At 38.1% G+C, this 72,089-nt stretch overlaps 3 protein-coding genes and 2 non-coding genes across 5 annotated transcripts; 3 read left to right on the top strand and 2 right to left on the bottom strand.

The window, feature by feature from the left end:
* The first annotated feature begins 9,577 nt into the window (after window positions 1-9,577).
* LOC130972550 (small nucleolar RNA R71) lies at window positions 9,578-9,685 on the top strand. The gene has a single exon (XR_009083712.1). It is a non-coding gene; the product is annotated as a small nucleolar RNA R71 (small nucleolar RNA).
* Window positions 9,686-15,438: 5,753 nt separating this feature from the next.
* On the top strand, window positions 15,439-19,179 carry LOC130968811 (serine/threonine-protein phosphatase PP1). The gene is made up of 4 exons (XM_057894277.1): window positions 15,439-15,984; window positions 17,341-17,900; window positions 18,294-18,506; window positions 18,810-19,179. The coding sequence occupies exons 1-4, from the start codon at window positions 15,807-15,809 to the stop codon at window positions 18,828-18,830; spliced, it is 972 nt and encodes a 323-aa protein (XP_057750260.1). The 5' UTR covers window positions 15,439-15,806; the 3' UTR covers window positions 18,831-19,179.
* Window positions 19,180-20,293: 1,114 nt separating this feature from the next.
* LOC130967919 (uncharacterized) lies at window positions 20,294-28,327 on the top strand. Its single transcript, XM_057892971.1, has 9 exons — window positions 20,294-20,608; window positions 20,728-23,325; window positions 23,593-23,696; window positions 24,493-24,562; window positions 24,696-25,448; window positions 26,105-26,307; window positions 26,862-26,985; window positions 27,267-27,473; window positions 27,697-28,327. The coding sequence occupies exons 1-9, from the start codon at window positions 20,468-20,470 to the stop codon at window positions 27,838-27,840; spliced, it is 4,344 nt and encodes a 1,447-aa protein (XP_057748954.1). The 5' UTR covers window positions 20,294-20,467; the 3' UTR covers window positions 27,841-28,327.
* Window positions 28,328-31,060: 2,733 nt separating this feature from the next.
* On the bottom strand, window positions 31,061-32,423 carry LOC130969490 (probable WRKY transcription factor 29). The gene is made up of 2 exons (XM_057895232.1): window positions 31,894-32,423; window positions 31,061-31,799 (listed from the first exon to the last, which is right to left on the bottom strand). The coding sequence occupies exons 1-2, from the start codon at window positions 32,268-32,270 to the stop codon at window positions 31,280-31,282; spliced, it is 897 nt and encodes a 298-aa protein (XP_057751215.1). The 5' UTR covers window positions 32,271-32,423; the 3' UTR covers window positions 31,061-31,279.
* Window positions 32,424-61,948: 29,525 nt separating this feature from the next.
* On the bottom strand, window positions 61,949-62,056 carry LOC130971870 (small nucleolar RNA R71). Its single transcript, XR_009083075.1, has one exon. It is a non-coding gene; the product is annotated as a small nucleolar RNA R71 (small nucleolar RNA).
* Window positions 62,057-72,089: the final 10,033 nt, after the last annotated feature.

Consider the following 72,089-nt stretch of genomic DNA (forward strand, 5'->3'; position numbering starts at 1 on the left):
TCAATAACATCTCTCTTTGTTCATCATTCTTTCAAGAACCAACAATTTTAACACTCATAAACAACAAGATCCAAAGACATATGCACTGTTCATTCATTCATTCAGAAAACAAAAGCATTGTCACCACATCAAAATAATTAAACTAAATTCAATAATAATTTCGAAAATTATGTACTTCTTGTTCTTTTGAATTAAAACATTTTCTTTTAAGAGAGGTGAAGGACTAATGGATTTTATTCATAGCTTTAAGGCATGGTTACATACTAATGATCATGAAATAAAGACACAAAACATAGATAAACATAATAATTAAAAACCGAAAACAGAAAGAAATAAAGAACAAGGAATGAATCCACCTCTAGTGGCGTCTTCTTCTTGAAGGACCAATGATGTTCTTCAACTCTTCTATGTCCCTTCCTTGCCTTTGTTGCTCCTCCCTCATTGCTCTTTGATCTTCTCTTATTTCTTGAAGAGTGAGGGCGTGTTCATGGTGTTCCACCCTTAGTTGTTCCACATTATGGCTCAAATCTTCCAAGGAGGTGCTAAGTTGCTCCCAATAGTTGTTGGGAGGAAAGTGCATTCCATGAGGCATTTGTTGATGATGCACTTCCTCATGTTCTTCTTGAGGGCCGTGAGGAACTTCCCTTGTTTGCTCCATCCTTTTCTTGGTGATGGGCTTGTCTTCTTCAATGGAGGCGTCTCCATCTATGATAACTCCAGCTGAATAACATAGATGGCATATGAGGTGAGGGAATGCTAGCCGTGCCATGTATGAAGGCTTGTCAGCTATTTTGTAGAGTTCATTGGCTATGACTTCATGAACCTCTACTTCTTCACCAATCATGATGCTATGAACCATGATGGCCCGATCCACAGTAACTTCAGATCGGTTGCTTGTAGGGATGATGGATCTTTGAATGAACTCCAACCATCCTCTAGCTACAGGCTTGAGGTCCAGTCTTCTTAGTTGGACTGGCTTGCCTTTGGAGTCTACTCTCCATTGGGCGCCTTCCACACATATGTCCATAAGGACTTGGTCCAACCTTTGGTTAAAGTTGACCCTTCTTGTGTAGGGGTGTTCATCACCTTGCATCATAGGCAAATGAAACGCCAACCTCACATTTTCCGGACTGAAATCCAAGTATTTCCCCCTAACCATTGTGAGATAATTCTTTGGGCTTGGGTTCATACTTTGGTCATGGTTTCTAGTGATCCATGCATTGGCATAGAACTCTTGAACCATTAAAATTCCAACTTGTTGTATGGGGTTGGCTATGACTTCCCAACCTCTTCTTTGAATTTCAAGTCGGATTTCCGGATACTCATTCTTCTTGAGTTTGAAAGGGACCTCATGGATCACTTTCTTCTTTGCCACAACATCATAGAAGTGGTCTTGGTGGCTCTTGGAGATGAATCTCTCCTTCTCCCATGACTCGGAAGTGGAAGCTTTTGCCTTCCCTTTTCCTTTTCTTGAGGAAACTCCGGCCTTGGGTGCCATTGATGGTGAATGAAAAATAAAAAGCTTAGGCTTTTTACCACACCAAACTTAAAATTTGCTTGTCCCCAAGCAAAAAGAAAAGAAGAGTAGAAGAGGAAGAAGAAAATATGGTAGAGAGGGAGAAGAGAGGGTTCGGCTATGTGGGAGAATGTGGGTTTGTGTTGTGTGAAAATGTAAAAGAAAAGAAGGGTATTTATAGGGAGGGGGGAGGGTATAGGTTCGGCCAGTTGGGTGGGAAAGGGTGGGAAATTGAATTTGAAAGTAGTGGGGGTAGGTGGGGTGTATGGGGAAGAGGGGTTGATGTGAATGGTGAATGGGGTAATTGGGAAGAGGAATTGAGGTGATAGGTGAAGGTTTTTGGGAAGTGTGACATTGAGAATGAGATTTGGATTAGAAGAGTGTGATTAGGATTAAAAGGAATGTGGTAGGTGGGGATCCTGTGGGGTCCACAGATCCTGAGGTGAGGATCCTGTGGGGTCCACAGATCCTGAGGTGAAAACAAATACCATTCTTTCACCATATAGGCATGTAACATGCCTTGATGCATCATTCTGGCGTTCAAACGCCCATTGATGCTAGTTCTGGGCGTTAAACGCCCATGTTATGCACGTTTCTGGCGTTGAACGCCAGTTTCATGCTTGTTTCTGGCGTTCAGCGCCAGATTGTCCTCTGTGTGCGCATCCTGGCGTTAAACGCCAGGTTGTTGCTTGTTTTGGGCGTTCAACGCCAGAAAGATGCTCTGTTCTGGCGTTGAACGCCAGAAAGATGCTCCTTCTGGGCGTTGAACGCCAGCCCGTGCGCCTCCAGGGTGAAAAATTTTTTTCTTCTGTTTTTGACTCTGTTTTTAATAATTTTTTTTTTGATTTTTTTCGTGACTCCTCATGATCATGTACCTAATGAAACACAAAAATAACAAAGAAACAAAATAAAATAGAATTAGATAAATAAAATTGGGTTGCCTCCCAACAAGCGCTTCTTTAATGTCAATAGCTTGACAGTGGCTCTCATGGAGCCACATGGTGATCAGGTCAATTTAGTGTGTAGTATTCCCAACACCAAACTTAGAGTTTGGATATGGGGTTTGAACACCAAACTTAGAGTTTGGTTGTGGCCTCACAACACCAAACTTAGAGTTTAACTGTGGAGGCTCTTCTTGACTCTGAACTGAGAGAAGCTCTTCATGCTTACTCTCTTCTGTCACAGAGGGATGGCCATGTGCTTGAAACACAAGGTAGTCCCCATTCAATTGAAGGACTAACTCACCTCTTGACATCTATCACAGCTCCTGCTGTGGCTAGGAAAGGTCTTCCTAGGATGATGCATTCATCATCTTCCTTCCTAGTATCTAGGATTATGAAATCAGTAGGGATGTAAAGGCCTTCAACCTTTACTAACACGTCCTCTACTAATCCATAAGCTTGTCTTATGGACTTATCTGCCAATTGTAATGAGAACAAGGCAGGTTGTACCTCAATGATCCCCATCTTCTCCATTACAGAGAGTGGCATAAGATTTATCCCTGACCCCAGGTCACATAGAGCTTTTTCAAAGCTCATGGTGCCAATGGTGCAAGGTATTAAGAACTTGCCAGGATCTTGTTTCTTTTGAGGTAGAGTTTTCTGAATCCAAGTATCTAGTTCACTAATGAGCAAGGGAGGTTTACTTTCCCAAGTCTCATTACCAAACAGTTTGGCATTCAGCTTCATGATAGCTCCTAAATATAGAGCAGCTTGCTCTCCAATCACATCTTCATCCTCTTCAGAGGATGAATATTCTTCAGAGCTCATGAATGGCAGAAGGAGATTTAATGGGATCTCTATGGTCTCTAGATGAGCCTCAGATTCCTCTGGATCCTTAATAGGAAACTCCTTCATGCTTGAAGGACGTCCCAGGAGGTCTTTCTCCTTAGGATTTTCGTCCTCCTCCTCCCTAGTGCATTCGGTCACTTTGATTAAATCAATGGCCTTGCACTCTCCTTTTGGATTCTCTTCTGTATTGCTTGGGAGAATACTGGGAGGAGTTTCAATAACTTTCTTACTCAGCTGGCCCACTTGTGCTTCCAGATTTCTAATGGAAGATCTGGTTTCATTCATGAAACTGAAAGTGGCCTTTGACAGATCAGAGACTATGTTGGCTAAATTAGAATTGTTTTGTTCAGAGTTCTCTGTCTGTTGCTGAGAAGATGATGGATATGGCTTACTATTATTCAGCCTTGCACGTCCACCATTGTTAAAACCTTGATGGGGTTTTTGTTGATCCTTCCAGGAGAAATTCGGATGATTTCTCCATGATGAGTTATAGGTGTTTCCATAAGGTTCACCTAAGTAATTAACTTCTGCCATGGCAGGGTTTTCAGGATCATAAGCTTCTTCAGAAGCTACCTCTCTAGTACTATTGGATGCATGTTGCAATCCATTCAGATTCTGAGAGATCATGTTGACCTGTTGAGTCAACATTTTGTTCTGAGCCAATATGGCATTCAGAGCATCAATTTCAAGAACTCCTTTCTTCTGAGGTACCTCATTGTTCACGGAATTCCTTTCAGAGGTGTACATGAACTGGTTGTTTGCAACCATGTCAATGAGTTCTTGAGCCTCTTCAGGCGTTTTCTTCAGGTGAATAGATCCACCTGCAGAGTGGTCCAATGACATTTTCGAAAATTCAGAGAGACCATAATAGAATATATCTAATATGGTCCATTCAGAAAACATGTCAGATGGACATCTCTTGGTCAGCTGCTTGTATCTTTCCCAAGCTTCATAGAGGGATTCACCATCTTTTGTTTGAAGGTTTGAACATCCACTCTCAGCTTGCTCAGCTTTTGAGGAGGAAAGAACTTGTCTAAGAATGCAGTGACAAGCTTATCCCATGAGTTCAGGCTATCCTTGGGTTGTGAATCCAACCATACTCTAGCTCTGTCTCTTACAGCAAAAGGGAAAAGCAAGAGTCTGTAGACTTCAGGATTAACTCCATTTGTCTTTACAGTGTCACAGATCTGCAAGAACTCAGTTAAAAACTGATAGGGATCTTCAGATGGAAGCCCATAAAACTTGCAGTTTTGTTGCATTAAAGCAACTAGTTGAGGCTTAAGCTCAAAATCATTGGCTCCAATGGCAGGAATGGAGATGCTTCTTCCATCAAACTTGGATGTTGGCTTTGTGAAGTCACCAAGCATTCTCCTTGCATTATTATCATTATTTTCGGCCATCTCTTCCTCTTGTTCGAAATTTTCTAAAAGGTTGCTTCTGGATTGTTGTAATTTAGCTTCTTTTAATTTTCTCTTCAGAGTCCTTTCAGGTTCTGGATCAACTTCAACAAGAGTGCCTTTGTCCCTGTTCCTGCTCATATGAAAGAAAAGGGAACACAAAAAAAAAAAAGAAAGAAGGAATCCTCTATGTCACAGTATAGAGATTCCTTTATGTTAGTAGAAAAAGAAAGGGGTAGAAGAAGAGGAATGGATTCGGATTTTTGATGAAGAGGGGTGAAGAGAAGTGTTAGTAATTAAATAATTAAATAGAAGAGGAAGAGAGAAGAGAAATTTCGAAAATAATTTTGAAAAGGAGTTAGTGATTTTCGAAAATTAGAGATAAAATAAAATTAAAATTAAAATTTAAAACAATTAATTAATTAAAAAGAATTTTTGAAAAAGGGAAGAAATATTTTCGAAAATAGAGGAGGGAAAAGTAGTTAGGTAGTTTTGAAAAAGATAAGAAACAAACAACAAGTTAGTTAGTTGATTGAAAAAGATTTGAAATCAAAATTGAAAAAGATAAGAAGATAGTAAGTTAGATAAGATATTTTAAAATCAAATTTTGAAAAAGATAAAATTTTAAAAAGAATAAGATAAAGAGATAAGATAAAAGTTTTAAGAAAAAGATATTTTTGAAAAAGATTTAATTTTTAAAATTACTTAACTAACAAGAAACTACAAGATAAGATTCTAGAACTTAAAGATTGAACCTTTCTTAACAAGAAAGTAACAAACTTCAAATTTTTGAACCAATCACATTAATTGTTAGCTAATTTTCGAAAATTACATATAAAGATAAGAAAAAGATTTTGAAAATATTTTGAAAAATAATTTTTGAAATTTTCGAAATTTAAAAAAAATGAAAAAGATATGATTTTTGAAAAAGATTTTGAAAAGATAAGATTTTTAAAATTGAAATTTTGACTTGACTTGTAAGAAACAACTAATTTTGAAAATTTTTGACCAAGTCAACCCAAAATTTCGAAATCTTGGAGGGAAATAAGGAAAAGATATTTTTGATTTTTTTGAATTTTTAATTATGAAAGAGAAAAACAACAAAAATACTTTTATGCATGAAATTTTTAGATCAAAATAATGAATGCATGCAAGAATGCTATGAATGTCAAGATGAACACCAAGAACACTTTGAAGATCATGATGAACATCAAGAACATAATTTTGAAAAATTTTTGATGCAAAGAAAATATGCAAGACACCAAACTTAGAAATCTTTAATGCATGGAAAATATGAATGCAAAAATGCACATGAAAAACAAGAAAAGACACAAAACAAGAAATCATCAAGATCAAACAAGAAGACTTGTCAAGAACAACTTGAAGATCATGAAGAACACTATGAATGCATGAAATTTTCGAAAAAAATGCAAGAAAAATTTTTAAAGCATGCAATTGACACCAAACTTAAAAATCAACATAGGATTCAAACAAGAAACATAAAATATTTTTGATTTTTATGATTTTATGAATTTTTTGTATTTTTATTAATATTTTTCGAAAATAATGTTTTGAAAAACGAAAAATAAAAGAAAAATTTTTGAAAAAGATTTTTGAAAAGAAAATTACCTAATCTGAGCAACAAGATGAACCGTCAGTTGTCCATACTCGAACAATCCCCGGCAACGGCGCCAAAAACTTGGTGGACGAAATTGTGATCAATGTATTCTTTGAGTAGTACTTATATAGAAATTGAAATTGGCACGAGTGAAATCACAACTCCGTTCAACTAACCAGCAAGTGTACTGGGTCGTCCAAGTAATACCTTACGTGAGTAAGGGTCGAATCCACAGAGATTGTTGGTATGAAGCAAGCTATGGTCACCTTGCTAATCTCAGTTAGGGAGATTAAAGAGTAATTGTGATTATCATTAAATAAAAAGGAATAATAAAAGGGATAGAAGTACTTATGTAGATTCATTGGTAGGAATTTCAGATAAGCGGAATGGAGGTGCCGTAGAGCTCTCGGACGCCTGCTCTCCTATTCCTTCTACTCAATCCTTCTTACTCCTTTCCATGGCAAGCTTTGTATAGGGGTTCACTATCAGCTGTGGCTACTTTCATTCCTCTCGGGGAAATAACCTGTACGGCTGTCACTCGCACAGCTAACCAGTCTGGAGGCATCACCCATGGTTGATAGCTACATCCCATCCTCGCAGTGAAAGCTAATGCACGCACTCTGTCACAGTGCGGCCAATCACCGGTTGGTTCCCGCTCCTACTGGAATAGAATCCCTCTTTTGCGTTTGTCACTAACGCCCAGCAGGTTAAAGTTTGAAGCACGTCACAGTCATTCATGAACGGAATCCTACTCGGAATACCACAGACAAGGTTGGACTTTCCGGATCTAGATGAATGCCGCCATCTATCTAGCTTATACCACGAAGATTCTGTTGGGGAACCTAAGAGATATACATTCAAGCCTTGTTACACGCAGAACGGAAGTGGTTGTCAATCACGCGCGTTCATAAGTGAGAATGATGATGAGAGTTATTAGCTCATCACATTCATCATGTTCTTGAGTACGAATGAATATCTTGGAATAAGAATAAGATAGAGAATTGAATAAAAGAAAATAGAACTTCATTAATCTTTGAGGTACAGCAGAGCTCCACACCCTTAATCTATGGTGTGCAGAAACTCCACCGTTGAAAATACATAAGTAAAAGAAGGTTCAGGCATGGCCGAATGGCCAGCCCCCTAAACGTGATCAATGATCTCCTAAAATGAAGAATAAAATAAAACTGAGATCAAAAGATCACTGATACATTAGTAGATCATCCTATTTATAATAAACTAGCTCCTAGGGTTTACATGAGTAAGTAATTGATGCATAAATCCACTTCCGGGGCCCACTTGGTGTGTGCTTGGGCTGAGCTTGATTTATCCACGAGCAGAGGCTCCTCTTGGAGTTGAATTTCGAGTTATGATGTGCTTTGGGCGTTCAACTCCGGATTATGACGTTTTTCTGGCGTTTAACTCCAGAAAGGAGTGTGTACTTGGCGTTCAACGCCAGTTTGCGTCGTCATTCTTCGAATAAAGTATGGACTATTATATATTGCTGGAAAGCCCTGGATGTCTACTTTCCAACGCCGTTGAGAGCGCGCCATTTAGAGTTCTGTAGCTCCAGAAAATCCATTTCGAGTGCAGGGAGGTCAGAATCCAACAGCATCAGCAGTCCTTTTGTCAGCCTTTTTCAGAGTTTTGCTCAAATCCCTCAATTTCAGTCAGAATTTACCTGAAATCACAGAAAAACACACAAACTCATAGTAAAGTCCAGAAATGTGAATTTAACATAAAAACTAATGAAAACATCCCTAAAAGTAGCTCAAACTTACTAAAAACTATATAAAAACAATGTCAAAAAGCGTATAAATTATCCGCTCATCACTGTGGCTAGGAAGGGTCTGCCAAGGATGATGGATTCATCCATGCACTTCCCAGTCTCTAGGACTATGAAATCAGTAGGGATGTAATGGTCTTCAACCTTTACCAGAACATCCTCTACAAGTCCATAAGCTTGTTTTCTTGAATTGTCTGCCATCTCTAGTGAGATTCTTGCAGCTTGTACCTCAAAGATCCCTAGCTTCTCCATTACAGAGAGAAGCATGAGGTTTATACTTGACCCTAAGTCACACAGAGCCTTCTTAAAGGTCATGATGCCTATGGTACAAGGTATTGAAAACCTTCCAGGGTCCTGTCTCTTTTGAGGTAATTTCTGCCTAGACAAGTCATCTAGTTCTTTGGTGAGCAAAGGGGGTTCATCCTCCCAAGTCTCATTACCAAATAACTTGTCATTTAGCTTCATGATTGCTCCAAGGTATTTAGCAACTTGCTCTTCAATGACATCTTCATCCTCTTTAGAGGAAGAATACTCATCAGAGCTCATGAATGGCAGAAGTAAATCCAATGGAATCTCTATGGTCTCAGTGTGAGTTTCAGATTCCCATGGTTCCTCATTAGGGAACTCATTGGAGGCCAGTGGACGTCCATTGAGGTCTTCCTCAGTGGCGATCACTGCCTCTTCCTCCTCTCCAAGTTCGGTCATGTGGGTCATGTTAATGGCCTTGCATTCTCCTTTTGGATTCTCTTCTGTATTGCTTGGAAGAGTACTAAGAGGGAGTTCAGTAATTCTCTTGCTCAGCTGTCCCACTTGTGCCTCCAAGTTCCTAATGGAGGACCTTGTTTCAGTCGTGAAACTTTGAGTGGTTTTGATTAGATCAGAGACCATGGTTGCTAAGTCAGAGTGGCTCTGCTTAGAATTCTCTGTCTGTTGCTGAGAAGATGATGGAAAAGGCTTGCCATTGCTAAACCTATTTCTTCCACCATTATTGTTATTGAAACCTTGTTGAGGTCTCTGTTGATCCTTCCATGAGAGATTTGGATGATTTTTCCATGAAGAATTATAAGTGTTTCCATAGGGTTCTCCCATGTAGTTCACCTCTTCCATTGAAGGATTCTCAGGATCATAAGCTTCTTCTTCAGATGAAGCATCCTTAGTACTGCCTGGTGCAGTTTGCATTCCAGACAGACTTTGAGAAATCAAATTGACTTGCTGAGTCAATATTTTGTTCAGAGCCAGTATGGCATTCAGAGTATCAATCTCAAGAACTCCTTTCTTCTGATTCGTCCCATTGTTCACAGGATTCCTTTCAGAAGTGTACATGAATTGGTTATTTGCAACCATTTTAATGAGTTCTTGAGCTTCTACAGGTGTCTTCTTCAGATGAAGAGATCCTCCAGCAGAGCTATCCAATGACATCTTGGACAGTTCAGACAGACCATCATAGAAGATACCTATGATGCTCCATTCAGAAAGCATATCAGAAGGACACTTTCTGATTAATAGTTTGTATCTTTCCCAAGCTTCATAGAGGGATTCACCTTCCTTCTGTCTGAAAGTTTGGACTTTCACTCTAAGCTTACTCAATTTTTGAGGTGGAAAGAACTTTGCCAAGAAGGCATTGACTAGCTTTTCCCAAGAGTTCAGGCTTTCTTTAGGTTGTGAGTCCAACCATATCCTAGCTCTGTCTCTTACAGCAAAAGGGAATAGCATAAGTCTGTAGACCTCAGGGTCAACCCCATTAGTCTTGACATTGTCACAGATTTGCAAGAATTCAGCTAAAAACTGATGAGGATCTTCCAATGGAAGTCCATGGAACTTGCAATTCTGTTGCATTAGAGAAATTAATTGAGGCTTAAGCTCAAAGTTGTTTGCTCCAATGGCAGGGATAGAGATGCTTCTCCCATAGAAGTCGGGAGTAGGTGCAGTAAAGTCACCCCAGTACCTTCCTTGCATTGTTGGCATTATTGTTGTGTTCGGCTGCCATGTCTTCTTCTTGTTTGAAGATTTCTGTTAGGTCCTCTACAGAGAGTTGTGCTTTAGCTTCTCTTAGCTTTCGCTTCAAGGTCCTTTCAGGTTCAGTGTCAGCCTCAACAAGAATGCTTTTGTCTTTGCTCCTGCTCATATGAAAGAGAAGAGAACAAGAAAATATGAAATCCTCTATGTCACAGTATAGAGATTCCTTGATGTGTCAGAGGAAAAGAAGAATAGAAGGAAGAGGTAGAAAATTCGAACTTATCAAGGAAAGATGGAGTTCGAATTGTGCATTGAGGAGTAGTGTTAGTCTATAAATAGAAGGATGTGAGAAGAGGGGAAGAAATTTTCAAAAATAAATTAAAAAGATTTTAAAAATATTTTGAAAAATACTAATTAATTTTCGAAAACTAAGAGTGGAAAAGAAATCAAGTGATTTTTGAAAAAGATTTTGAAATTAGAAATCAAAAAGATATGATTGAAAACTATTTTGAAAAAGATGTGATTAAAAGATATCATTGAAAAGATATAGTTTTAAAAAGATGTGATTGAGAAGATATGATTTGAAAAATAATTTAAAAAGATTTGATTTTAAAAATTAATGACCTGCCTAACAAGAAAGATGTGATTCAGACATTAAACCTTTCTCAACAGAAAAGGCAACATACTTGAAATGTTGAATCAAATCATTAATTGTTAGCAAGTATGTTTGAAAAGGAAAGAAATTGATTTTGAAAATATATGATTGAAAATATATGATTTGAAAAAGATTTGATTTTGAAAAATTTTGAAAACTTGAAAAAAATTTGAATTAAAAATAAAATCTTCCCTCTTGTGCCATCCTGGCGTTAAACGCCCAGAATGGTGCACATTCTGGCGTTTAACGCCCAAAACTCACCCCTTTTGGGCGTTAAACGCCCAGCCAGGTGCCCTGGCTGGTGTTTAAACGCCAGTTTTCCTTCCTCACTGGGCGTTTTGAACGCCCATCCTTTTTCTGTGTAATTTCTCTGCTATATGTTCTGAATCTTCAATTCTCTGTATTATTGACTTGAAAATACACAATTAAAAATTTTTTAGATTTTAATAATGAGGAATAATCAAAATGCAACTAAAATCAAATAAACAATGCATGCAAGACACCAAACTTAGAAGTTTGTATACTACTGACACTAACAAATTGAGAATGCATATGAGACACAACAAAACACTCAAGACAAGAGAATTTAAAGATCAGAGCAAGGAAATAATCAAGAACAACTTGAAGATCAATAAAGACACATGAATTCAAAGAAAATGCAAGAAGAAAAGAAACATGCAATTGACACCAAACTTAAAATGGGACACTAGACTTTACAAGAAACAAAAATATTTTTGGTTTTTATGATTTTGTAATTTTTTTGGTTTTTTTTTTCGAAGACTAAGAAAATAAAGATATCAAAATTCTTAATGAGAATTCCATGAATCATGCAATGTTAGTCTAAAGCTTCAGTATAAAGAAATTAGACATGGCTAGCCAAGCTTCAGCAGGACATTGCATTCAAGAGCTAAATTGATGAGAATCAATCAGCTTTGGTGATGATAAGAACATCACCTTGAAACACTAGAATTCATTCTTAAGAACTCTGAAAAAAAATACCTAAGCTAAGCAACAAGATGAACCGTCAGTTGTCCAAACTCTACAATCCCCGGCAACGGCGCCAAAAACTTGGTGCACGAAATTGTGATCATCAATGGCACCATCAACATGGTACGCTCAATTGCAATCTCAACTCTTTATCACAACTTCGCACAACTAACCAGCAAGTGCACTAGGTCGTCCAAGTAATAAACCTTACGCGAGTAAGAGTCGATCCCACGGAGATTGTTGGTATGAAGCAAGCTATGGTCATCTTGTAAATCTTAGCCAGGCAGATTCAAATGGTTATAGATGATTTATGAATAACGCATAGAATAAAGATAGAGATACTTATGTAATTCATTGGTGAGAATTTCAGATAAGCGTATGGAGATGCTTTGTCCCTTCCGTCTCTCTGCTTTCCTACTGTCTTCATCCAATCCTTCTTACTCCTTTCCATGGCAAGCTGTATGTTGGGCATCACCGTTGTCAGTGGCTACAGTCCCGTCCTCTCAGTAAAAATATTCAACGCGCTCTGTCACAGCACGGCTAATCATCTGTCGGTTCTCAATCAGGTTGGAATAGAATCCATTGATTCTTTTGCGTCTGTCACTAACGCCCAGCCTTCAGGAGTTTGAAGCTCGTCACAGTCATTCAATCATTGAATCCTACTCAGAATACCACAGATAAGGTTTAGACCTTCCGGATTCTCTTGAATGCCGTCATCAATTCTAGCTTATACCACAAATATTCCGATTAAGGGATCCAAGAGATATCCACTCAATCTAAGGTAGAACGGAGGTGGTTGTCAGGCACACGTTCATAGGTGAGAATGATGATGAGTGTCACGGATCATCACATTCATCAAGTTGAGGAACAAGTGATATCTTAGAACAAGAACAAGCTGAATTGAATAGAAAAACAATAGTAATTGCATTAATACTCGAGGTACAACAGAGCTCCACACCTCAATCTATGGTGTGTAGAAACTCCACCGTTGAAAATACATAAGAACAAGGTTTAGGCATGGCCGTGAGGCCAGCCCCCATAACGTGATCAAAAGATTCAAAGATCTAAAGATGATCAAAGATCCAAAGATGAAAATACAATAGCAAAAGGTCCTACTTGTAGAGAACTAGTAGCCTAGGGTTTACAGAAATGAGTAAATGACATAAAAATCCACTTCCGGGCCCACTTGGTGTGTGCTTGGGATGAGCATTGAAGCTTTCATGTGTAGAGACTTTTCTTGAAGTTAAATGCCAGCTTTTGTGCCAGTTTGGGCGTTTAACTCCCATTCTTGTGCCAGTTCCGGCGTTTAACGCCGGGCAGTTTTGAGCTGATTTGGAACGCCAGTTTGGGCCATCAAATATCGGGCAAAGTATGAACTATTATACATTGCTGGAAAGCCCAGGATGTCTACTTTCCAACGCAGTTGAGAGCGTGCCAATTGGGCTTCTGTAGCTCCAGAAAATCCACTTCGAGTGCAGGGAGGTCAGAATCCAACAGCATCTGCAATCTTTTTCAGCCTCTAAATCAGATTTTTGCTCAGATCCCTCAATTTCAGCCAGAAAATACCTGAAATCACAGAAAAACACACAAACTCATAGTAAAGTCCAGAAAAGTGAATTTTAACTAAAAACTAATAAAAATATAATAAAAACAAACTAAAACATACTAAAAATAATGCCAAAAAGCGTATAAATTATCCACTCATCACAACACCAAACTTAAATTGTTGCTTGTCCCCAAGCAACTGAAAATCAAATAAGATAAAAAGAAGAGAATATGCAATGAATTCCAAAAACATCTATGAAGATCAGTATTAATTAGATGAGCGAGGCTTTTAGCTTTTTGCCTCTGAACAGTTTTGGCATTTCACTTTATCCTTTGAAATTCAGAATGATTGGCTTCTATAGGAACTCAGAATCCAAATAGTGTTATTGATTCTCCTAGTTAAATATGATAATTCTTGAACACAGCTACTTTATGAGTATTGGCCATGGCCTAAAGCACTCGGTGCACGTGCAAGGGGATAGTCCATCACTCCTTAAAAAGAAAAAGAAGCAAATGCAGAAAGATGAAATGGGTTGGCTTATGGTAAGGACTCGGTGCACGTGCAAGGGGATAGTCCCTCACTCCTTCCGTCCCTCCTCAAAATTTTGGATAGGATTAGGAATAAATATATGGGAACCAATTAACCACCATCATATTATTTTATATTTATTTTTTGCATTTTCTTTATACACGTATGTGTTGTGGATATGAAAAATGTATTCTTTTGTTACCATAAGAGGGAAAAAAAATCAAAGCGGTGATTTAAGAAAAAATAAGAGACAAAAAATAAAAGAAAATAAATAAAAATTTTTATTTTTCTTTATTTAAATGCTAAAAAAATAGAAAGAAAAAAATTTAGTATAAATTTTACTAAAAAAATTTTCTATCCATTACAAATAAAAAAATAAAAAAATATTATCTTTTGTATAACAATATTATTTATAGTTCTATTATTAATAATAATTATCAATATAAATTTAATTTTAATAATTTTAATATATTATTGTAATAAAAATTTAAATTTAAACATTATATATGTATTAAATAAATAATTTAAATTAAATATATAAAATTATAATATTTTATAATATTTATAAAATACAATAAAATATAAATAAATAAAAATATTTATATTTTATTTTATTATAAGAGTATTAATATAATTTTATACAACAACAATAACAATAAAGTCTTGTCCCATTATGTGGGTCGACTACATGAATTAAACGACGCCATTAAACTCTATCATGTATCATGTCTATTAAGAGACCGTTAACATGTAGATCTCGTTTGACCATCTTATGGATGATCTTCTTAAGTCTTCTTCTGCCTTTTACCTTTTGTCCATCTTCCATCACATCTATCCTCTTGATTGGGTGTTCTGTCGGTCTTCTTCTCACATGTCTGAACCACGCGTGATTCTACCGTCTTTTCCACAACTACTCCAACTCATTCTCTTATATCTTCATTCATTACTCTATCCAATCGTGTATGACTACTCATTCATATCAACATCTTCATCTCTACCACACTTAACTTATGTTCGTACTTCTTTTTGCCTGCCCAACACTTTATACCATGAAGCATAGCCAGATAGCAGTAAGATAAAATTTACCTCTAAGTTTTAAATGTATTTTTTTGTCACATATAAAACCAGGCGCACTCTGCCATTTTGACTAACCTGCTTGAATCATATAATTTACATCCTGTTTAATCTCTCCATTATCTTGTATGATACACCAAGATACTTAAAACTCTTAACTTTTTGTAGAATGCTATATCAAATCTTCACCTTTATATAAGGATTTTACATTCCATATGTTCCGTCTTGCTACAGTTTATATTTAGACCATACACTTTCATAACTCAAATTTCTTATTTAGCTCTTTCCTTGACTCTCTCGTAAAAACGATATCATCGATAAAAAATATACACTATAATACAGGTTCTGTGAGTATTTCCAAGACTAATATAAAAAAATATAGACTTAAAGATGATTTTTTATGTAATATTATAAAATTTTTTACTCCTTTTTTTATTCAAACAATTTTTTTTTAAAAAAAATTTATTCATTTTTTCTCCATCCTAACAACACACAAAATTTTTTCTTTTATTTTTGGTCTTCTCATTTTCCTTCCTCTTATTTTCTTTCTTTTTAAGTCCAAACAAAACATTGGTTAGGGCTCCAGCCTTTTTTAAAACTTAAAAAGGGTTCCCAGTTACCTGCGCCGTGTGCCTGTGCGAGTGTGTTGATTCCTTCTTTCTCTCCCTCTCTCTGTATATATATTTTATGAACTCCGTTTTGTTAGTGATTTCTGTGAGTTGGAAGCGGGAAAACGGACACGGCGGCCATAGCAATACTCGCTCAGTCGCTAGTCGTTTTCCCCTTTTCGGACTACACACCTTCTTTCTTTCCTTTTCTCTTATCTTCACTTACCTCTTTTTTGTTCTCTCTCTCTCTCTCTCTCCCCGCTGTGTTAAAGGCAAAGCGACACGTCATTTCTGTGTTGTGAGGACTTAGAATCGGATCGTTAGGGTTTAGTTTTTTTTTTCTGTGAGATGGATGAGAGCGTCCTCGACGACATCATTCGGAGGCTTCTTGCAGCGAAGAACGGCAGAACGACGAAGCAGGTTCAACTCACTGAGTCGGAAATCCGACAGCTCTGTACTACTTCCAAGGAGATCTTCCTCAGTCAACCCAATCTTCTCGAGCTCGAAGCTCCCATCAAGATTTGCGGTAATTTCTTTTTTTATCTTGTTTCTTTATGAATTATTCCACTTGATTAATTTTATCTGTGCTTGTGACTTGTGCGTGTGACTGCACTTCGATTACGTGAATTGATTTGTTCTGGTTGCTTGGTTGTTTGACCTAGTGTTGTTTATTGTGAATTTGTCATGTGAAGATTCTTTAATTGAATTGACTGGAAACAAAGAGCTTGTTCGGAAATCATTTAACAAGAGAAAAGAATTCCATTTCTTTTTAAAAGAATTCATTTCTATTTGAAACTCAATTGATTTGGAATGACTATAATATATTAATAGAATAGAATTCAAGTGTAAAGAGTGTGGGAGTTGATTTGAAAATCAGAACCCTTTTGGTCTGATTTACAAATGAAGGAAAAATGGGAATTGGAATTTTCAAAGGGATTCAAATCATTCATTTTTAGTTCTTCCAAAGCAAGAAAAAGAATTCAACTCTTGAATGAATTTTAATTCCTAGCATTCCAAACAAGCTCAAAATGTTTAGGAAAATTATTATTTAGGCTAATAAGCCTCCTGAATTGCGATTTGTTTGGTGATGGAGCTTAGAGCTATTACTTCTGCGACTTTCTAGTACCTTGAGGTAAAGTACACAGCTTAACAATGGACAGGTTGGAAGCTGGGCTTCTTACACTCAGTCCTTAACTCGTCATTTGTGTGAAATTGTGTAGTAGTGCATATGAATAGGCTGTTTGCATGTGTTATTGGAAAAACCTTATTGCTTTTACTTAAGTAGGCGCATTATTGGTCTGCACATCGAGGTATCAGTACATTTGAATTTTAGATGAGGCAATGGGAACTCATAAGATACTGAGGCTAGACGAGAGATTTGTTGTTGTTGTTGTTGGACCCCTTCCTTCTGGTATCCAGATTTTTTCAGTGTTGCCTTATGGGCTCGGGTGAGTTGCTTGCGTTAATGGCATTTATGTCATATTTGGCTTAAATTGTTAACTTGCCATGAATTTTAATTTTCTAGGGCTGCAATGATGGCTGCCACATTTATTTTGTTTGTAAAATGTAGACTATGGAGTCTATTGTTAGCCTATTGTCAAGATTTCACGTGAGTGATTTTACAGGTTAATTTTAATATGAATGTAATGTTTGTTTGGTGCATTAGTATGAATGTAATGTTTGAATTAGTTGATTATATAGAAAATCATGTTAAAACAGTTTAAAATTTTATGGTTTCTTCTTTTCATTTGGTGCTTTTACTGCCCCATGCTTCAAGGACTTGAGTTCCTAGAGCTTCAAGGTCTGCTTTTGCTTTTGACCACCTTGTGATGTATAAATGATTATCAGTGGACGAATCTTGATTTAAACTATTCGGTTGTAGGAGATGTTCATGGCCAGTATTCAGATCTTCTAAGGTTGTTTGAATATGGGGGATACCCACCTGAGGCAAATTATTTATTCCTCGGAGATTATGTTGATCGTGGTAAACAGAGCATAGAGACGATATGTTTACTCCTTGCATACAAGATCAAATACAAGGAGAACTTCTTTCTTCTTAGGGGCAACCATGAATGTGCCTCCATTAATCGTATATATGGTTTCTATGATGAGTGCAAGAGGAGGTTTAATGTTCGCATTTGGAAGACTTTTACCGACTGCTTTAACTGTCTACCCGTTGCTGCTCTTATAGATGAGAAAATCCTTTGCATGCATGGTGGATTATCTCCTGAGCTTAAACACTTAGATCAGATAAGGAATATTGCTCGTCCAGTTGATGTACCAGATCATGGACTTCTCTGTGACCTGCTGTGGGCTGATCCTGATAAAGATCTTGATGGGTGGGGAGAAAATGACCGAGGTGTGTCATTTACATTTGGTGCTGATAAGGTGGTTGAATTTCTTGAAGAGCATGATCTTGATCTGATTTGCCGAGCTCATCAGGTAATGGGACCTCAACTTTTACCATAGATGGTATCTTATGCTAATTTAGTTCTATACATACATACATATACATTCATGATAGAGTAGTGCATGCATGATGTATGTGGAATTTTTAACTATTACATTGTAAAATGAGAAGTAACTATTTGCTTGAGTAGATTTATAAATAATAATGATAATGATGACTCTGTATCAAAGGGGAAAGGGAGACATGAATGAGACTAATTACAATCAAATTTGGTTTTCTTGCAACACTTGGGATTTTCTCTACTCTTTATGTATCACCATGTAGAGCACCTCATAATATCAGGTTATTTCTGTGTACTGGGCCTTCGGGCTTTTGCCTGGCTCATCTGATATTTTCCTTTTAAAATTCTGGTTGTTGCATATCAGGTTGTAGAAGATGGATATGAGTTTTTTGCCAAGCGCCAACTGGTGACTATATTTTCAGCGCCAAATTACTGTGGGGAATTTGATAATGCCGGTGCTATGATGAGCGTGGATGACACCTTGACATGCTCTTTCCAAATACTTAAATCTTCTGACAAGAAGGGTAAAGGTGGATTTGGCAACAACACTTCAAGACCGGGAACTCCTCCTCACAAGGTATGAAGTATCAGAATTATTTATAATGTTGCACTTGTGCTTTGACACTTAACATAATCAACACTTCTGCAGTTCTATTCATGTATTTGGGTCTGTTTGTATGTTTGATGCTAATATGTCAAAAGTCTAGTTACCCTAAAATGACAGGCAGTCAATATCATATATATGATGATGAGTTGATGACCCAACCCCTCCCCCCTCCCTAATTCTCATTCAGTTTTTTGCCACATATCTTTGCTGAATGTTAATTACGCTGGCCTCTTCCAATATTTCTGTAACATCTGCTGTATCGTTTTGTTCCAGGGTGGGAAGGTGTTTAATTGACATTTCCGGAGCTAAATTTAAGATTGTTGAACTAGACGGAGGCCCTCATTCTTCCAATTAGGTCAAAGACTTGTCACAAATATATAAAGCATGACTCCTGCCTTCCTTCCTTGGAAAGGATAACTAAAATACAGTGTAGCGAGGGACAAGGCACATTTTATTGTGCAACTTTGATTGACCTCTCCCCTTTGTCCCTAATTTCTTTCTTCTTTTTCTATATAGCTTTCATTTTTGCTTTTAATGTACAATGGAAATTGGAAAGTCAAACTTCCATAAGGGGAAATCCTGATTATGTTATGGTGATGCGAAAGTTTTATTTATTTATGAATAGGGTCAGCTTTAAAGTTTATCCTAAAATGAGTCATGACCCCCTAGTTGAGATGTTGATTTAATTATTCATGCATGCATGATTTAGACAAAGATAAAACAAATTGTTTAACGTTATTCATGAAAGAAGTATCCTGTATTGCATTTCATACTAGAACTATTTAATTTTACGGAAAATTTAATGTTTTCCAATGAGCGTATAATTTTTTCAACGAGGATTTTTAAACTCAGACATCAACGTAGGTTGAATTGAACAAGATTTAGATTGCGTCCAGAGCCTTCTTTTGATAATTACGGATGAATACATGAATGATGAATGTACAACTATGTTAGATGAATATTAAAATTATCTATTAATTTATTAGTATAAAATATATATTAAAACATAAAATATATTAATAATAAATTCAATTATAGATATATATATATATATTTATACATAAATTTATGATAGTTGATTTTGGCTTTTAAATAGCATTTTTTTAACTATGAGTTGATCGAGTAAAATTCTGATTAGTCGTGTAGTTGTGTGTTTCTATATTCCGATTCAATGCAACCTTCAGTCAATTACATTCATGTTTTGTCAGATAGAACCTAAAAAAGATTTTGTAATTGAACTTTTGTGTGAAGACCTGGGGATGTTTTAGTAATATAATATAACTTGCTAAGAGATTTTATATGTTTAGTTTTGTAAAACATTCTTTTATAATATTAATTGCAAAAGTCCAATATTATTTACATTTTAAAGATTTTTTAATTAAAAAAATAACCATAATATTAAATTTAATAGTCTCTGCGAATTTCGTTATCTACATTTTAATTGAAATCCTTAATAAATTGGAGTGGAAGAAAAAAATTAACATAAACTTAGTTTACACTTTCTATTCCCCCCTCTAATGTAAAACACAACACAAACACACAACAGTCGAATAAAACTATTGGAGAAAAAAAAAATTGAATGCAATATCATTAAGGTTAATAGTAAAAGTATCCATAGAAAATTATACTTGTATCAATTTGGTTTTGAAAAGATCTTGTCCCTGAAAAAATACTATGATGAGTCAAATTGTATTTTTTTTTTTCATCTTGTAACCAATTTTTCCAGAAGAAAATTGACCCAATATTATTTATTAATGGATATAAAAATGCTGTGCTGGCAGTGCAGCTTCTGCTTGGGAGGATTGAGTGAGTCGGAATCCAGTATCGAGAACCTTCGAATTCCATTAATGCATTTCTCAGTGACAGTATGTGTTTCTGAAATGGGACTAAGCTGAAAGGAGATACCAAGTCACGATTTGTTCGATTTATCAATGAAGTGCCGATCGGTGGCTTGCATTTGGTCTGGCACCCCCTTCCCCCACCGTGTCACCGCCGTCGCCGCCTTCTCCTCCCCGCCCTCCCTCTTCACCTCCGGATCCGATGGCTCCATCATCTGGTGGTCCATTTCCCCCGTAATTCTCCCCCCTTTTGTATAATTATACTCATTCATCAATTTTATTGTTGTCTCATTCGTTCAATTTTGATTTATTTAGACATCTTAATTTCCATTTACATTTTCTGATTTTCACAGCAAGTTAAAGCAGTGGCCCTCTTGTGCGGTCACGCAGCTTCCATCACTGATCTCAGCACTTGCAGCCCTCTTCCCGTCGAAGAAGAAGCCGCTGCCGCCGATCATGGTGATGCTGGTGGTGGTGAACGTGGTTCGAGTGATTTAGCGGTGAATTGTAGTTCAAGTAGTAATTTTAGTAGCGCCTTGGTAAGCGCTTGTTCTGATGGGTTCTTGTGTGTTTGGAGTAAAAGCAGTGGACATTGCCGTTGCCGGAGGAAACTGCCACCTTGGGTCGGAACACCGCGCATCATTCGGCCGTTGCCCTCGAGGTCGAGATATGTGTGCATTGCTTGTTCCTACATGGAACAATCTGTGGAGGGAAATGAAGAGACTCACCCCAGGAAGCCTTCTAAATGTACCATTGTTGTTGTAGACACGTACTCGCTTTCCATTACTCAGACTTTGTTTCATGGGAATTTATCTATCGGCCCAGTTAGGTTTATGGCTTTAGTGTTAGGTGATAGTGATGAAAAGGGGTATTCTGTACTTGTGGCTGATTCTGCTGGCAAAAGGCAAATGGTTTCGATATCAGATGACCCCCTTGAACGTGGGGAACCACACAAGGAAACATCTCAGTTGGAGAGTTCTTTTTACTCTGACGGATTGAGTGGTGTGGATCGTGTTGTTTCAGTTTTAACTTACAGGGGTATTGTTGCTTATGTGCTGGAAAGTCGCTGTGAATTCAAGTTATTGTCAAATGATACTACCATTGGAGAGGTTTCCTTTGACAGCAATCTGATCTGTTTAGACGGGCATTTGAATCAAACACATATTGTGGGTGGCCTTTTTCTTGAAAGTGATGATGCAGGGAATTCAGTCAATTTTGTTGAAAGCAGCAACTTGATATCAGTAACTTTTGTTGTTTGGAATAATATAGGGTCTGCAGTTATCTATAAGATAATGAATCAGAATGATGTTTTTCAATGTGAACCTCATTCTGAGATTCCTGCTACTCCTTGTCAACCTGATATGAGATTATCTGTTATTTTCCTACAAATAAATCATTATCTTGTCTGCATCAAGTCAATTTGCTTTCATTTTGAGGAACCTTTGCTATGGAGACCACATGTCACAGTCTGGTCGCTGCATAGTTTTGATGATAAGCCTGGTAAATTATACCGTCAATGCAGGATGATCAGTGATGGTGAATCTTTCGTGCACTGTTTTGGGAAGTCTACTCAGCTTGAAGGACAGGATAGTCTAGAGACTAAATCTTTTGATCAAAATCAAAGTTCAGAAGATATAAACACCATTCATGTTGATAACATTAGTGATTATTGGTCTAACAAGGGAAAGATGGTCTCTTCTTCCATGATTATCTCTGAGAACCTCTTCACTCCTTATGCTGTTGTATATGGTTTTATAAGCGGAGAAATAGAGCTTCTAAGATTTGATCTGTTTCAAGGCATTTGCTTTAATGATGCAAGTTCCAATCCTGATGAAAAGTCTATCACATGCAAGCAGCACTTTTCAGGACATACAGGCGCTGTACTTTGTTTGGCAGCACACCAAATGATGGGTAATGCCAATGGCCAAAATCTAAAACGGGTTTTGGTGTCTGGAAGTGCGGATTGTACAATTCGTATATGGGATCTTGACACTAGCCGTCTTATTATGGTAATGCATCATCACGTGGCTCCATTACGTCAAATTATTCTTCCCCCATCTTTGACCGGACATCCTTGGAGTGACTGCTTCCTCTCAGTTGGAGAGGATGCATGTGTAGCTCTTGTTTCTATAGAGACTCTGCGGGTGGAGAGAATGTTTCCTGGACATGTGAACTATCCATCAAAAGTTGTATGGGATGGATCAAGAGGTTATATTGCCTGTCTCTGTCAAACACATTATGGAACTTCTGATGCTACTGATGTGTTGTACATTTGGGATGTAAAGACAGGTTCCCGCGAGCGAGTCCTGCGTGGGACAGCTGCGCATTCAATGTTTAATCACTTTTGTAAAAACATTAGCATGAATTCCATATCTGGCAAATTGCTGAATGGAAATACATCAGTTTCTTCTTTACTTCTTCCGGTAATTGATGATGCAAGGCTCTCTAATTCCCCTGTCAACCTGTCAGAGAACTCACTCACTTCTTCAAAGTCATCACCAAATATTTCAAACATGACTGAGTTGAATTATTCCAGAAGAAATGGAGGTAAAGGAAATTCACCAAAGCCAACTTCATCTTCTCTGTTTAATCTCTGGGGTAACAAGCTTCCTGTCAAATGCGCATGCCCTTTTCCTGGCGTTGTGACTCTGAGTTTTGATCTTGCCTCACTGATGCTCTCTTATTGGGGGAATGAATTCATGGAAAATGGTAATTACAATTTGAAGAAGCAAGAAGTTCAGGATCAAAATTCTGGCGACCAGTATGAAGAATACTTGCTTCGATATAGCCTGTCTATTTTACATTTGTGGAGTGTAGACAGTGACCTTGATAACTTGCTGATAAGTGACATGAAGCTGAGGAAACCAGAGAATTTTATAGTAGGTTCAGGTCTACAGGGGGATAAAGGATCATTGACATTGACCTTTCCTGGTCTGAGTGCTACTCTAGAGGTAATTTGATTTGTATATTGGGACCTATTTTACTATAAAATATAATGTAATTTTGATCCATTATCCATGTAAAAAGGTTTTCTACATAGATATTCAATCATGTTTTTCCTTATTACCACTGTGTTTGACTCTTACTCAAAGGTCACACGTGCATTCTGTGTGATTGTGACAGCATAAAAACACTTTAGACTAACAGTGCATCAAATTCAACCTCTGTTCTATATGCTTTGTTTCAATAGTCCCTGAGACATGAAAAACACATTTCAGCTCTGGAAATCGTCATCTGAGTTTTGTGCAATGAGATCATTGACAATGGTATCCCTTGCCCAACGTCTGGTTAGCTTATCTCACTCTGGCTCAGCAGCAAGCAGGTAAGGCGGCAATCACAATGATCGAACTAAGGCATAGAAGCCCTTTCACGTTTTGTTTCCTTTTAAATGAAAAATCTTCTAATGACATCGATCTTTGTGTAGGGGTGTTTTTTCTTATTTATTTATTTATTTATTTTATGAAGGAAGCCAAAACAATTTCTGTACTGAACTCCTTTGGATGTATATTTAAAATTAAAAATCTTGAAACCATCCCAAGTCTCAGATCTATTTAGGTTTTTTCGCAAACTGGAATAATCATTCTTGTGTCTTGAACTCCTTTGGATGGATATTTAAAATTAAAAATCTTGAAACCATCCCAAGTCCCAGATCCTATTTGAGGTTTTTTTCGCAAACTGGAATAATCATTTGTGTCTTGAATTGTTCTTGATGTCATGAGTCTAGTGCTATTCCCCCCGCACCCCCTACCACCGCCGCCTTTTCTTTCTTATTTATTCATTTAAAAAAAAATTAAAAAGGCAGAAGGTTTCTTGGTTTTTTTGAAGCCTAGTTGATTCTTGAAGTTCTTCATGCAACATAAAAGAATTATTTAGTAACTAGAAAAAAATGGGTTAAAAAAATAAAAAAGACAAATGGCCTGATTAACTTGGCCACTTAAATATTTTGTATTTGCATTTGCTTGCCAAAGGTTCTTCCTGTTACTCACTTTTATTTTGTGAAATTTTCCTCTCAATTTGACAATTTCTCTGTTTCATAGTGGTTTCTTAATGTGTATTTCCATTTCTGCATTATCCCTGGATTTAAAATTTTTGCTGATAATTGGTAATCTTATTTGCAGTGCTTTAGCAGCATTCTATACCCGCAATTTCATGGAAAAGTTTTCAGATATGAAGCCACCTTCATTACAGGTCATATTTTTTATCAATTCTTTTTCAATGTATTTTTGATTTAACATGTCCCTGTAGTATTTTCTTGATTGACAATGTTCATACATACTCTATTGCTTGATATCAATTACTCAAGGTTATCAACTTTTTGCAGCTTCTGGTGGCCTTTTGGCAAGATGAGAGTGAACATGTGCGCTTAGCAGCACGCTCTATATTTCATTGTGCTGCCTCTCATGCTATTCCACTACCTCTATGCAATACAAAACCACCTGAGTCAACTAAGACAAGCTCCCAATCTGGAAGTAGAGGCAAAAGCATATCTCCTAGGTCAGAAAAACAAGGAATTTCCCATGATGAAGAATCCAATATAGTTGCTTGGTTGGAATCATTTGAAGTGCAAGATTGGATTTCTTGTGTTGGGGGAACAAGTCAAGATGCTATGACATCTCACATAATTGTTGCTGCTGCATTGGCTATCTGGTATCCTAGTCTTGTAAAGCCAAGTCTTGCCTCCTTAGTTGTTCATCCATTGATGAAGTTGGCTATGGCCATGAATGAGAAATTTAGCTCCACTGCGGCTGAGCTCCTTGCAGAGGGCATGGAGAGTACATGGAAAGGATGTATGGCCTCTGAGATACCTCATCTGATTGTGGATATTTTTTTCCAAGTAGAGTTGAGTGGTCCAACTGCCAAAGAAATTCCAGCTTCATCATTTGCTATTAAAAAGACTTTGGTTGAAGTTCTTCTTCCAAGTTTAGCTATGGTTGATATACCAGGTTTTTTGTCTGTAATAGAGAGACAGATTTGGTCTACTGCATCTGATTCGTCTGTCCACTTGGTGTCCCTCTTGACTCTTATAAGGATTATGCGTGGTTCTCCAAGAAACTTGGCTCAATACCTTGACAAGGTTTGCAAAGCAGTTTATTTCTACAACTAACATGATTTTCTTTGATGTTTTGTCTCTAGTTCTAGGCAGAATTCTTTGTCTCTCTTGATGTTTAGTTTCACTTTCTACTTCAAGTGGTTCATTAACTATTTTCCCCCATCCTTGTGACCTTGTTTGATTAAATTTCCATGTGTTAGATATGTATGCTTGACATTGAAGATTTTAGCTTTTTATATCTTGGAGTTTTTGATTCCAAAGAACATATTGGAACAAGAAATAATAATACTTCATCATTTGAAATACATTTTATTTTTAATCTGTGAGATATTTTACTTGTTGAACTCATGTTAAAATAATGCACAAATGTTGACATCAGATACTGTTCAATGTAATGCCTTGAAATCTGTTTATATCTAAGGGTGTGTTTGTTTGGGTTTGCTTACTTACAAATCCCCATTCTTTGTTCTCTTTTATAACTTACCATATTTATTTCCTATAACTGGTGGTTGGGAGCACTGTTTCTCTATTATGAGGGATTGACTTGTTTTTGTCCTGAATATTTCTGAACAAAGGATCTGATACGTAGTTAACTCTTCAAATATGTTTTACACTGCCTACTTGTGACAACAAAGGCAAAGAGATTTTTTATTTTATGCGACAATGTGTCAAATCTGCAGGTGGTAAACTTCATTTTACATACTGTAGATCCTAGCAACTCAGTTATGCGGAAAGCATGTTACCAGACTTCAATGACAACTTTAAAGGAGGTTGTACGTGTGTATCCTATGGTTGCTGTCAATGATTCATGGACCAAACTTGCAGTTGGGGATGTGATTGGTGAAATTAGCAGCTCAAGCATTAGGGTCTATGATATGCAAAGGTACTAGGAGATAAACTGTAAGTTTTGAATTAATAATTGGTTTAGGCTGATAATGTGTGATTACCCTTCCACTTGGAGTACTGTCTCAGACAAATGGTTTACAGAATTTCACTCAACTCCTGAGTTTGTGTCATTTATGCATGGTGGAAAGGAAAAAGAATAACAATAATGCAAATGCAATGGAGCTGGAATTAACTTTTGGGAGGAATATTTATGAACAAAATATTGAAACTGAGGTTTTGGTGGTCCTATTGTTTCTGCTTATTTCAAATCTTGTGTGACAAAATATTCGTATGTAAGTAAATGGAGTAACGGTTTATTGTGTGAATGACAATGCACATTGAACACCATCAGTTATTGCGGGCCTGGCTTATTTCCTAAATGATCACAGCATTTATTAATCTTGTCTACTTGATCTATCTATCTCTATATCGCCACCTTATATACTTCTCTCTTGAAATTTTTTATTCAAATCGGTCTGTTTATATTTCTTCTGTGGGATAATCATAGACACAGTAATTTCCTAAAAAGGAGAGCCTTCATTTCTGATGCAGTGTGACAATGATAAAGGTTTTGGATGCAAGTGGGCCTCCTGGACTTCCAAGTTTGCTAACACCAGCATCAGGAACAATGTTAACTGCTGCAATTTCAGCTCTTAGCTTTTCTCCTGATGGAGAGGTATTAAGAATTGTGATAAAATTCTTGACTTTGTAGTGTTTCTTGATATCATCCAATTACCTGATTTTGGAATAGACAACAAAATAGGGATATGTAAAAGTTCTTTAGGAAAATATGTCGTGAGATATCCGTAACTCAAATAATAGGTGCTCCTGGCTCGCATATCATATGTTAGTATGTTACTGATCACTGTGTTACTATTAGAGATGAATTTGTCACCGTAGAATCTTGGTGCTTTCTGCAAGAATCTCAAACAGATAAATTTTTCCTTTCAATGACAGGGGATAGTTGCTTTCTCTGAACATGGGCTAATGATTAGATGGTGGTCACTAGGATCTGTCTGGTGGGAGAAACTGAGCCGGAACTTTATTCCTGTCCAGTGCACCAAACTTATATTTGTCCCGCCATGGGAGGGATTCTCACCTAATTCATCCAGGTCAAGCATAATCGCCAACATTTTGGAAAATGACAGGAAGTTGAGTGTTCTGGTAATTTTCTTTTATCTTCTTTCTTCTCTGGGGATGTTTGGACCAATTCATCCATTTTTTTTGGATATGCAGAAATCTCTCATAAAGGAGAGAAAATGTTTATATCGGATAAAATATATACTTCAGCTTTCTTGTACTAAAACTTTGGCTCATAAACAACGCAGTTTCCATGATCTTTTGTTACAACCATGTCAATTAATTGATGCTGTATTTGTTTCTGTAGGACAATGCTAGGGATTCAAATCACGGGGACAGTATGAAACAATTGCTTCATAATCTGGACCTTACTTATAGGCTAGAATGGGTAGGTGATAGGAAAATACTCCTTACAAGACATGGCCAGGAATTGGGCACTTTTCAGTTATAAGCAGCAAGTAGCGATGATTCTCCAAAATTCTTGGTCGAAATTCTCCGTGAAATGTCCAGCTGATTGCAATAGCGTCGGAAGATATTCTTATTTCCTCGTGTTGAGTACATTCATCGGAGCGCTTACAACTTGAAACTCGAAAACCGGCACAGCAGATGGATCCAAAGAGCACTACAGTTAGGGACCAAATAATCGCAAGTGTGTGGTTATGGATTTCAAAATGAATAACCACTATGACTATTTGGTCGCTAAGCCAAAGTAAATGGTTCTACGAGCCCCAAAAGATTAGAAAATAGAAAAGGGGTATTGATATTTTGTTACGGAAATTACACTGATGTCTCCACAATTTTGCGGAAGTGTTTTTATTCTTAGAATCTTTGTACAGGACACCGGCTTATACAAAATACAATACCAGTGACATTGAGTCCTCTCCGCTTTCTTTCTACTGTCTTCCTCGGCACAATATTTAATAAACATCCATTCTTGATGACTTGCACTTAAACTTATTCCATATTCATTTACGGGGAGCAGGTTGGTTAACGTACAATGTTAGCTCATTAGAGCATTGGCATCATTATTAATCAATCAGAACACGGTTTCGTGCCAAATCCAAACTCGCTAGATTAGAAGATTGAAAATCATATATAAGATATATTTGTACACCGCCAGAGACTTGTTCCAATTTTGTAAGTCAAAAATGTCATTTTCCTTACGGTTGAGAAGGGTCGGCAGCTGAGCTGGACAGTCGGTGGATTAACGCCCATCTGTATGTAAAAAGAATAATAAACAAATACTCCACTTGGCTCGCCGTTCACAGACTTGGGTAATACAATTATGTTCAAATAATAACACACTAGTTTTTTTTTTTTTTTTCCCTGAAAGAAAAAAACAGTAGCTTTAATTTTGATACAAACAAAACAATTACGTTATCATAATAAAATGATGATATTTGAAAAAATAAAAAACAAAAATAAGATTACGTGGTAGACACTATCTTTTTTTGGATGCTGGATCCCAAATTATTTAAATAAATGAAACGTCTCTCCTTAGGGCTTATGCATATGGTATGTATAATTAAAAACCAATTTCTTGGTTCAAGTGTCAACTCATGTTATAATTAACTAAATAATTATGTTAGGTTACTTCATTTCGAAAATAAATTCTCACCAGTTTTTTTTTCAATTTTCTTGTAAATGTAATTTTTCATTGTTTAACATTTTTTTCACATTTTTTTCCTCGTAGTTCTATTTAAAAAGTGTATAATAAAAATATCATACTTTATAAAAAAAATTTAAAAAAAATTAAGAAGATCCATTTTCATTTTTTTACTGTAACTCTATTAAAACTCATACGTAAAATAAAATTTGACTTCAATGCATATAAAATAAAATATAATAAGTCTAACCTTTCTCATGTTTTTAATTTTGGATAAAATATATTTTTTGTTTTTAAAATTTATGAATTTTTTTTTAAAATATTCCTAACCTTTAGTTGTATTTAGTTTTGTCATTAACGTGTTCTATTTGTATTAAAATTATCATTGGAAGTTAATTCTATGTAAAATATTAGGAACAAAATTAAAAAATTTTAAAAATAATTTTGACATAAATAAAAAATATTAAAAAATTGAATGAATTAAAATTATTAAAAATAAAATTAAATAAAATTAAATATTAAAAATATTTATAAAAAATAATTACAAATATTAAGAACAAAATATACTTTATCCTTTAACTTATATGTCATTCCAGTAGTCGTTATGTATTTACACAAAGCTTTGCCAAAGGGCGGTTCATCTAAATTTGCACCAAATTTTTGCGAAAAAGGACTCAAAAACATACCACGATGTACTTGGGAACCGTAGAATTCATAAAAAATAGGCATTTCTTTAGATGTGTTTTATTATAAGAATAGGATGACCGTAGCCGGAACAACATGAATTATCATATATTTCACTACTGCATAATACAATTTTGGATTTTACTATGGACACTCGTTAAAAATAATTAGTACTAGTGCAAAGTTTAGTGACACTTGTAATATATTTTTTTTGCCAAATTCTTTAGTGTCTTTAAATTTAATGTTGAATTTGTTAAATTTTTCTTTTACAACAAATATTAAAAATTTAAAAATTATTTATTTTTATATTTTTAAATTAAATATTAGTTTTTAACTCTTTTAGTAGATAACTACATGTAGAGATCATCCTAATCACTTTTTTGTTTACGAAATTCTCTAACTCAGTAAATTTGTATCTAGCAGACAAAATTTAAACATGTGAGACTTATTTACATAGACAAATAAATTAACTATTCTACTAATTTAAATTAGTTATATTTATAATATAAAAAAATATTTATAGCACTTCTTTACATATTTTTTATAATATAAAAGATAATTTTTTATTTCTTATCAATCACTTTGAATACTAAAATTAAAAACTATACAAAAAAATTTACACAAAAATCATATATATATATATATATATATATATATATATATATATATATATATATATATATATATATATATATATATTTTCAGATTGTTTTTGCTTCTCTTAGGCATCATTTCATGTCGCTCCCTTTATAATCTGCGCAAGCAAACATATATTTTGCTAAATAATTATGCTAGAATACACTACAATTAACTACTAAAATTAAATACTAATATAAAATATACACTAAAATATGAATATAAATTAAATTATACATATATTTACACAAATATATAAATATAATGGCTAATTTTAGTTGACATAATTTTATTCTTGTAAACGATTTAACTCAAATAACAACCGACTAATCACTTAATTTGAATGGAAAAATATGAGGAGTCAATCGAAAATTTGTACAATGGAGATTTATAGAGTATTAGAGATATAATTATTAGTGTTATCTTTTTCCATCAGCTAAAACTTTTGGGATGAATGATATAATGACATAGTATTAGAGCGCTAGATACATAGCTGCATATAAAGTTATTACAAGCGAACTCTGGTATGCAGATACAGTTTTCGTTTGGGTATTATTTCAGAGCTATTAAAATTGGATAACAATGATGTTTGGTGATTAATTTGTTGGAAGTTCAAATCAAATATTGTATGGTTGGAATTGAAAGATTTGGTTTCTAAGTTTAAATAGTTCAATACGGCAATACAAAATGGATCGTAATTTAAGCACAATTGGTGAAATATAAGATCGCCCACAATAACCATTGGTAGCTAAGAAACTGAGGTATCTGGCATTGAAATTTTGTTTCTTTGTTTACATTGACGAACAGAAGATTAATAACTATAAGCATCAAAACATACAAACAAAAAAGAAGAAAAGTAATTCTACAAAATCAGAGTGGGAAAAGAGGAACTAGGGATTATATTATAAAAACTTGTTCTAACTAAGTACGTTAGATTCATTCATTAATGACGAAGATTGACGAACTAATAATTACCAGCGATGAAATCACCAGCATGAAATTGAAGTTCTAGTTTATTATTAAGCCTCATAAATTCATGATCGATGTCTGTTGTGTCTGGAAACCAAACATCACCAAACTCAGCAGCTTCACAAAGAAGTCCATGCTGCTTCTTGAATCCCTTATGTTCTTCCATGGACGAGGAATTCGAAGAAGAAGAACAAGTTGTAGTAGTAGTAGTAGTAGTTGTTGTTGTTAAGGAGTTGTTCTTGCGTGAAATCCCTGCGAGAGAGTTGCGGCGAGTAGGGTAGGGATGGTTGTGTTCAGCGGTGTATGTAACCAAGAAAATCGTTGGATCCAGATGGTTCCTTTCAACTTGTTTCCTCGCCACGCATCCTTTGGAGCTGCTGCACCTGTAATAGCTCCGTGGATATGGTGAACCCTTGATAGGTTTCTGTCCGTATTTTCGCCACGCCCATGCGTCGCAAACTCCAATATCCGCCGCTGTAACCTCCTTCACCACCCTCTTGTTCAGGCTCTTCTTGCTGCATATCATTATTAATATTATGTTAGGGTTCAACAACTAGTTAATTAATTAACCTCATAATTAAGTAAGTAAAATAAACTGAATAAACGTACCTTTTTTTAGGTTTAGAAACTGTGGAAACTTGCTGCAAGTCTTGTTTGATGGCATCTTCGGGTTCTTTGGGGATTATTGGTAACGGTAGGGGATGATTATTATTATTATTATCATCATTAATATTGTTTTGAATATGAGGGGAAAGAGTGTGGCAAACTGGGTAGAAAGGCTTGTAAAGCTCGTCCAATTCATCAAGGACCCTTGTGGTTTCTGAGAATTCAGGAAAACTACTAGTACTGAAAAGTAGGTCATAATCTTGTTGATGAAAGAGGAAATTAGGGTTTGGATCGTGCTCCATGATGGTGGTGGCAGTTGATGGGCACCCTCTCACAATGGATTCCAGATCCCAGTCCATAAAGCAAGCAAGCTCATCCATCAATGGCAGTCAGGTAGGCAGAGATAATAATTATGGAGAAATCAGATCAAGGTGCCACCAATCAGAAGATATTAAGAAAAGATGTGGTGGGCCAGATGCCTTAACAAAACAAATTGCAAAGGAATTAATTAATCCAATGATATTTATTTTTTATTTTTGGCAAAGGCTTTTTGAGAAATGTCAACCAGTATGTGTGTCATATATATACGTGAAATGTTAATGGATGCACACAGTGATTTAATATCAATTTTTCTAATTCAAAAGTTCAAAGTTCAAAGTAGCAATAGCATTTTCATTTTCATTTCAGTTGACTAACAAAAAAAGTCAATATGGGAGAGCAAGTGGAAGTGAGGAAGCCTTCATGTTTTTCTTTTTTCAGCAATTCGGTGCTGACCTTTTTCTTTTCTTGTATGTTTGTTTGGGATTGTAGGCGATCACACGGCACCAGATCAGAACAAAGACAATTGGATCAATAATCTTGCGGTTATTAAGCCAATACCACGCTTTTGGTTGGAGCTTCTCATACGTAAAGAGGACAATAATTTCAAATTTAATATCATAAATAAAGGTACGATTTCACTTTGTTGCATGCCTTCTTGCTATATATTATTATTCCTTTCACGAAGCAAATTCATAAAAAATAATATGGAACTAAAAAGGAAATTAAAGTCTTGTTAATTACTATACGATCATGTTACGTCATGCATGAGACATATAGTTAGATTTTTTGGTTTTTTCCAATTCGTCTGAGTTGCATCCTAGTTTGAGGGTTTCTTTTTTCTAAATTGGCTGGTTTTGTTTCTTTTTAGGGATGGGGAGGGAGTTGGAAACAAGACAATTGCTTATGGTTTTAGTCAACAACTGTACTGTAAGTGGAGTGGGCAATTATAATTAGTTTGTTACATACCGCACCTATACGGCTATAACATGTACGACACCCTTCACCCTTGCATAGGATTTCATAGCGTTATTATTGTAACTAGTTCTAATAATATAATTAAGCTTCTAACTTTTAAACCCTATGCACGAGATTTAAAACTATAATTCCCCTTATTTGGGCATTCCATTCCACTACCATACTCTCAATTTTAGCTATCGGCGATGGCTATAAATTAAAAGGTTTAAAGTTTAAACTTAAATTTCAAAAATTATGGTGCTGGATAAGCATTATGGCTACACGGCTCTTATGCATAAACTTCGGATAATATAGCGCATTAAAGGAGGGTTTGATTTGTTGGATGTGGGGTTTGGGTATCTTTTGGTTAAATTTGATATGGATGCGGATCGTGAGAAAGTCATTCTTGGTGGTCCGTGGTAGATAGATAGTCACTATGTTGCAGTAAAGCCATGTGACGTGAATTTTAGACTATGCAAAAAATCCTTCGGATCAACGCTAGTATGAATTCGAGTCTCGAGACTTCCAATTTAGTGTTACTAGGAACAAGCAATGTTGCAAATTGCTTCTGCAATAGGGGTTCCGGTGAAAGTAGACTTGGCCAGTAAGCTTGCAGAAAGAGAAAAATATGCCCGAGCTTGTGTTCAAATTAATCTTGGATTGCCTGTAATCAAACATATTATAGTGGAGGGTATGACTCATGAAGTGGAGTACGAGAGTTTACAGCTGATTTGTTCTACTTGTGCACGGTATGGGCATGATAAATCATTGTGCAGGGAGAAGGAGTCCTTGGAAGGAAACGATGATTCTTTTGGTGATGATGAAAAAAATAATGAAGTCCTGACACTAGTGCCACACAACAATCTTGAGATTCAAAAAGAGGTTGAATTGGAAGCTGGCGATTTGGGTGAGAATTCTCGTAATTCAGGTGAGAAATTAGGAGTTGTTAAAGGGAAGGATGCGGTTATGGAATCATTGGCTCCTCACGTACCTGATGGTCATGTTAATGAGGCATCCATGAATGATGGAGACGGCTGGCAACAAGTGCTGCATAAGGGAAAATTCACAATGGGTCAGCCATCAGGTTTGAAGGACCAAGATGGAAAGCAGCACAAGTATGGTTCGAGAAGGATTCCAAGGCCCAATTTGCATGGTGATGGAGGCAAATCAATTGGCATTAGGATGGGGAAGCAAGAAAAACATGAAATTGCGCCATCTCCATCGCGTAGAACTCCTGCACGTCGTGAAATTTCTCTACGGAAGCGTCCGCAGCCTTCCTCCTTGCAGAACTCGCCAGTTGATAAAAATGGTGGCGTAACGGACGAAACCTTAGTAGATGAAAGCATGGCAGGTGCATCATTAAGGGTCCGAAGGTTACAATTATTGAGGATCAGAGTGTGCCAGTACCGCAGGACAAACCACCTATTGAGGTTGGTGATTCTATTAGAGTTTATATTCTTATTTATTTTGTCCCTATTATTTATGGATAGTTTAAATATGATTGTTTAGAATATTAGGGGTGCTTCTAATAAGTTAGCCCGGGTGCATTGTAAGGAACTTGTTAGGAAATTTAGACATGTTTTCTTTATTGTAGTTGAAACTCACTCCTCTTTTCAGCATCTAAAATTGTTTTGGGAAAGGTTGGGGGTATCACTTTGTTGGTATAGTGGAAGCAGAGGGGCATAAAGGGGGGTATTTGGTTTCTATCCTCTATGAAGGGTGTTTGTTGTAAGTTCATTGATGCTTTTGATCAGGGTGTTACTGTTGAGGTTCAATCTGTTAATTTAGTTTAGAGGTGTAGTGGTATTTATGGTAGTCCTCAATTTAATAAAAGGGTTCTCCTTTGGGATTATCTTGTTGCACAATCCATGGTATTTCAAGGACCTTGGATTGTTCTTGGTGATTTTAATGAAGTCAAATTTTCTCATGAATCTAAGGGCTATCAATTTTTTCATCAAAGAGCAGACATGTTTGCTACTTCATTAGGAGATAGTGGTTTGTTTGATCTGAAGACTATTGGGAGGCGGTTTTCTTGGTACAGGAGGGTAAAAAAAATATGTTGATGTGGCAAAAAAAGCTTGACCGAGTCTGTATAAATAGTAGTTGGTTATTTATCTTTCCAGAGGCTTATGCAGAAGTTTTAAATAGGCTTCAATTTGATCATTACCCTATTCTGGTGCGTTGTAAAGGCCGTCCTCAGCCTAAAGGGAATCGGCCTTTCCGTTTTGTTGCTGCTTGGGCTACTCATCCAGGGTATAGGGATATTGTGAATTAGTCATGGTGGTCTGGTAATAGAGGGATTCATGACAAGCTTTCAGAAGTACAGAAGAATTCATTAGAGTTTAACTCGAAGGTATTCAGTAACATTGTTGTTAAGAAATGTGAATTAGAGCAGCAGATTAATTATTTACAAAAGTGTTTGGAAGTGGTGGATAGCATTTATTTGTGTCAGATAGAGCAACAGTTGCTTGATGATTATAATAATACTCTAGGGCAAGAAGAGCTCCTATGGTTCCAAAAGTCCATAGAGCAGTGGGTAAGGTTCGGGGATAGGAATACAAGATTCTTTCATATTCAAGCTCTTGTGCGAAGGAAGCATAATAAAATTCATGGCCTTTTTCTCAAGGATGGAGTGTGGAAAACCGATCAAGAGGTTCTGAGTCAAGAAGCAGAGTCTTTCTATAAAAGCTTATTCTGCTGTCATTTGGATGATGTTGATTTGGGTTGCCTTGGTGATGTGCCTCTTCCTTCTCTGAATAAGGAAGCTTGCAATAATCTTACGGCACCAGTTACTATGGAAGAAGTCAGAACAGCTGTTTTTCACATGAACTCCTTTAAAGCTCCGGGTCCTGATAGGTTTCAAACTTTCTTCTTCAAAGAATATTGGGAGATCATTGGTCTTGATATTTGGAAGATGGTGAAGCATGCATTCTCTGGTGTTACTCTTGATCCGAGAATGATGGAGACTTTACTGGTTCTTATTCCAAAGGTTGAATCACCGGTATCTATGAAAGATTTCAGGCCAATTAGTCTTTGAAATATAGTTTACAAGATCATCACAAAGGTCCTTGTTAATAGGCTCCATCCTCATCTTGCGGAGATTGTTGGCCCGCTTCAAGGAGGATTTATTCCGGGACAAGAAACTCCTGACAACATCATTATTGCTCAAGAAGTCCTCCACTTTATGAAGAGACTAAATCAAAGAAAGGCACGCTGGCATTTAAGATTGATCTAGAGAAAGCTTATGACAGAGTTGACTGGAGGTTTTTAGCTCATATCCTTAAGAGCTTTGGTTTTCCTATTCCTACAATTAATTTGATTATGAATTGTGTCACTGCTTCCTCCTTATCTATTCTTTGGAATGAGAATCTTCTGAATGGCTTTACTCCTAGCCGGGGTCTTAGACAAGGAGACCCTATGTCATCCTATCTTTTTGTGTTGTGTATGGAGCGATTGACATGCTTTATTAGTCATCAGGTTGATTTGGGCTTGTGGGAGCCGGTTGCTGTTTCTAGAGGGGGACCAAGGATATTCCACTTAATGTTTGCGGATGACTTGCTTCTATTCTGTAAAGCTACAAAGAGACAAGTGCAAAATGTGATGTTGGTTTTATAGACTTTTTGCAAAGCATCTGGGATGAAGATTAATGTGGAGAAGTCTAAAGCGCTTTGCTCCAAGAATGTCTCTGCAACAAGGAAAGAGGTTTTCACTTGGGTATCCTCTATTAGATTTGTCCAGGACATGGGCAAGTATCTTGGGGTTACTCTTAGCCATTCTAGGGTGACCCGTTCAGCTTTCAATGGTGTCCTGGATAAGATTCGAAGTAGACTAGCAAGCTGGAAAGGGAGTTTACTCAATCGGACTGGTAGACTCTGCTTGGTTAATTCTGTTGCAGCCGCTATTCCCACGTACCAGATGCAGGTCTCTATTTTTTCCAAAGGAATCATTAGTAAATTGGAGTCTATGATGAAGAATTTTCTTTGGAAAGGACAAGTTGATAGAAGAGGATTGAATCTTGTTAGTTGGAAGGTACTAGTTACTCCAAAAAAAATGGAGGGTTGGAGATTAGAGATCCTTATTGTGTGAATATTGCTCTTCTTGGGAAGCTAAGTTGGACTTTTTCCAGCAGGCAAACAAGTTATGGGTCCAATTGTTGGATGCCAAATACCGATTATCTCTATATAACTGTTTTAGTTGTCCTAAAAACAAGGGCTCTCCCATTTGGAGGAGTCTCTACAAGACTTGGAAAGTGTTGAAGGATGAGTTTGCTTGGTGTATTGGGGATTCGAACTAGAATTTTTGGTTTTCTAGCTGGAGGAGAGAAGGACGGTTATATAACGCGATGGATTATGTTCACATTTCTAATTCGAATATCCGGATACATGATATTTGGTCGGTTAGTAGGTGGCATTTGGATACTCTTTATTCTCCTTTATCTCAAAATCTAAAAGGTAATATTCTCTCTTACAATCCAGATGTGCAAGTAGGTCTGGAAGTGGGTTGGTATTGGTTTGGGTCTGCTGTAAAAGTCTATGACTCACGCAATGGTTACTTGTGGTTGTGTAAGAAGCTTTTTGGTTGTGAATTGGCTTTGGCTTTGGCGTCAGCTTGTTCCGGAAAAGCATAAGTTTTTGGCTTGGTTGTGTCTTAAGGAGGCTTTTTCTACTACAAATTTTCGCTTTAGAAGAGGGATGTTGTCATCGGATAGGCGCCCAAAATGTCTTTCTAACCAGGAAGCGGTTTTACATTGTATTCGGGATTGCCCAAAAGCTCAGCTTGTATGGCACAAGTTGGATATTTCCTGTCATCCTTTGGATTTGAAAAACTGGTTCTTGTATTATAGCAGAGAGCATTCGTTCAAGTTCATTCTGGGACTTTAGTGGATATGGCGAGCAAGGAATAATGACATCTTTAATCCTCATAAAACTTAGCCTCCAAAAAAAAGTGATTTGTCTGGCATTAACTTCAGAAAAGGAGCTTAGGAATATTTTTGAATTACAACGTATGTCCCTTTGATGAGCGGATAATTTATACGCTTTTTGGCATTGTTTTTAGTGTATTTTAGTTAGTTTTTATTACATTTTTATTAGTTCTAAGTTAAAATTCACTTTTCTAGGCTTTACTATGAGTTTGTGTGTTTTTCTGTGATTTCATGTATTTTCTGGCTGAAATTGAGGGACCTGAGCAAAAATCTGATTCAGAGGCTGAAAAGGGCTGTAGATGCTGTTGGATTTTAACCTCCCTGCACTCGAAGTGGATTTTCTGGAGCTACAGAAGCCCAAATGGCGCGCTCTTAATTGCGTTGGAAAGTAGACATCCTGGGCTTTCCAGAAATGTATAATAGTCCATACTTTGCCCGAGATTTGATGGCCCAAACCGGTGTTGCAAATCAGCTTCAGAATTCCCGGCGTTTAACGCCGGAACTGGCACAAAAATTGGAGTTAAACGCCCAAACTGGCATAAAAGCTGGCGTTTAACTCCAGAAAAAGTCTCTACACATGAAAGCTTCAATGCTCAGCCCAAGCACACACCAAGTGGACCCCGGAAGTGGATTTTTACGTCATTTACTCATTTCTGTATACCCTAGGTTACTAGTTCACTATTAATAGGACCTTTTGATATTGTATCTCTACCTCATGACACATTACACGTTTCTTATTGTATCTTCTACGACATGAGTCTCTTTAACCCCATGGTTGGGGGTGAGGAGCTCTGCTGTGTCTTGATGGATTAATGCAATTACTACTGTTTTTCATTCAATCACGCTTGCTTCTATTCTAAGATATCACTTGTTCCTAAACTTGATGAATGTGATGATCCGTGACACTCATCATCATTCTCACCTATGAACGTGTGCCTGACAACCACCTCCATTCTACCTTAGATTGAGTAGATATCTCTTGGATTCTTCAATCAGAATCTTCGTGGTATAAGCTAGAATTGATGGCGACATTCAAGAGAATCCGGAAGGTCTAAACCTTGTCTGTGGTATTCTGAGTAGGATTCAATGATTGAATGATTGTGACGAGCTTCAAACTCCTGAAGGCTGGGCGTTAGTGACAGACGCAAAAGAATCACTGGATTCTATTCCAACCTGATTGAGAACTGACAGATGATTAGCCGTGCTGTGACAGAGCGCGTTGAACATTTTCACTGAGAGGATGGGAGGTAGCCATTGACAACGGTGAAACCCTACATACAGCTTGCTATGGAAGGAGCCTTGCGTGCATGAAGAAGAAGACAGTAGGAAAGTAGAGATTCAGAAGATGGAGCATCTCCAAAACCTCAACCTGTTCGCCAGTACTGCAAAACAAGTATTTATTTCCTGTTCTTTTACTCATCACAATTAAACCTGAGAATTATTGATATCCTGACTAAGAGTTACAAGATAACCATAGGTTGCTTCAAGCCGACAATCTCCATGGGATCGACCCTTACTCACGTAAGGTATTACTTGGACGACCCAGTGCACTTGCTGGTTAGTTGTGTGGAATTGCAAAAGTGTGATTGCAATTTCGTGCACCAAGTTTTTGGCGCCGTTGCCGGGGATTTTTTGAGTTTGGACAACTGACAGTTTATCTTGTTGCTTAGATTAGGACTGTTTTATTTTTTTTGTTGGTTTAGAGTCTTTTATTTGAGTTTAGTTTCATATTTTAAGTTTGGTGTCAATTGCATGCTTTTGTTTTCTTTTAATTTTTCGAATTTGCATGTTCTTAGTCCTTTCTTGATCCTTAAAAATTCTAAGTTTGGTGTCTTCTTTGTGTTTTCCTTTAAATTTTCGAAAATTTTTGTTTGATTTTCTAAAAATTTTAAGTTTGGTGTCATTTTGTTGTTTTTCTCTTTCCTCATTTCAAAAATCAAATCTTTTTCAAAATAATTTTCAATCATATCTTTTCAATTGCTAATTCCAAAATCTGTTTAATTAATTAATTGATTTAGTTTTCAATTTGCTTTGATCTTATTTTCTTTTAGTTTTCGAAATTTGACTTTATTTTCCATTTGTTTTATTTTATTATTTTCGGTCAAATAAAAAAAAACAATAATAATATATTTTATACTTTACTTGTGAATCCATATCATTTCCCTTTCTCCATCATGGACCTAAGTGGAATTGAGCAGTCCAGAAGGACTCTGGGGTCATATGCTAACCCCATTACAGCTGCATATAGGAGTAGCATTTGTATACCTCCCATTAAAGCAAGCAGCTTTGAGCTAAATCCTCAACTCATTATCATGGTGCAGCAAAATTGCCAGTATTCCGGTCTTCCACAGGAAGAACCTACTGAGTTTCTGGCACAGTTCTTACAAATTTCTGACACAGTACGTGATAAAGAGGTGGATCAGGATGTCTACAGATTATTACTGTTTCCGTTTGCTATAAAAGATCAAGCTAAGAGGTGGTTGAATAACCAACCCACAGCAAGCATAAAAACACGGAGACAGTTATCAGACAAATTCCTGAATCAATTTTACCCTCCAAAAAGGATGACACAGCTAAGGCTGGACATCCAAGGCTTTAAACAAGAGGATAATGAATCCCTTTATAATGCCTGGGAGAGGTATAGAGGTATGCTAAGAAAATGCCCCTCTGAAATGTTTTCAGAGTGGGTTCAGTTAGACATCTTCTACTATGGGCTTACAGAAAAAGCTCAGATGTCTTTAGACCACTCAGCTGGTGGATCTATATATATGAGGAAGACGATTGAAGAGGCTCAAGAACTCATAGATACTATTGCTAGAAATCAACATTTGTACTCTAGCAGTGAGCCCTCTACAAAAGAAAAAGCTATGGCAGTAGCTACTGATCCTAATCGTCAAGAACAGATTGTTGAGCTTAATCAACAATTACTCCTGATGACAAAACAGTTGGCAGAATTTAAAGAGATGCTCCAAGAAACTAAAATTGCCAACAAGAACATAGAATCACAGTTGAATCAGACAAAACAGCAGTTATCTAAACAGATAACAGAAGAATGGCAAGCAGTTCAACTGAGGAGTGGGAAGACATTGAATAACACTGCTCAAAGTAGCAAAAAGCCAAGAAAAGAACAATTGACAGAGGATAACCAAACCACTGCCCGAAATCTCTCTGAGGACAGTAAGAGCCCAGAGAGAAATACCCTTGGCGTTCAAACGCCAGAAAGGGGGGGGGGGGGGGGAAGCTGGCGTTAAACGCCCATTCCTTGCCCAGTTCTGGCGTTCAAATGCCAGAAAACGGGGAAAAGTTGGCGTTAAATGCCCATTCCTCACCCAATCCTGGCGTTCAAACGCCAATGAGGAATCAGACACCTGAGAGTGCTGATAGTAACCCCTCTAAAAAGGCTTCTCCAACCACCTCTGTAAGGAATAAACCTGCAGAAACTAAGGTTGAAGAATATAAAGCCAAGATGCCTTATCCTCAGAAACTCCGCCAAGCGAAACAGGATAAGCAATTTGCCCACTTTGCAGACTACCTAAGGACTCTTGAAATAAATATTCCGTTTGTAGAGGCACTTGAGCAAATACCTTCTTATGCTAAGTTCATGAAAGAGATCTTAAGTCATAAGAAGGATTGGAGAGAAACTGAAAAAGTGTTTCTCACTGAAGAATGCAGTGCAGTCATTCTGAAAAGCTTACCAGAAAAGCTTCAAGATCCAGGAAGCTTTATGATATCATGCACATTAGAAGGTGCTTGCACCAAGACAGCCCTGTGTGACCTTGGAGCAAGTATCAATCTAATACCTGCATCCACTATCAGAAAGCTTGGGTTGACTGAAGAAGTCAAACCAACCCGGATATGTCTCCAACTTGCTGATGGCTCCATTAAATATCCATCAGGCATAATTGAGGACATGATTGTCAAGGTTGGGCCATTAGCCTTCCCAAATGACTTTGTAGTGATGGAAATGGAGGAGCACAAGAGTGCAACTCTCATTCTAGGAAGACCTTTCCTAGCAACTGGACGAACTCTTATTGATGTACAAAAAGGGGAAGTAACCCTGAGAGTCAATGAGGATGAGTTCAAGTTGAATGCTGTCAAAGCTATGCAGCATCTAGACACATCAAATGACTGCATGAGCACTGATATTATTGACTCTTTTGTGGAAGAGAACAATATGACTGAAAGTTTAGAATCAGAGCTAGAGGACATCTTCAAGGATGTTCAGCCTGATCAGGAGGTGATGAGCGGATAATTTATACGCTTTTTGGCATTGTTTTTATATAGTTTTTAGTAAGTTTGAGCTACTTTTAGGGATGTTTTCCTTAGTTTTTATGTTAAATTCACATTTCTGGACTTTACTATGAGTTTGTGTGTTTTTCTGTGATTTCAGGTAAATTCTGACTGAAATTGAGGGATTTGAGCAAAACTCTGAAAAAGGCTGACAAAAGGACTGCTGATGCTGTTGGAATCTGACCTCCCTGCACTCGAAATGGATTTTCTGGAGCTACAGAACTCTAAATGGCGCGCTCTCAACGGCGTTGGAAAGTAGACATCCAGGGCTTTCCAGCAATATATAATAGTCCATACTTTATTCGAAGAATGACGACGCAAACTGGCGTTGAACGCCAAGTACACGCTCCTTTCTGGAGTTAAACGCCAGAAAAACGTCATAATCCGGAGTTGAACGCCCAAAGCACATCATAACTCGAAATTCAACTCCAAGAGAAGCCTCTGCTCGTGTATTGATCAAGCTCAGCCCAAGCACACACCAAGTGGGCCCCGGAAGTGGATTTATGCATCAATTACTTACTCATGTAAACCCTAGTAGCTAGTCTAGTATATATAGGACATCTTTCTATTGTATTAGACATCTTTGGTCTCAGTTTTGTTTTATTCTTCATCTTAGGAGATCATTGATCACGTTTTAGGGGGCTGGCCATTCGGCCATGCCTGGACCTCTTTCACTTATGTATTTTTAACGGTGGAGTTTCTGCACACCATAGATTAAGGGTGTGGAGCTCTGCTGTACCTCAAAGATTAATGAAGTTCTATTTTCTTTTATTCAATTCTCTATCTTATTCTTATTCCAAGATATTCATTCGTACTCAAGAATATGATGAATGATGATGAGTTAATAACCCTCATCATCATTCTCACTCATGAACGCGCGTGATTGACAACCACTTACGTTCTACATGCAACAAGGCTTGAATGTGTATCTCTTAGATTCCCCAACAGAATCTTCGTGGTATAAGCTAGATAGATGGCGGCATTTGTCTGGATCCGGAAAGTCCAACCTTGTCTGTGGTGTTCCGAGTAGGATCCTGGGAATCCGGAAAGTCTCACCTTGTCTGTGGTATTCCGAGTAGGATTCCGTTCATGAATGACTGTGACGTGCTTCAAACCTGTAACCTGCTGGGCGTTAGTGACAAACGCAAAAGAGGGATTCTATTCCAGTAGGGGAGGGAACCAACCGGTGATTGGCCGTACTGTGACAGAGTGCGTGAGCATTAGCTTTCACTGCGAGGATGGGATGTAGTTATCAACCATGGGTGATGCCTCCAGACTGGTTAGCTATGCGAGTGACAGCCGCATAGGATATTTCCCCGTGAGGAATGAAAGTAGCCACAGTTGATGGTGAACCCCTATACAAAGCTTGCCATGGAAAGGAGTAAGAAGGATTGAGTAGAAGCAGTAGGAAGGCAGGCGTCCGAGAGCTCTACAGCATCTCCATTCCGCTTATCTGAAATTCCCACCAATGAATCTACATAAGTATCTCTATCCCTTTTTATTCCTTTTTATTTATTATTTATTCCAATAACCATCAATCAATTTTATCCTCCTGACTGAGATTTACAAGGTGACCATAGCTTGCTTCATACCAACAATCTCTGTGGATTCGACCCTTACTCACGTAAGGTATTACTTGGACGACCCAGTACACTTGCTGGTTAGTTGAACGGAGTTGTGCTTTCACTCAGTGCCAATTTCTAAAATCCAATTACAATGAATCAAATCAAAGAACATGTGATCACAATTTCGTCCACCAAGTTTTTGGCGCCGTTGCCGGGGATTGTTCGAGTATGGACAACTGACGGTTCATCTTGTTGCTCAGATTAGGTAATTTTCTTTTCAAAAATCTTTTTCAAAATTTTTCTTTTATTTTTCGTTTTTCAAAACATTATTTTCGAAAATAATTAATAAAAATCCAAAAAAATCATAAAAATCAAAAATATTTTGTGTTTCTTGTTTGAATCTAATGTTAATTTTTAAGTTTGGTGTCAATTGCATGCTTTAAAATTTTTTCTTGCATTTTTCGAAAATTTCATGCATTCATAGTGTTCTTCATGATCTTCAAGTTGTTCTTGATAAGTCCTCTTGTTTGATCTTGATGATTTGTTGTTTTGTATTGTTTGTTATTTTTCATGTGCATTTTTGCATTCATATTTTTCATGCATTAAAGATTTTTAAGTTTGGTGTCTTGCATGTTTTCTTTGCATCAAAATTTTTCAAAATTATGTTCTTGATGTTCATCATGATCTTCAAAGTGTTCTTGGTGTTCATCTTGACATTCATAGCATTCTTGCATGCATCTTGTGTCTTGATCCAAAATTTTCATGTTTTGGGTCATTTTTGTGTTTTTCTTTAAAAATTCAAAAATCAAAAAATATCTTTTCCTTATTTCCCTCCAAATTTTCGAAATTTTGGGTTGACTTGGTCAAAAATTTTCAAAATTAGTTGTTTCTGACAAGTCAAGTCAAAATTTCAATTTTAAAAATCTTATCTTTTCAAAATCTTTTTCAAAAATCATATCTTTTTCAATTTTTTCTTTTTTTTTCGAAAATTTCAAAAATATTTTTTTCAAATTATTTTCAAAATCTTTTTCTTATCTTTAATATGTAATTTTCGAAAATTAGCTAACAATTAATGTGATTGGTTCAAAAATTTGAAGTTTGTTACTTTCTTGTTAAGAAAGGTTCAATCTTTAAGTTCTAGAACCTTATCTTGTAGTTTCTTGTTAGCTAAGTAATTTTAAAAATTAAATCTTTTTCAAAATATCTTTTTCTTAAAAATCTTTTTATTTTCTTATCTTATTTGTTTCAAAAATTTTATATTTTTTTTAAAAAATTTGATTTCAAAATATCTTATCTAACTTACTATCTTCTTATCTTTTTCAAATTTGATTTCAAATCTTTTTCAATCAACTAACTAACTTTTTGTTTGTTTCTTATTTTTTTTAAAACCACCTAACTACTTTTCTCTCTTCTATTTTCGAAAATACTTCTCTCTTTTTCAAAAATTCTTTTTTAATTAATTAATTGTTTCATGTTTTAATTTTAATTACATTTTATCTCTAATTTTCGAAAATCACTAACCCCTTTTCAAAATTATTTTCGAAATTCCTCTTCTCTTTTCCTCTTCTATTTAATTATTTAATTACTAACACTTCTCTTCACCTCTCTTCATTCATATCCTAACATCTCATCTCACATCTCTGCCATCCTCACAGTTGTGTTTCTTTTTATTCCATCTTTCTTCTACCCCTTTCTTCTTCAACTAACATAAAGGAATCTCTATACTGTGACATAGAGGATTCCTTTTTCTTTTCTTGTTTTCTTCTCTTTCATATGAGCAGGAACAAGGATAAAGGCACTCTTGTTGAAATTGATCCAGAACCTGAAAGGACTCTGAAGAGAAAATTAAGAGAAGCTAAATTACAACAATCCAGAAACAACCTTTCAGAAATATTAGAACAAGAGGTGATGGCCGAAAATAATAATAATAATGCAAGGAGAATGCTTGGTGATTTCACAAAACCAACATCCAAGTTTGATGGAAGAAGCATCTCCATTCCTGCCATTGGAGCCAATAACTTTGAGCTTAAGCCTCAACTAGTTGCTTTAATGCAACAAAACTGCAAGTTTTATGGACTTCCATCTGAAGATCCTTATCAGTTTTTAACTGAATTCTTGCAGATCTGTGAGACTGTAAAGACAAATGGAGTTGATCCTGAAGTCTACAGGCTCATGCTTTTCCCCTTTGCTGTAAGAGACAGAGCTAGAGTGTGGTTGGATTCTCAACCCAAGGATAGCCTGGACTCATGGGATAAGCTTGTCACTGCATTCTTAGATAAATTCTTTCCTCCTCAAAAGCTGAGCAAGCTGAGAGTGGATGTTCAAACCTTCAAACAAAAAGATGGTGAATCCCTCTATGAAGCTTGGGAAAGATACAAGCAGCTGACTAAAAGATGTCCATCTGACATGTTTTCAGAATGGACCATATTAGATATATTCTATTATGGTCTCTCTGAATTTTCGAAAATGTCATTGGACCATTCTGCAGGTGGATCTATTCACCTGAAGAAAACGCCTGGAGAGGCTCAAGAACTCATTGACATGGTTGCAAACAACCAGTTCATGTATACTTCTGAGAGGAATTCCGTGAATAATGGGGTACCTCAGAAGAAAGGAGTTCTTGAAATTGATGCTCTGAATGCCATATTGGCTCAGAACAAAGTGTTGACTCAACAGGTCAACATGATCTCTCAGAATCTGAATGGATTGCAACATGCATCCAACAGTAATAGAGAGGCAGCTTCTGAAGAAGCTTATGATCCTGAAAACCCTGCCATGGCAGAGGTTAATTACTTAGGTGAACCTTATGGAAACACCTATAACTCATCATGGAGAAATCATCCAAATTTCTCCTGGAAGGATCAACAAAAACCCCATCAAGGTTTTAACAATGGTGGACGTGCAAGGCTGAATAATAGTAAGCCATATCCATCATCTTCTCAGCAACAGACAGAGAACTCTGAACAAAACAATTCTAATTTAGCCAACATAGTCTCTGATCTGTCAAAGGCCACTTTCAGTTTCATGAATGAAACCAGATCTTCCATTAGAAATCTGGAAGCACAAGTGGGCCAGCTGAGTAAGAAAGTCATTGAAACTCCTCCCAGTATTCTCCCAAGTAATACAGAAGAAAATCCAAAAGGAGAGTGCAAGGCCATTGATGTGATCAAAATGACCGAATGCACAAAGGAGGACGAGGACGAAAATCCTAGTGAGGAAGACCTCCTGGGACGTCCTTCAAGCATGAAGGAGTTTCCTATTAAGGATCCAGAGGAATCTGAGGCTCATCTAGAGACCATAGAGATCCCATTAAATCTCCTTCTGCCATTCATGAGCTCTGAAGAATATTCATCCTCTGAAGAGGATGAAGATGTGATTGGAGAGCAAGCTGCTCTATATTTAGGAGCTATCATGAAGCTGAATGCCAAACTGTTTGGTAATGAGACTTGGGAAAGTAAACCTCCCTTGCTCATTAGTGAACTAGATACTTGGATTCAGAAAACTCTACCTCAAAAGAAACAAGATCCTGGCAAGTTCTTAATACCTTGTACCATTGGCACCATGAGCTTTGAAAAAGCTCTATGTGACCTGGGGTCAGGGATAAATCTTATGCCACTCTCTGTAATGGAGAAGATGGGGATCATTGAGGTACAACCTGCCTTGTTCTCATTACAATTGGCAGATAAGTCCATAAGACAAGCTTATGGATAGTAGAGGACGTGCTAGTAAAGGTTGAAGGCCTTTACATCCCTACTGATTTCATAATCCTAGACACTAGGAAGGAAGATGATGAATGCATCATCCTAGGAAAACCTTTCCTAGCCACAGCAGGAGCTGTAATAGATGTCAACAGAGGTGAGTTAGTCCTTCAATTGAATGGGGACTACCTTGTGTTTAAAGCACATGGCCATCCCTCTATGACAAAAGAGAGTAAGCATGAAGAGCTTCTCTCAGTTCAAGGTCAAGAAGAGCCCACACAGTCAAACTCTAAGTTTGGTGTTGTGAGGCCACAACCAAACTCTAAGTTTGGTGTTCAAACCCCATATCCAAACTCTAAATTTGGTGTTGGGAATACTACACACTAAATTGACCTGATCACCATGTGGCTCCATGAGAGTCACTGTCAAGCTATTGACATTAAAGAAGCGCTTGTTGGGAGGCAACCCAATTTTATTTATCTAATTTTATTTTATTTTGTTTTGGTGTTATTTTTGTGTTGAATTAGGTACATGATCATGAGGAGTCACGAAAAAATAAAAAAAAATTAAAAACAGAGTCAAAAAAACAGAAGAAAAAAATTTTCACCCTGGAGGATGCACGGGCTGGCGTTCAACGCCCAGAAGGTGCATCTGGCCGGCGTTCAACGCCAGAACAGAGCACCATTCTGGCGCTGAACGCCCAAAACAAGCTACATCCTGGCGTTTAACGCCAGGATGCGCACACAGAAGACAATCTGGCGTTGAACGCCAGAAACAAGCATGAAACTGGCGTTCAACGCCAGAAACAAGCATCACATGGGCGTTTAACGCCCAGAACATGCACCAATGGGCGTTTGAACGCCAGAATGGTGTGCCAAGGCATTTTACATGCCTATTTGGTGCAGGGATGGAATTCCTTGACACCTCAGGATCTGTGGACCCACAGGATCACCTCAAGGATCTGTGAACCTCACAGGATCCCCACCTACCTCGCCCTATATCTCTATATTCATGGTCATCCCTTCTGTTTTTCATTCACCACCCACATTTATCCACTCTTCCCCATACACACCACTACCTTTACAATTCAACTTCTCCTTCCCACCCAATCCCACCCATATAGCCGAACACATCTCCCCTCACTCTCCTCCATTTTTTCTTCTTCTTCTTCTCTTCTTTCTTTTCTTGCTCGAGGGCGAGCAATATTTTAAGTTTGGTGTGGTAAAAGCATAGCTTTTTTGCTTTCCATTACCATTAATGGCACCTAAAGCCAGAGAAACCTCAAAGGGAAGATAAAAAGCTTCCACCTCTGAGTCATGGGAGATGGAAAAATTAAAAATATAAGCCGTCATAGCTCAGTGGTAGAACATGTGGCTGCAAATCAAGAGATCCCTGAGATATCTCAGGGGATAAGTTATCCTCCACACAAATATTGGAAGCAAACTAAGGGTGGAACATCATGAGCACTCCATCATTCCCCAAGAAATAAAAAAGAAAAGAGCAATGAGGGAGGAGCAACAAAGGCAAGGAAGAGACATAAAGGAGCTCAAAAAGCACCATTGGACCTTCAAAAGGCGCCACCTTCACTCAGGTGGATTCATTCCTTGTTCTTTATTTCTTTCTGTTTCGGTTTTTAATTATTGTGTTTATCTATGTTTTGTGTCTTTATTTCATGATCATTATATGTAACCATGCCTTAAAGCTATGAATAAATTCCATTAATCCTTCACCTCTCTTAAAAGAAAAATGTTTTAATTCAAAAGAACAAGAAGTACATAATTTTCGAAATTATTATTGAATTTAGTTTAATTATATTGATGTGGTGACAATGCTTTTGTTTTCTGAATGAATGAATGAACAGTGCATATGTCTTTGGATATTGTTGTTTATGAGTGTTAAAATTGTTGGTTCTTGAAAGAATGATGAACAAAGAGAAATGTTATTGATGATCTGAAAAATTCATGAAATTGATTCTTGAAGCAAGAAAAAGCAGTGAAAAAAAAAAGTTATCTAAAAAGAGTATATAGAAAAAGAAGGAGCAATAGAAAAAGCCAATAGCCCTTAAAACCAAAAGGCAAGGGTAAAAAGGATCCAAGACTTTGAGCATCAATGGATAGGAGGGCCCAAGGAAATAAAATCCAGGCCAAAGCGGCTAAATCAAGCTGTCCCTAACCATGTGCTTGTGTCATGAAGGTCCAAGCAAAAGAAAAGCTTGAGACTAAGTGGTTAAAGTCGTGATCCAAGGCAAAAGAGTGTGCTTAAGAGCTCTGGACACCACTAACTGGGGACTCTAGCAAAGCTGAGTCACAATCTGAAAAGGTTCACCCAGTTATGTGTCTGTGGCATTTATGTATCTGGTGGTAATACTGGAAAACAAAATGCTTAGGGCCACAGCCAAGACTCAAAGTAGCTGTGTTCAAGAATCAACATGCATAACTAAGAAAGTCAATAACACTATCCCAAATTCTAAGTTCCTAGAGATACCAATCACTCTGAACTTCAAAGGAAAAAGTGAGATGCCAAAACTGTTCAGAAGCAAAAAGCTACAAGTCCCGCTCATGTAATTAAATTAATATTCATTGATATTTTGGACTTTATAGTATATTCTCTTCTTTTATCCTATTTGATTTTCAGTTGCTTGGGGACAAGCAACAATTTAAGTTTGGTGTTGTGATGAGCGGATAATTTATACGCTTTTTGGCATTGTTTTTATATAGTTTTTAGTAAGTTTGAGCTACTTTTAGGGATGTTTTCCTTAGTTTTTATGTTAAATTCACATTTCTGGACTTTACTATGAGTTTGTGTGTTTTTCTGTGATTTCAGATAAATTCTGACTGAAATTGAGGGATTTGAGCAAAACTCTGAAAAAGGCTGACAAAAGGACTGCTGATGCTGTTGGAATCTGACCTCCCTGCACTCGAAATGGATTTTCTGGAGCTACAGAACTCTAAATGGCGCGCTCTCAACGGCGTTGGAAAGTAGACATCCAGGGCTTTCCAGCAATATATAATAGTCCATACTTTATTCGAAGAATGACGACGCAAACTGGCGTTGAACGCCAAGTACACGCTCCTTTCTGGAGTTAAACGCCAGAAAAACGTCATAATCCGGAGTTGAACGCCCAAAGCACATCATAACTCGAAATTCAACTCCAAGAGAAGCCTTTGCTCGTGTATTGATCAAGCTCAGCCCAAGCACACACCAAGTGGGCCCCGGAAGTGGATTTATGCATCAATTACTTACTCATGTAAACCCTAGTAGCTAGTCTAGTATATATAGGACATCTTTCTATTGTATTAGACATCTTTGGTCTCAGTTTTGTTTTATTCTTTATCTTAGGAGATCATTGATCACGTTTTAGGGGGCTGGCCATTCGGCCATGCCTGGACCTCTTTCACTTATGTATTTTTAACGGTGGAGTTTCTGCACACCATAGATTAAGGGTGTGGAGCTCTGCTGTACCTCAAAGATTAATGAAGTTCTATTTTCTTTTATTCAATTCTCTATCTTATTCTTATTCCAAGATATTCATTCGTACTCAAGATATGATGATGATGATGAGTTAATAACCCTCATCATCATTCTCACTCATGAACGCGCGTGATTGACAACCACTTACGTTCTACATGCAACAAGGCTTGAATGTGTATCTCTTAGATTCCCCAACAGAATCTTCGTGGTATAAGCTAGATAGATGGCGGCATTTGTCTGGATCCGGAAAGTCCAACCTTGTCTGTGGTGTTCCGAGTAGGATCCTGGGAATCCGGAAAGTCTCACCTTGTCTGTGGTATTCCGAGTAGGATTCCGTTCATGAATGACTGTGACGTGCTTCAAACCTGTAACCTGCTGGGCGTTAGTGACAAACGCAAAAGAGGGATTCTATTCCAGTAGGGGAGGGAACCAACCGGTGATTGGCCGTACTGTGACAGAGTGCGTGAGCATTAGCTTTCACTGCGAGGATGGGATGTAGTTATCAACCATGGGTGATGCCTCCAGACTGGTTAGCTATGCGAGTGACAGCCGCATAGGATATTTCCCCGTGAGGAATGAAAGTAGCCACAGTTGATGGTGAACCCCTATACAAAGCTTGCCATGGAAAGGAGTAAGAAGGATTGAGTAGAAGCAGTAGGAAGGCAGGCGTCCGAGAGCTCTACAGCATCTCCATTCCGCTTATCTGAAATTCCCACCAATGAATCTACATAAGTATCTCTATCCCTTTTTATTCCTTTTTATTTATTATTTATTCCAATAACCATCAATCAATTTTATCCTCCTGACTGAGATTTACAAGGTGACCATAGCTTGCTTCATACCAACAATCTCTGTGGATTCGACCTTTACTCACGTAAGGTATTACTTGGACGACCCAGTACACTTGCTGGTTAGTTGAACGGAGTTGTGCTTTCACTCAGTGCCAATTTCTAAAATCCAATTACAATGAATCAAATCAAAGAACATGTGATCACAATTTCGTCCACCAGGAGGAACCAGAGGAAATAAAAGAATTTTTGAAAATTCCTCAGGAAGAGGATAAGCCTCCCAAACCTGAGCTCAAACCACTACCACCATCCCTGAAATATGCATTTCTGGGAGAGGGTGACACTTTTCCAGTGATCATAAGCTCTGCTTTAAATTCACAGGAAGAGGAAGCACTAATTCAAGTGCTAAGGACACACAAGACAGCTCTTGGATGGTCCATAAGTGATCTTAAGGGCATTAGCCCAGCAAGATACATGCACAAGATCCTATTGGAGGATGATGCCAAACCAGTGGTTCAACCACAAAGGCGGCTAAATCCTTCCATGAAGGAGGTAGTGCAGAAAGAGGTCACTAAATTACTAGATGCTGGGATTATTTATCCTATTTCTGATAGCCCCTGGGTAAGCCCTGTCCAAGTTGTCCCCAAGAAGGGAGGCATGACAGTGGTTCATAATGAAAAGAATAAACTGGTTCCTACAAGAACAGTTACAGGGTGGCGTATGTGTATTGATTACAGAAGGCTCAACACAGCCACCAGAAAGGATCATTTTCCTTTACCATTCATATACCAAATGCTAGAAAGACTAGCTGGTCATGATTATTACTGCTTTTTGGATGGCTATTCAGGTTACAACCAAATTGCAGTAGATCCTCAAGACCAAGAGAAAACAGCATTCACTTGCCCTTCTGGCGTGTTTGTCTACAGAAGAATGCCTTTTGGTCTGTGTAATGCACCTGCAACTTTTCAGAGATGCATGCTATCCATCTTCTCTGATATGGTGGAGAAGTTCCTGGAAGTCTTCATGGATGACTTCTCAGTATATGGAGACTCATTCAGCTCCTGTCTTAACCATCTAGCACTTGTCCTGAAAAGGTACCAAGAGACTAACCTGGTCTTAAACTGGGAGAAATGTCACTTTATGGTGACTGAAGGAATTGTCCTTGGGCACAAAATTTCAAGCAAGGGAATAGAGGTGGATAAAGCAAAGGTAGAGGTAATTGAAAAATTACCACCACCTGCCAATGTTAAGGCAATCAGAAGCTTTCCGGGACATGCAGGATTCTACAGAAGGTTTATAAAGAATTTTTTAAAAATTGCAAAACCTCTAAGCAACCTGCTAGCTGCTGAGACACCATTTGTGTTTGACACATAGTGTCTGCAGGCATTTGAGACCCTGAAAGCCAAGCTGGTCACAGCACCAGTCATCTCTGCACCAGACTGGACATTGCCATTCGAACTAATGTGTGATGCCAGTGACCATGCCGTTGGTGCAGTGTTGGGACAGAGGCATAACAAGCTTCTGCACGTCATTTATTATGCTAGCCGTGTTGTAAATGACGCACAGAAGAATTACACAACCACAGAAAAAGAGTTACTTGCAGTGGTCTATGCCATTGACAAGTTTAGATCCTATTTAGTAGGGTCAAAAGTGATTGTGTACATTGACCATGCTGCTCTTAAATACTTACTCACAAAGCAGGATTCAAAACCCAGGCTCATAAGGTGGGTGCTGCTTCTACAAGAGTTTGATATAGAAATAAGAGACAGAAAAGGATAGAGAATCAAGTAGCTGACCATTTGTCCCGAATAGAACCAGTAGCTGGGGCATCCCTCCCTTCTACTGAGATCTCTGAGACCTTTTCAGATGAGCAACTCTTTGCCATTCAGGAAGCTCCATGGTTTGCAGATGTTATAAATTATAAAGCTGTGAGGTTCATACCCCAGGAGTACAGCAGGGTGCAAAGAAAGAAATTAATTTCAGATGCCAATTACTACCTATGGGATGAGCCATATCTCTTTAAGAGATGTGCAGACGGAATGATCCGCAGATGTGTACCTAGAGAGGAAGCACAAAGGATCCTGTGGCATTGCCATGGATCACAGTATGGGGGACATTTCGGAAGTGAGCGAACAGCCACTAAGGTCCTCCAATGTGGCTTCTACTGGCCTACTCTCTATAGAGATGACCGAGAGTTTGTGCGTAACTGTGACAGTTGCCAAAGAGCTGGTAACTTGCCTCATGGATATGCCATGCCTCAACAAGGGATCCTAGAGATTGAATTGTTTGATGTATGGGGTATTGACTTCATGGGTCCGTTCCCACCATCATACTCAAACACTTACATTCTAGTGGCAGTGGACTATGTATCTAAATGGGTAGAAGCAATTGCTACACCCACTAATGATACTAAAACCGTGCTAAAATTCCTCTAGAAACACATCTTCAATAGGTTTGGTGTTCCCAGAGTACTAATCAGTGATGGGGGCACTCATTTCTGCAATAAACAGCTATACTCTGCTATGGTCCAATATGGAATTAGCCACAAAGTAGCAACTCCGTATCATCCACAGACAAATGGGCAAGCTGAAGTCTCTAACAGAGAGCTAAAAAGAATCCTAGAACAGACTGTAATTGCCCGTAGAAAGGATTGGGCAGAGAGCTTGGATGATGCTCTGTGGGCATACAGAACAGCATTCAAGACTCCTATAGGAACCTCTCCATACCAACTTGTGTATGGCAAGGCATGTCATCTGCCCGTGGAACTGGAACATAAAGTCTACTGGGCAACCAGATTCCTAAACCTGGATGCTAAGTTAGCTGGTGAAAAAAGATTACTCCAGCTAAATGAGCTAGATGAATTTAGACTCAGTGCCTTTGAAAATGCAAAAATTTATAAGGAAAAGGCAAAGAAGTGGCATGACAAGAAGTTTTTATCCAGAGTCTTTGAGCCAGGACAAAAAGTTCTGCTCTTCAACTCTAGGCTTAGACTATTCCCAGGAAAACTTAAATCCTGATGGAGGGGTCCGTATGTGATTACAGGAGTGTCACCATATGGATATGTTGAGCTTCAGGATATTGATTCTGACAAAAAGTTCATTGTTAATGGACAGAGGATCAAACATTATCTTGAAAGCAATTTTGAGGAAGAATGCTCAAAACTGAGGCTTGAATGAATCTCAGTAAAGGTCCAACTAAAGACAATAAAGAAGCGGTTGCTGGGAGGCAACCCAGTCATTAGCAGGTAATCTCAAAGGGCGATCATCAAAATTGAAGGAATTCACAGAGTTATAGAAGGATTCAGTGCAAAAAGCAGAGAAAAGGAGCTTTCTGGCGAAAAAATGCCAGTAAGGGGGTACTCTGGGCGTTAAACGCCAGAATGGGCACCATTCTGGGCGTTTAACGCCAGTAAAGGTACCATTTTGGGCGTTAAATGCCAGAATGGGCACCATTCTGGGCGTTTAACGCCAGGTGTGCAGCATCCTGGACGTTTAGCAAAACGCCCAGTGATAAAGGGGTTTCTGGCGTTTAACACCAGCCAGGGTACCTGGCTGGGCGTTAAACGCCCATGATGGCCAACATTTGGGTGTTAAACGCCTAGAATGGTATCCATTCTGGGCGTTTAACGCCAGATAGGTGGGGGACAGAAATTTTGCTTTCCACTTCAAATTTTTTCAAACTTTCCTGTTTTGATCCATGATTTTCTACATAAACACATTTCAAACTTTCATCATTCACCTTCAAATTTTCAAAATTAAAATCATTCTTCAAATCTCTCTCAAATCCTTTCCAAATCTTCTTCAAAAACTCAAATATCTCTCAAATTCTTTCCATATCTTCTCAAATCTCCTTCAAAATTTTCGAAATCTCTCCCCCTCCCTTATAAATATACATTCGGCCAACCCCCCTTCCCCACCATTCGAATTTGCTCTCCTCCTCTCTCTCCTCTTTCTTTTCTTTTGCTTGAGGACAAGCAACCCTCTAAGTTTGGTGTGTTTTTCCGTGATCACTAAGCTAAGGCTCATCAAAATCATGGCTCCCAAAGGAAAACAAACCAATTCTAGAGGTAAGAAAGAGAATGCTCCAAAGGATCTTTGGAGTCAAGAGAGGTTCTTAACCAAAGAACATGCAGACCATTACCACAAAATAATGGGTCTAAGGTCAGTGATCCCGGAAGTTAAATTTGATCTGAAAGAAGATGAATATCCGGAGATCCAAGAGCAAATTCGAAACAGAGGATGGGAAGTTCTAACCAACCCTGAGACAAAGGTTGGAAGAAACATGGTTCAGGAATTCTACTCAAATCTATGGCTGACAGATAAGCAGAGAATGACTGGAACTGCTTTTCATACCTACAGAACCATGGTCAGAGGGAGAATTATTTACTTCCATCTGGACAAAATAAGAGAGGTCTTCAAATTGCCTCAACTACAAGATGATTCTGAATCATTTAATAGGAGAATGGTGAGAGTAGATAAGGGGTTGGATCAAGTTCTAGAGGACATATGCCTCCTTGGAACCAAGTGGATGACCAATTCAAAAGGTGTCCCAAACCAACTCAAGAGGGGAGATCTCAAACCAGTTGCAAGAGGCTGGTTAGACTTCATAGGGCGTTCTATCTTGCCCACTAGTAACCGTTCCGAGGTTACTATCAAGAGAGCAGTGATGATTCATTGCATTATGCTGGAAAAAGAAGTGGAGATTCATCATCTGATTGCTTGTGAGATTTACACAATTGCAAACAAGAACTCCACTGAAGCCAAACTGGCTTACCCAAGCTTAATCTCTTTGCTATGTAAAGATGCTGGGGTGAGGATGGGAGTAGATGAATTCATCCCAATTGAACACCCAATCACCAAGAAGTCAATGGAAGGACAAATGCAAGATAACTCTATCAAAAGGAGGGCGCAGGAGTTCCTCCCTGAACTTCTTGAAATTAACTACTGGACTCGCCTAGAAGCATCTGTTGCCAAGCTGCAAGAAGCTATGGAACAAGTTAAGGAAGAACAGCAGAATCAAAACTACATGCTCTGCAAATTGCTGAAGGAACAAGAGAAGTAGGAGCGTGAGCTACAGGAGCTGAAGCGCCAGAAGCTCTCCCTTGAAGGGTCAAATACCCCACAAGTTGAGGGAGCATCCACTTCTCAAGATCAAGGTTGTTGAGTCCTAACTCTGTGATAATCTCTATCATTAAGAGTCTATTTTAGAGTCATTTAAAATTTTGTTTTCTATTACTATTAGTCTTATCTTATATCTATTTTTGAGTCTTGCTCTTAATCCATGACTAATAAAATTTAAGGTTCATGTCTTAAAGCTATAAATGTCCTATGAATCCATCACCTCTCTTAAATGAAAAATGCTTTAATCACAAAAGAACAAGAAGTACAGGATTTCAAATTCATCTCTGAACTTAGTTGAATTAGTTTGATGTGGTGAAAATAATTTTTGTTTTCTGAATGAATGCTTGAACAGTGCATATGTCTTTTGAAATTGTTGATTAAAGAATGTTAAACTTATTGGCTCTTGAAAGAATGATGGAAAAGGAGAAATGTTATTGAGGATCTGAAAAATCATCGAATTGATTCTTTAAGCAAGAAAAAGCAGTAAAAAATTTTTTTTAAAGTGATCCAAGGCAAAAAGAGTGTGCTTAAGAACCCTGGACACCTCTGATTGGGGACTCTAGCAAAGCTGAGTCACAATCTGAAAAGGTTCACCCAGTCATGTGTCTGTGGCATGTATGTATCCGGTGGTAATACTGGAAGACAGAGTGCTTTGGGCCACAGCCAAGACTCATAAAGTAGCTATGTTCAAGAATCATCATACTTAACTAGGAGAATCAATAACACTATCTGAGTTCTGAGTTCCTATAGATGCCAATCATTCTAAACTTCAAAGGATAAAGTGAGATGCCAAAACTGTTCAGAAGCAAAAAGCTACTAGTCCCGCTCATCTAATTGGAGCTAAGTTTCTTTGATATTTTGAAGTCTATAGTATATTCTCTTCTTTTTATTCTATTTTGTTTTTCAGTTGCTTGGGGACAAGCAACAATTTAAGTTTGGTGTTGTGATGAGTGATGAGCGGATAATTTGTATGCTTTTTGGCATTGTTTTTAGTATGTTTTTAGTAGTTTTAGTTGAGTTCTTAGTATATTTTTTATTAGTTTTTAGTTAAAATTCACTTTTCTGGACTTTACTATGAGTTTGTGTGTTTTTCTGTGATTTCAGGTATTTTCTGGCTGAAATTGAGGGACCTGAGCAAAAATCTGATCCAGAGACTCAAAAGGACTGCAGATGCTGTTGGATTCTGACCTCCCTGCACTCGAAGTGGATTTTCTGGAGCTACAGAAGCCCAATTGGCGCGCTCTCAACGGCATTGGAAAGTAGACATCCTGGGCTTTCCAGCAATATATAATAGTCCATACTTTGCCCAAGATTTGATGGCCCAAACCGGCGTTCAAAGTCACCTCAAGAAATTCCAGCGTTAAACGCCGGAACTGGCACCTAATTGGGAGTTAAACGCCCAAACTGGCAGTAAAGCTGGCGTTTAACTCCAAGGAGAGTCTCTACACGAAATTTCTTCATTTCTCAGCCCAAACACACACCAAGTGGGCCCGGAAGTGGATTTTTATGTCATTTACTCATCTATGTACTAGTTTTCTATAAGTAGGACCTTTTACTATTGTATTTTGATCTTTGGATTATTTTTAGATCCTTTGATCATCTTTGGACATCGAGTTCTTAGATCATTTGGGGGCTGGCCTCACGGCCATGCCTAGACCTTGTTCTTATGTATTTTCAACGGTGGAGTTTCTACACACCATAGATTAAGGTGTGGAGCTCTGTTGTATCTCGAGTATTAATGCAATTACTATTTGTTCTTCCATTCAATTCCGCTTGTTCTTTATCCAAGATATCACTTGTTCTTCAACTTGATGAAGGTGATGATTGACACTCATCATCATTCTCACCTATGAACAAGGTGACTGACAACCATTCTTGTTCTACAAGCATTCGAGGCTTGGTGAATATCTCTTGGATTTCTGATTGCATGATGCATGGTTGATCGCCTGACAACCGAGTGCTCGCCTGACAAACGAGCCAGCCATTCCGTGAGATCAGAGTCTTCGTGGTATAGGCAAGAACTGATGGCGGCATTCAAGAGAATCCGGAAGGTCTAACCTTGTCTGTGGTATTCTGAGTAGGATTCAATGATTGAATGACTGTGACGTGCTTCAAACCTGTAACCTACTGGGCGTTAGTGACAGACGCAAAAGAGTGATTCTATTCCGGTAGGGGAGGGAACCAAACCGGTGATTGGCAGCACTGTGACAGAGTGCGTGCATTAGCTTTCACTGCGCGGATGGGAGGTAGCTGCTGACAACAGTGAAACCCTACACGAGCTTGCCATGGAAAGGAGTAAGAAAGGATTGGATGAAGGCAGTAGGAAAGCAGAGAGATGGAAGGGAAGGCATCTTCATACGCTTGTCTGAAGCTCTTACACCAATGATATACATAAGTATCACTATCTTTATCTTCTATGTTATTTTCGTTCATCATCATATACATTTGAGTCTGCCTGACTAAGATTTACAAGATGACCATAGCTTGCTTCAATGCTAACAATCTCCGTGGGATCGACCCTTACTCACGTAAGGTATTACTTGGATGACCCAGTGCACTTGCTGGTTAGTTGTGCGAAGTTGTGTAATGCCATGGAATTGAACCACCAAGTTTTTGGAGTTCATGACCAGGGATTATGAGAGTTGTGAAAAGTATTGTTCACAATTTCGCGCACCAAGTTTTGGCGCCGTTGCCGGGGATTGTTCAAGTTTTGAGCAAGCTTTTGGTAACAATGCCTGGGATTGTTCTAGTTTGGACAACTGACGGTTCATCTTGTTGCTTAGATTAGGTATTTATTTTTTTTTCGAAATTCTTGAAGATGAATTCTAGAGTTTCATGATGATTTGTTGAAATCTGGCTGGCTGAGAAGCCATGTCTAATCTGATTGGACCGAGGTTTCAACTTATCACCACAAGAGCTTGTTGATTCTCATCAATTTTGCTCTTGGAGCAGTGATCTGCTAAGATTTGGCTGACCTTTGGTCATGTCTAGTGTTTTGGACCGAAGCTTTCCTTGAAAGCTTGGCTGGCTGTGAAGCCATGTCTAATTCCTGGACCGGAGTCTTAGACTAGCATTGCACTGATTCCTGGAATTCTCATCAAGGATTTTGATACCTTTTCCCACTTAATTTTCGAAAAACACAAAAAAAAAAATTTACAAAATCATAAAAACCAAAAATATTTGATGTTTCCTGCTTAAGTCTAGTGTCTCATCTTAAGTTTAGTGTCAATTGCATGCATTCATTCATGTGTCTTAAGGATCCTCAAGAAATTCTTGATGATTTTTGTGTTCTAATCTTTGAATTCTATTGACTTGAAGCATTTTGTGTGTCTCATATGCATTCTCATATAGTTAGTGTCAGTAGTATACAAACTGCTAAGTTTGGTGTCTTGCATGCATTGTTAATTGATTCCTTTTGCATTTTGATTATTAAAAATCCAAAAATATTTTTAATTTGTGTCTTTTCAAGTCAATGATACAAAGAATTGAAGATTCAGAACATACTGCAGAGGAATTATACAGAAAAAGCTGAGCATTCAAAAATGCCCAGTGAAGAAGGCAGACTGGCGTTTAAACGCCAGCCAGGGTACCTGGTTGGGCGTTTAACGCCCAAAAAGGTAGCATTTTGGGCGTTAAACGCCAGAATGTAGACCATTCTGGGCGTTTAACGCCAGGATGGTGCTAGGGGGAAGATTCTGTTTTCAAAATCAATTTTTTTCAAGTTTTTCAAAGTTTTCCAAAATCAAATCTTTTTCAAATCATATCTTTTCAATCAAATGTTTTCAAAATCAATTTCTTTCCTTTTTCAAAGATACTTACTAACAATTAATGATTTGATTGAACATTTTTTGCCTTTTCTATTAAGAACGGTTTTATGTTTCAATCATATCTTTTCTTGTTAGGCAAGTCATTAATTTTTAAAATCATATCTTTTCAAATTGTTTTCAAATCATATCTTTTAAAATTGTTTTCAAATCATATCTTCTCAATCACATCTTTTTAAAACCATAACTTTTCAATTAAATCTTTTAACCACATCTTTTTCAAAATAGTTTTCAATCAAATCTTTTAATTTCTAATTTTAAAATCTTTTTCAAAAATCACTTGATTTCTTTTTCACTTTTAATTTTCGAAAATTATCAATCAAATTTTCAAAATGTTTTCAAAATCTTTTAAATGAATTTTCGAAAATTCTCTTCCCTCCTTCCCACATCCTTCTATTTATGGAGTACCACTCCTTCTAAATGCACAATTCGAACCTTATCTAATTAAAGTTCGAATTCATCTTCTCCTTCTTCTTTCTATTTCTCTTTTCCTCTGACATTTCAAGGAATCTCTATACTGTGACATAGAGGACTCCACATTTTCTTGTTCTCTTCTCTTTCATATGAGCAGGAGCAGAGACAAAGGCATTCTTGTTGAAGCTGACCCTGAACCCGAGAGAACCTTGAAGAGAAAGCTAAGAGAAGCCAAGGCACAACTCTCTTTAGAGGACCTGACCGAATTCTTCAAGGAAGAAGAACACATGGCAGCCGAAAACAACAACAATGCCAACAATGCAAGGAAGGTGCTGGGTGACTTCACTGCACCTACTCCTGATTTTTATGGGAGAAGCATCTCTATCCCTGCCATTGGAGCAAACAACTTTGAGCTTAAGCCTCAATTAGTTTCTCTAATGCAACAGAATTGCAAGTTCCATGGACTTCCAATGGAAGATCCTCATCAGTTCTTAACTGAATTCTTGCAAATCTGTGACACAGTCAAGACTAATGGGGTTAACCCTGAGGTCTATAGACTGATGCTATTCCCTTTTGCTGTAAGAGACAGAGCTAGAATATGGTTGGATTCTCAACCTAAAGAAAGCCTGGACTCTTGGGAAAAGCTAGTCAATGCCTTCTTGGCAAAGTTCTTTCCACCACAAAGATGGAGTAAGCTTAGAGTGGAAGTCCAAACCTTCAGACAGAAGGATGGAGAATCCCTCTATGAAGCTTGGGAAAGATACAAACAATTAATCAGAAGATGTCCTTCAGACATGCTTTCTGAATGGAGCATCATAGGTATTTTCTATGATGGTCTCTCTGAACTATCCAAGATGTCTTTGGATAGCTCTGCTGGAGGATCTCTTCATCTGAAGAAGACGCTTGCAGAAGCTCAAGAATTGATTGAAATGGTTGCAAATAACCAGTTCATGTACACTTCTGAAAGAAATCCTGTGAACAATGGGACTAGTCAGAAGAAAGGAGTTCTTGAGATTGACACTCTGAATGCCATATTGGCTCAGAACAAGATATTGACTCAACAAGTCAATTTGATTTCTCAAAGTCTGTCTGGAATGCAAAATGCACCAAGCAGTACTAAGGAAGCTTCATCTGAGGAAGAAGCCTATGATCCTGAGAACCCTTCAATGGAAGAGGTGAATTACCTAGGAGAACCCTATGGAAACACCTACAATTCTTCATGGAGAAATCACCCCAATTTCTCATGGAAGAATCAAGAGAGACCTCAACAAGGTTTCAATAACAATAATGGTGGAAGAAACAGGTTTAGCAATGGCAAGCCTTTTCCATCATCTTCTCAGCAACAGACAGAGAGTTCTAAGCAGAATACTTCTGACTTAGCAACAATGGTCTCTGATCTAATAAAGACCACTCAAAGTTTCATGAATGAAACAAGGTCCTCCATCAGAAATTTGGAAGGACAAGTGGGTCAGCTGAGCAAGAAAGTTACTGAACTCCCTCCTAGCACTCTCCCAAGTAATACAGAAGAAAATCCAAAAGGAGAGTGCAAAGCCATAGACATGGCCGAATATGGAGAGGAAAGAGAGGAGGAAGACGCCACTGAGGAAGACCTCAGTGGGCGTGCACCAATCTCCTCTGAGTTCCTCAATGAGGAACAATGGGAATCTGAGGCTCAAAATGAGACCATAGAGATTCCATTGGACTTACTACTGCCATTCATGAGCTCTGATGAGTATTCTTCCTCTGAAGAGGATGAGTATGTCACTGAAGAGCAAGTTGCTAAATACCTTGGAGCAATAATGAAACTGAATGACAAGTTATTTGGAAATGAGACTTGGGAGGAAGAACCACCTTTGCTCACCAAAGAACTGGATGACTTGTCTAGGCAGAAACTGCCTCAAAAGAGGCAGGATCCTGGGAAGTTTTCTATACCTTGTACCATAGGCACCATGACCTTCAAGAAGGCCTTGTGTGACTTAGGGTCAAGTGTAAACCTCATGCCCCTCTCTGTAATGGAGAAATTAGGGATCCTTGAGGTGCAAGCTGCAAGAATCTCATTAGAGATGGCAGACAATTCAAGAAAACAAGCTCATGGACTTGTAGAGAATGTTTTGGTGAAGATTGAGAACCATTACATCCCTACTGACTTCATAGTCCTAGAGACTGGGAAGTGCATGGATGAATCCATCATCCTTGGCAGACCCTTCCTAGCCACAGCAAAGGCTGTGATTGATGTTGATAGAGGAGAGTTGATCATTCAAGTGAATGAAGAATCCTTGGTGTTTAAGGCCCAAGGACATCCCTCTATCATCATGGAGAGGAAGCATGAAGAGCTTCTCTCAAAACAGAGCCAAGCAGAGCCCCCACAGTCAAACTCTAAGTTTGGTGTTGGGAGGCCACAACCAAACTCTAAGTTTGGTGTTGAACCCCCACATTCAAACTCTAAGTTTGGTGTTGGGAGGTTCCAACACGGTTCTGAGCATTTCTGAGGCTCCATGAGAGTCCTCTGTCAAGCTAATGACATTAAAGAAGCGCTTGTTGGGAGGCAACCCAATGTTTTATGGTTAACTCTTTTCTTTTGTTATTTTATCTTTTTTGTAGGTTGATGATCATAAGAAGTCACAAAAACAATGAAAAAAAGCAAAAAACAGAATGAAAAACAGGAAGAAAAACAGCACACCCTGGAGAAGAAGAAGCTGGCGTTCAAACGCCAGTAATGCTAGCTGTTGGGCGTTTAACGCCCAGTCTGGCACCATTCTGGGCGTTTAACGCCAGAAAGGGGCACCAGACTGGCGTTAAACGCCAGTAAAGGGCAACAACCTGGCGTTAAATGCCAGGAATGGGCACCAGCCCGGCGTTTAACGCCAGAAATAGCTCAAAACGTGATTTTGAGCAACATTTGGTGCAGGGATGACTTTTCCTTGACACCACAGGATCTGTGGACCCCACAGGACCCCACCATCACTCTCTCTCTTTTTCCCCCATTCACCAATCACCTCAATACCTCTTCCCCAAAAACCCTTCACCTATCAAATCCCATCTTTCTCTTCACCACTCACATCCATCCTTCATAAATCCCCACCAACCTCACCCTTCAAATTCAAACCACTTTCCCTCCCAACCCACCCTCCATGGCCGAACCATTACCCCCCCTCTCTCCTATAAATACCCTTCTTCAACCCTTCATTTTCACACAACCTAAACACCCTTTCTTACCCTTCTTGGCCGAACACACCACCTTCCCCCTCTTCCTCATTTCTTCTTCTTCTACTCTCTTCTTTCTTCTTTTGCTCGAGGACGAGCAAACATTTTAAGTTTGGTGTGGTAAAAGCGTTGCTTTTTCATAACCATTTATGGCATCCAAGGCCGGAGAAACCTCTAAAAAGAGGAAAGGGAAGGCAAAAGCTTCCACCTCCGAGTCATGGGAGATGGATAGATTCCTCTCAAGGGTGCATCAAGTCCACTTCTATGAAGTTGTGGCCTTGAAGAAGGTGATCCCCGAGGTCCCCTTTTCACTCAAAAAGGGTGAATATCCGGAGATCCGCCATGAGATCCGAAGAAGAGGTTGGGAAGTGCTTACCAACCCCATTCAACAAGTCAGAATCTTGATGGTTCAAGAGTTCTATGCCAATGCATGGATCACCAAGAACCATGACCAAAGTGTGAACCCGAATCCAAAGAATTATCTCACTATGGTTCGGGGGAAATACTTGGATTTTAGTCCGGAGAGTGTGAGGGTGGCGTTCAACTTGCCTATGATGCAAGGAGATGAGCATCCTTACACTAGAAGGGTCAACTTTGATCAAAGGTTGGACCAAGTCCTCACAACCATATGTGAAGAGGGCGCACAATGGAAGCAAGATTCAAGAGGCAAGCCGGTTCAATTAAGAAGGCATGACCTCAAACCCGTGGCTAGAGGATGGTTAGAGTTCATACAACGCTCAATCATTCCCACTAGCAACCGGTCCGAAGTTACCATAGACCGGGCCATCATGATCCATAGCATCATGATTGGAGAAGAAATAGAAGTTCATGAGGTTATAGCCCAAGAACTCTACAAGGTGGCGGACAAGACCTCCACTTTGGCAAGGTTAGCCTTTCCTCACCTCATTTGTCACCTCTGTTATTCAGTTGGAGTTGACATAGAGGGAGACATCACCATTGATGAGGATAAGCCCATTATCAAGAAAAGGATGGAGCACACAAGAGACCCCTCTCATCATGAGATCCCTGAGATGCCTCAAGGGATGCACTTTCCTCCACAAAACTATTGGGAGCAAGTAAACACCTCCCTAGGAGAATTGAGTTCCAACATGGGACAACTAAGGGTGGAGCATCAAGAACACTCCATTCTCCTCCATGAAATTAGAGAAGACCAAAGAATCATGAAGGAGGAGCAACAAAGACAAGGAAGAGACATTGAGGAGCTCAAGCACTCCATAGGATCTTCAAGAGCAAGAAAAAGCCGCCATCACTAAGGTGGACCCGTTCCTTGATTCCTTGTTCTCTATTCTTCTGTTTTTCGATTTTTTATGCTTTATGTTATCCATGTTTGTGTCTTGTGATCATTAGTGTCTTAGTGTCTATGCCTTAAAGTTATGAATGTCCTATGAATCCATCACCTTTCTTGAATAAAAACGTGCTTAATTGAAAAGGAAAGAATTGCATGAATTCTGAATTTTATAATAGTTTAATTATTTTGATGTGGTGGCAACACTTTTGTTCTCTGAATGTATGCTTGAACAGTGCATATGTCTTTTGAATTTGTGGTTCATGAATATTGGCTCTTGAAAGAATGATGAAAAAGGAGACATGTTACTGAGGATCTGAAAAATCATTAAAAATGATTCTTGAAGCAAAAAAAAAAAAAAAAAATTTCGAAAAAAAAGAGAGAAAAAGAAAAAAAAAAGAGAAAAAAAGAAAGAAATAAAGTTGTGATCCAAGGCAAATAAGAGTGTGCTTAAGAACCCTGGACACCTCTAATTGGGGACTTTAGCAAAGCTGAGTCACAATCTGAAAAGGTTCACCCAATTATGTGTCTGTGGCATGTATGTATCCGGTGGTAATACTGGAAGACAGAGTGCTTTGGGCCACAGCCAAGACTCAATAAATAGCTATGTTCAAGAATCATCATACTTTACTAGGAGAATCATTAACACTATCTGGATTCTAAGTTCCTAAGGAAGCCAATCATTCTGAATTACAAGGGATAGAGTGAGATGCCAAAACTATTCAGAGACAAAAAGTTAAAAGCCCCGCTCATCTAATTAATACTGATCTTCATAGATGTTTTTGGAGTTCATTGCATATTCTCTTCTTTTTATCTTATTTGATCTTTAGTTGCTTGGGGACAAGCAACAATTTAAGTTTGGTGTTGTGATGAGCGGATAATTTGTATGCTTTTTGGCATTGTTTTTAGTATGTTTTTAGTAGTTTTAGTTGAGTTCTTAGTATATTTTTTATTAGTTTTTAGTTAAAATTCACTTTTCTGGACTTTACTATGAGTTTGTGTGTTTTTCTGTGATTTCAGGTATTTTCTGGCTGAAATTGAGGGACCTGAGCAAAAATCTGATCCAGAGACTCAAAAGGACTGCAGATGCTGTTGGATTCTGACCTCCCTGCACTCGAAGTGGATTTTCTGGAGCTACAGAAGCCCAATTGGCGCGCTCTCAACGGCATTGGAAAGTAGACATCTTGGGCTTTCCAGCAATATATAATAGTCCATACTTTGCCCAAGATTTGATGGCCCAAACCGGCGTTCAAAGTCACCTCAAGAAATTCCAGCGTTAAACGCCGGAACTGGCACCTAATTGGGAGTTAAACGCCCAAACTGGCAGTAAAGCTGGCGTTTAACTCCAAGGAGAGTCTCTACACGAAATTTCTTCATTGCTCAGCCCAAACACACACCAAGTGGGCCCGGAAGTGGATTTTTATGTCATTTACTCATCTATGTACTAGTTTTCTATAAGTAGGACCTTTTACTATTGTATTTTGATCTTTGGATTATTTTTAGATCCTTTGATCATCTTTGGACATCGAGTTCTTAGATCATTTGGGGGCTGGCCTCACGGCCATGCCTAGACCTTGTTCTTATGTATTTTCAACGGTGGAGTTTCTACACACCATAGATTAAGGTGTGGAGCTCTGCTGTACCTCGAGTATTAATGCAATTACTATTTGTTCTTCCATTCAATTCCGCTTGTTCTTTATCCAAGATATCACTTGTTCTTCAACTTGATGAAGGTGATGATTGACACTCATCATCATTCTCACCTATGAACAAGGTGACTGACAACCATTCTTGTTCTACAAGCATTCGAGGCTTGGTGAATATCTCTTGGATTTCTGATTGCATGATGCATGGTTGATCGCCTGACAACCGAGTGCTCGCCTGACAAACAAGCCAGCCATTCCGTGAGATCAGAGTCTTCGTGGTATAGGCAAGAACTGATGGCGGCATTCAAGAGAATCCGGAAGGTCTAACCTTGTCTGTGGTATTCTGAGTAGGATTCAATGATTGAATGACTGTGACGTGCTTCAAACCTGTAACCTACTGGGCGTTAGTGACAGACGCAAAAGAGTGATTCTATTCCGGTAGGGGAGGGAACCAAACCGGTGATTGGCAGCACTGTGACAGAGTGCGTGCATTAGCTTTCACTGCGCGGATGGGAGGTAGCTGCTGACAACAGTGAAACCCTACACGAGCTTGCCATGGAAAGGAGTAAGAAAGGATTGGATGAAGGCAGTAGGAAAGCAGAGAGACGGAAGGGAAGGCATCTTCATACGCTTGTCTGAAGCTCTTACACCAATGATATACATAAGTATCACTATCTTTATCTTCTATGTTATTTTCGTTCATCATCATATACATTTGAGTCTGCCTGACTAAGATTTACAAGATGACCATAGCTTGCTTCAATGCTAACAATCTCCGTGGGATCGACCTTTACTCACGTAAGGTATTACTTGGACGACCCAGTGCACTTGCTGGTTAGTTGTGCGAAGTTGTGTAATGCCATGGAATTGAACCACCAAGTTTTTGGAGTTCATGACCAGGGATTATGAGAGTTGTGAAAAGTATTGTTCACAATTTCGCGCACCAATGAGCGGATAATTTATACGCTTTTTTGGCATTGTTTTTAGTATGTTTTTAGTGTATTTTAGTTAGTTTTTGTTACATTTTTATTAGTTTTTAGTTAAAATTCACTTTTCTGGGCTTTACTATGAGTTTGTGTGTTTTTCTGTGATTTCAGATATTTTCTTGCTGAAATTGAGGGACCTGAGCAAAAATCTTATTCAGAGGCTGAAAAGGGCTGCAGATACTGTTGGATTCTGACCTCCCTGCACTCGAAGTAGATTTTTTGGAGCTATAGAAGCCCAACTGTCACGCTCTTAATTGCGTTGGAAAGTAGACATATTGGGCTTTCCACCAATATATAATAGTCCATATTGCTCGAGATTTGATGGCCCAAACCGGCGTTGCAAATCAGCTTCAGAATTTTCGGCGTTTAACGCCGGAACTGGCACAAAAATTGGAGTTAAACGCCCAAACTGGCATAAAAGCTGGCGTTTAACTCCAGAAAAAGTCTCTACACATGAAAGCTTCAATGCTCAGCCCAAGCACACACCAAGTGGACCCCGGAAGTGGATTTTTACGTCATTTACTCATTTCTGTATACCCTAGGTTACTAGTTCACTATTAATAGGGCCTTTTGATATTGTATCTCTACCTCATGACACATTACACGTTTCTTATTGTATCTTCTACGGCATGAGTCTCTAAACCCCATGGTTGGGGGTGAAGAGCTCTGTTGTGTCTTGATGGATTAATGCAATTACTACTGTTTTTCATTTAATCACGCTTGCTTCTATTCTAAGATATCACTTGTTCCTAAACTTGATGAATGTGATGATCTGTGACACTCATCATCATTCTCACCTATGAACGTGTGCCTGACAACCACCTCCATTCTACCTTAGATTGAGTAGATATCTCTTGGATTCTTCAATCAGAATCTTCGTGGTATAAGCTAGAATTGATGGCGGCATTCAAGAGAATCCGGAAGGTCTAAACATTGTCTGTGGTATTCTGAGTAGGATTCAATGATTGAATGACTGTGACGAGCTTCAAACTCCTGAAGGCTGGGCATTAGTGACAGACGCAAAAGAATCACTGGATTCTATTCCAACCTGATTGAGAACCGACAGATGATTAGCCATGCTGTGACAGAGCGCGTTGAACATTTTCACTGAGAGGATGGGAGGTAGCCATTGACAACAGTGAAACCCTACATACAGCTTGCCATGGAAGGAGCCTTGCATGCATGAAGAAGAAAATAGTAGGAAAGTAGAGATTCAGAAGATGGAGCATCTCCAAAACCTCAACCTGTTCGCCATTACTACAAAACAAGTATTTATTTCATGTTCTTTTACTCATCACAATTAAACCTGAGAATTATTGATATCCTGACTAAGAGTTACAAGATAACCATAGGTTGCTTCAAGCCGACAATCTCCGTGGGATCGACCCTTACTCACGTAAGGTATTACTTGGATGACCCAGTGCACTTGCTAGTTAGTTGTGCGGAATTGCAAAAGTGTGATTGCAATTTCTTGCACCACCCTTCCCTCTACTCTAAATAGTTTTTGGAATCCTCCATCCATTGGTACTTTCAAGATTAATTGTGATGCTAGTTATCTTGGTTCGGGTGATAGTGTTGGTTTTGTTTGTGTTATTAGAGATTGTAATGAAAGTTGGCAAATGGGTGTTTGGGAATGATTGAGAGTAATAGTATTCTTCAAGGGGAATTATTTGCTATTTAGAGAGGATATCTCTTAGCTTGGGATGTGGGTCAACGAGATGTTATTTGTGAGACGGATTGTGTGGAAGCATTTAATCTTGTTACTAATCACCAAGATGGTTTTGGGTTTATTGATCCATTAGTGCTCAAAATAAGAGATATCATGCATTGAAATTGGCGTGTTGACTTTCGTTTGATTATGAGAGATGCAAACACGGTGGCAGATACTATGGCAAAGATGGTGATGAAGTTACAACTTTCTCATGTGGAGCTTCCTTCACCTTGGGAGGAGTTTAAGAGTAGTCCTAAAAAGGATCGTCCCTCTATTTAAGAAGATCCTTTATTTAGTTTTTCTTTTTATAGTTTATTTCAGTCACCGAAAAAATTTCAAAAATTATACTATATTTAATTTTTTTAACCATTTATATTGAAGATTAATCAATTAATTGTTATTCATATAAAATATATATTAAAAATATGCAAAATAAGGTTGGTGGCAACAGAAAAAACCCTAACCCTATTCTTAGATTTTACTTTTGGTACTCTTTAGGTACTCTTATCATCATGAGAGAACGAGAAAGAGAGCTAGAGAAAGTGGGTTGGAAAAACATAGGTTGGGGTAGGTTTAGGCAGTCACAATCCAAAGTCAAGGGTTCAAGAATTTGGAACCAAGATGAGTACGTCCGTTTGGAGAAGGAATCCTTTAGCATTTTTGGGGATGGTTACCAGAAGATATATTGAAACGTGAATTGTTTAGCTTATTTTCGTGGACAGGGCGAATCATTGACATATATCTATCAAGGAAGATGAGAAATAGTGCGGTATACTTGTTTGCGTTCACACGATACACCACAAAGGGAGGAGCTTTGAAAGCAATTTCAAAAATGAATTGAATGTGATTGCCAGGTCAGGAAATTTTTGTGGGAGAGGTGAGGTATAGACATGATACTAACCAAGGGAAGAAGGCGTTGGTTATGGACACTCCGATTAGGCGGACTGACGATGGGGTTGTGGAACGTCAGGAAAACTAGTGTTCCGGGGGAACAATAAGAAGAATGGAAAAACATGGACACTGGGAAGGGTATGCATGGAAAATGTGGGATGAAGAAGATAGACGTCTCGGTAGTATAGTCTAATTTGAGCTGGTTACAGAAGAGTGTTATCGTTACTACGATAACAGTTATAGACTTTGGTTTGTTGAACGTGATAGCTAGTAAGGAATGGCCTCACGTGATCAAGGTTTGTGAGATGGGAGCATACAAAGCCTTACTGACCTTTGATAGCATTCGCAGTATGGAAGCGGTGATCGTACTTAACAGGAACAACCTGTTGAAGTTTTTCCATAGAGTGTGGAGGTGGGAGGAGAATGAACGATGCGAAACTATAAGGGTGTGCCTGTACGATCGGTGAATAGTGGGGTGAGGTGGTGAATTGTGACGATGCAACAAAATCATGTCAGTCATTTAGTGTTGGACGAGTGCAGATTGACACATGCATGTTCGAGGTCATTCATGAATGGTTACACATTACTGTAGGCACGGTTGGATTCGATGAGTTCGTAAAAGAAGTGGGAACTGAAGTTGATGACTTACTGCCTTGTGTGATTAAGGATGTGTTGGGAGGCACTGATGGGTTCTCTATGGGAGGAAAATGTGCTATGGGAGAGCCTAGAAATCACAGGGGTGGTAATAGCAGTAATACGCAACTGTCGGAATGGGATGCAGCAGCAGCTTTGATGGAGACAACGGTTAGGGAGGAGGATCAACGACAGGGTAAAGTTGTAATTCAACATGAGGATTTGAATGAGTGGAGAAACGATTTTCTAAATTTTAAAACAGCAAGAACAACAGCTAGGTTAATCAATTCTGGTGTGCTGAGGGTTGATCAACGAGTTTTACAGCAAGTAATGAGGATGCTAATTCGGATAGAACTGAATCATGGGATTATAGTAGGATCGGGATGGTGGCTGAGGTGAAAATTGATAGCAATAGTAGGAGGGGTGGACGCTGGGCTATTGACACTAATTCTCTAC

The sequence above is a fragment of the Arachis stenosperma genome, chromosome 3, assembly GCF_014773155.1.
Source record: "Arachis stenosperma cultivar V10309 chromosome 3, arast.V10309.gnm1.PFL2, whole genome shotgun sequence".
NCBI classification, from domain to species: Eukaryota; Viridiplantae; Streptophyta; class Magnoliopsida; order Fabales; family Fabaceae; genus Arachis; species Arachis stenosperma.

What these genes read in the sequence shown, in the direction of transcription:
- LOC130968811 (XM_057894277.1), top strand. Translation starts at nt 15,807, where the DNA reads ATGGATGAGAGCGTCCTCGACGACATCATTCGGAGGCTTCTTGCAGCG. An exon ending in TGATTTGCCGAGCTCATCAG is followed by an intron (nt 17,901 to 18,293) that starts GTAATGGGACCT and finishes GTTGCATATCAG; the next exon opens with GTTGTAGAAGATGGATATGA. An exon ending in CGGGAACTCCTCCTCACAAG is followed by an intron (nt 18,507 to 18,809) that starts GTATGAAGTATC and finishes GTTTTGTTCCAG; the next exon opens with GGTGGGAAGGTGTTTAATTG.
- LOC130967919 (XM_057892971.1), top strand. Translation starts at nt 20,468, where the DNA reads ATGAAGTGCCGATCGGTGGCTTGCATTTGGTCTGGCACCCCCTTCCCC. An exon ending in TCTGGCTCAGCAGCAAGCAG is followed by an intron (nt 23,697 to 24,492) that starts GTAAGGCGGCAA and finishes TCTTATTTGCAG; the next exon opens with TGCTTTAGCAGCATTCTATA. An exon ending in GCTTTTCTCCTGATGGAGAG is followed by an intron (nt 26,986 to 27,266) that starts GTATTAAGAATT and finishes TTTCAATGACAG; the next exon opens with GGGATAGTTGCTTTCTCTGA.
- LOC130969490 (XM_057895232.1), bottom strand. Translation starts at nt 32,270, where the DNA reads ATGGATGAGCTTGCTTGCTTTATGGACTGGGATCTGGAATCCATTGTG. An exon ending in GTTTCTAAACCTAAAAAAAG is followed by an intron (nt 31,800 to 31,893) that starts GTACGTTTATTC and finishes AATGATATGCAG; the next exon opens with CAAGAAGAGCCTGAACAAGA.